The sequence below is a fragment of the Monodon monoceros genome, unplaced genomic scaffold (genome assembly GCF_005190385.1).
Source record: "Monodon monoceros isolate NGI ecotype Baffin Bay Population unplaced genomic scaffold, NGI_Narwhal_1 Super_Scaffold_18, whole genome shotgun sequence".
NCBI lineage: Eukaryota > Metazoa > Chordata > Mammalia > Artiodactyla > Monodontidae > Monodon > Monodon monoceros.
In genome coordinates this window covers 155,061,664-155,130,506 of record NW_021703774.1, presented here as the reverse complement: position 1 = coordinate 155,130,506, position 68,843 = coordinate 155,061,664, and the positions used below count along the sequence as shown (strand labels likewise).

At 47.7% G+C, this 68,843-nt stretch overlaps 2 protein-coding genes across 5 annotated transcripts in view; both read right to left on the bottom strand.

The window, feature by feature from the left end:
- The window catches only part of RNF19B (ring finger protein 19B), a 25,219-nt gene extending 24,927 nt beyond the window's left edge, over positions 1-292 (bottom strand). For both annotated transcript variants that reach the window (XM_029230617.1, XM_029230618.1), the window contains exon 1: positions 21-292. In XM_029230617.1, the coding sequence (XP_029086450.1) occupies positions 21-198 (178 nt within the window). In that variant the 5' untranslated portion in view covers positions 199-292. The remainder of the gene's footprint in view (positions 1-20) is intronic.
- Positions 293-38,363: 38,071 nt separating this feature from the next.
- On the bottom strand, positions 38,364-59,633 carry AK2 (adenylate kinase 2). Of its 3 annotated transcripts, XM_029230132.1 has the most exons (7): positions 59,454-59,616; positions 50,034-50,159; positions 48,139-48,249; positions 47,916-48,010; positions 42,726-42,798; positions 41,345-41,540; positions 38,364-39,259 (listed from the first exon to the last, which is right to left on the bottom strand). In XM_029230132.1, exons 1-7 carry the CDS (start codon positions 59,550-59,552, stop codon positions 39,255-39,257), a joined length of 705 nt encoding a protein of 234 aa, XP_029085965.1. In that variant the 5' UTR covers positions 59,553-59,616; the 3' UTR covers positions 38,364-39,254. The 3 variants fall into 3 exon arrangements, with proteins under 3 accessions (XP_029085965.1, XP_029085964.1, XP_029085967.1); XM_029230131.1 differs by lacking the exon at positions 38,364-39,259 and having other exon boundaries at positions 41,174-41,540; XM_029230134.1 differs by lacking the exons at positions 38,364-39,259; positions 47,916-48,010 and having other exon boundaries at positions 41,174-41,540; positions 59,454-59,633.
- Between the last annotated feature and the right edge of the window lie 9,210 nt (positions 59,634-68,843).

Genomic DNA, 68,843 nt, shown 5'->3' with positions numbered 1-68,843 from the left:
GGCGGGCGGCGGCGGCGCGGCCGGGGGTGGCGGCTCGGCCTGCGGCTTGGCCCGGGCGTGGCGACCGCGGGCCGAGGCGGAGAAGACGCTGTGGAAGGTGAGGCGCCGGCGCCGGCCGCCGCCGCGGCACTTGGGGTCGGGCGCAGCCGCGTGTAGGGATGTAGACCGCGGCGACTCGGAGTCTTTCTCGGAGCCCATGGCCCCCAGAGGCCGAGGAGCGAGGGGCGCCCAGCGCCGCCACAGCTCACGCCTCAGCGCCCCCTCAGCCGGCGTCCCGAACGCCGCCGACTCAGCCGCCCTCCCAGAGATAGAAACCGAACGGCAGCGACTAAGTGGTTATAAAGCCTCCGCCCCGCGCGCCGCTGCCCACTGCGCAGGCGCCTCACGAAGACACCTCACAACCCGCGCCGCCCCGCCCGGGTGGGGGCGCTGGGCGGGGCCGAGCGGGGTGGGGCGTGCTGGGCGTGCTAGAGCGGAGCTCCGCCTCCTCGGGGGTCAGGTGATTCCAGGACCTCCATCTTGAGGAGACGGTAACCCAGCTGCTTTTTAGACCTCCTGCTACAGTACCTTCTCCCCGACCCTCGTCATCCATAAGGTGGAGTTTTCGGTTTGCCTTTCCTCAAGGATGGGCCGATTGCCACTTGCCGCAAATGATACTTCAGTTACTCCATCTGTAAAAAGCAGATAAGGGTAAATCAGATGGTGACTCCAAGCTGGTCCACCTTCCAACACTTCTTTTGTTGTTGTTTATTAAGCTTTAATTAATAAAGAGTATATTCATTGAGCATCTGTTAAGTGGAGGCATTACTAGATAAGACAGACGGGGTCCCCCTATCTGCAAGAGAATTATAGAACAAAGTCCAAATCCCTTAATCTAACATTCAGTGGTCTCTGTGAGCTAATAAACTATTGCTAGGCCCACCTCCCATTCTTACCTCCCGGTAGCTTCGTTACTTACAATTTGTAGAAGGAGGCCCAGCATTTTTTTGCCTGAAAGTGCCTTTCTTTTGCTGGTTCCCCACTGCTCTGACCGGGGGAAGATCTGGATTCAGACTTACAAATGCGAGGCAAGCAAGCCACTTTAACAGCAATGGGAATGTATCAGTTAGGATTATACTCAGTTGCAAAGAACAAAAGAAAAAAAATGACTTACGATAGAAATTTATTTCTCTCTTTGTGAAAACTAAGTCGCAAAGTAGGCAGTTCAAGGCTGCTCTACCATCCTCAGCACTTGGTTTCTAATCGTAAGATCATCTCATTATGGTCCACATTCCAGACAGTGGGGAGGGAAAAGAGAAGAAAGGTACACTATTTTGCTTTTAAGAAGACTACCTGGAAAGTCTGGCACGTTTGTGTTTACATCTCATTAGCCAAAGCATCGTCACATGGCCAAACTGGCACATGTAGTTTTCTAACTGGGCACGATGGGCCCCTAAAAATAGGTGCTCTGTTATTTTTTGTTTTGTTTTTGTTTTTGTTTTTGTTTTGTGGTACGCAGGCCTCTCACTGTTGGGGCCTCTCCCGTTGCGGAGCACAGGCTCACGGATGCACAGGCTCAGCGGCCATGGCTCACGGGCCCAGCCGCTCCACGGCATGTGGGATCTTCGCGGACTGGGGCACGAACCCATGTCCCCTGCATCGGCAGGCAGACTCTCAACCACTGCGCCACCAAGGAAGCCCGGTGCTCTATTGTTAAAAAGAATGGTGGAATGAGTACTGGAAGGTAACCAGCTGTCTTTTTCATGGGTGGTATTTAAAACCATGAGAAAGGTCCCCAGGAACAAACCCTGAGAAAGTTCAGACTCATGAGGTAAAACAGTGGAAGAGGAGCCAGCAAAGGAAACTGAGAAGCAGGGGTTGTGAGATAGGAGAAAACTCAAGCTGGCATGATGTCACAGACACCTAGATAAAATGTTTCCGGGGGGGAGTGGTCAATTGTGACAAATCCCACTGAGAAATGAAGAAAGATAACAGAAATGACCGCTGGATTTGGCAATACCAAAGAGTCCCATAAGGAGGAGAAATGTTTCTCCTCAAGGAGGAAGGAGATTTGATGCTGGATGGCTAAACCACAATTAACTTCTGTATATTGGACAGAGTAGGCTAGGTTTTGCTGTGGTAACAACTCATATCTCAATGCCTTAACACATTGATATATTTTCCCCACTCATACAAAGCCTGCTATGAGGCAAGGCAGTCTCTGGGTCACTCAGAAGTCTGGACTGTACCACCTCAACCCAAGGCTTTCAGGATTGCCTCAATAGGGGAAAGAGAGCTGGAGGGTTGTGCACCATCAATTCAATACTTCAGCCTGGAAATGACACGTGTTACTTCCACTCACAGACTACTAGGCAGAAAATGTCATACAGGCCCAGTTTAATTGCAAAGGAGGCTGGGAAATGTAGAGGGGGGTGAGGCATGGACTATTTAGTAAGTGATGTTATCTCAGCCACAGTTCCCTATAATCACTGTTGACTTTGTTCTCGGTGCCCAATGTCCTGAGCGGTTGCAGAGCCCCCTTCGAGGAGCTGTGTGCCTGTGGTATGGATGAAAGATGGGGGAGAAGTCTGCCTTGTTCCTTGGGTCAGATTGTGCTGAAGGAGATGGGGACCTCTGATTCCAGGCAGACCCAGCTGGCTTTGAGATGCTTCCTCTTGTGCAGCTGACAGAAACAGCTGTCAGAATCCTAGCTTGCTGAAAAGCTCAATGCACCGAATGTTTGCTTTTCTTGGCTCTGGTTCCCAAACAAACTCTGCCTCAGCTCAAAGCTGCCACCATCAGTGCTTTGGCAGAAAACTGACCTCTCATAAATGCCACTGGACTTTGCTATGGCCCCATTTCTCCTGGGTTTTGTCTCCTGAATCCATCACCCGTGAATCAAGGGACTAAAGCAATTCCTCCCACTTTTTCCTCTGTGTCTCCACTTGATACAAGCTGAGCAGTGACTCAGGGAGATGACATGAGAGAGAAGGATTCTCACTTATCTATTCACTCATTCAGTAAACATTCATTATACTTACTTTGTGGAAGGCTCTTTGCCAGGCTCTATGGTCATAGAGATGAAGCACAGTCCAATAGGGGTGGCAGACAAGAAAGCAGGTCATTGGGATACTAAGTGATAAGGTCATGTACAAAAAGCTGTGACAGGCCAGAGGAGGGCATGGTAAGCCTTGCTGAGGGTGGTGAGGGATGGCTGTCCTGAAGAAGAGCCCTTTGGATTGGGTCTCAAAGGATGAGTTAGAGTTGACAAGTTGTAAGAAAGAGAAAGGACATTCCTAACTGAGGGAGCCTGAAAGAAAGGCATAGCGGGACAAAGGCTGGATCAGCCTGAGGAAGTGTGAGCAACAGGGTGTGACAGGAATAGAGAATGTTTGAAAGCCTGTGTGAGAGAAGAGAAAATGGAAAGGTTCTGTATCATGACTCCATTGGATGCAAGGAAAAGAAGCGCAACGTAAACTAGCCTAGGCCAAAAAAGTGATTTGGGGCTCATGTAACCCTTTGAGACAAGTACTACAGCTACTGAGCCCTTGGTCATGGGGGATGGGATGCCATGATTGAAAGTCCCCACCTGGAACGTATGGTTGGACCAGGGGAAAGGGCAATTCTTATGTTTTCACAAGAAGGGAGGGGTCAAACATTAGCAGGTAAAATATGAAATGTTCACCAGAGATAGGCTGGGGCCAGGTCACCAGGAGCCTTGAATGCCAGCCTGAGAACTTCAGCCTTTATTCTGTTAAGCAGTAGGGCACTGTGGAAACATTCTGATCAAGGAGAGCCATATGTACAATGGAGGTGGCCTGGAAAGCCTGCTCTTTCTTTACTTGAGGCTCTACTTTTGGGCTTTCTCTTGCCTTTCCAGGTTGCTTTGAAAGCTAATTTTAATCAGATGTCACCTGAATACTGCTGGGCCCCAGCTCCTTCCTCTGGCCTCAGGAGTGATCTACCTGTTGTTACCCCTAATTATTCCCTCTGGATCAGGAATGGTGAATGCCACTGGCCTAGCCAGTTTGATCTGGGTGGCCTCCTATCTCCTAGGTTTCCTGGCCCTTCCCCCTCCCTACCTGCCTCAGTGAATGGCCTCCCCATCCACCTGGAAGTCCTCCTGCCTCTGACCTGTCCTCCAAGCCCCATATCCAAGTCTTATTTACTCCAAAGTGCTTATGGAACCTCACTCCGGTTCAGGCCTCATCATCTCTCTTGCCTGGACTTTGGCCCCAGCTCCCCTCAATTGGTGTCTTTTGTGAAACCATCTGCTCATGTCAACCCCTCCTCAAAAAACTTTCTACAGTTCCCACTGCCAGCCTCATCTCCTTCCATGCACCTTGCTTCTTTGCAAATGCTAGTCCCTCTGCTTATAATCCCATGCATAATTCCAGGTTCATTTCCATGGTCACCACCTCCCTTTCTACTTTCAGACTCACCTCCCTCCCTCTCTGGTGTCCCCAGGGCATGATGTAGATAACACCAGTGTCACACCTATTACTAGGATGACCACATGATTTACTGTCCAAACCCAGGACACTTTTGAGAATGAAAGAGAATGCTATTATCAATTGCCCTGGTTCAACAGGTGTCGATCAGTCTGTTCCTGGCAAACTAGAAGGTACGGTTATCCACCTACACCCGACATTGTCATAAAACCTCGCACTTGGTGCTTTCATATCTCTCAGCCCAAGAATGTTATCCCCATTTTTAAGATAAGGAGGTGAAGCCTCAGAGAGAGAAGAGACTTGTGGTCACACAGCCAGAAGGCAGCAAAGCTGGCCCTGGAGGTCAATCATCAGATTTCAAATCCTGAACTCTTCTGACTCTAGAGGTTGGTATGGGCCACCACCCCTGACTCCCCAGTACCTCAGAGTCTTACTGTCTAGGTTAGTCATGTGTGGTCCCCCCTCCCCAGATGTAGGGGGAAGGTAGAAATGCAGTCTTACTCATCTTGTGCACTGGTCCCGCCCAGCACCTGGTGTAGAGAAGGTCTCAGGGTGGGTTTGTTGGATAGATGACTTCTTGAGGCTAGAGCTGTGTGTTTCATCTTAAAATCTGAGCCCCTTTTCCACACCTAGTACAGTACTTGCTGTGCATCTCTTCCTTCAGTTAACACTTATTAAGCACCTACTATGTGCCTGGTACGGTGCTGGTGATACAGCAATGAGCAGAATAGATAAGGTCCCTGTTCTCATGGAGCTCACTTACAGTCCAGTGGAAAAAACTGTACAAAAACAATCACAAATAAACATAGTTACAAATCAGGATAAATACTAAGGAAAAATACTGGGTACTGAGTTTGAAGAACTATTTTGGAGTTAAATTTAATAGGTTTTTGTCATAGATTTGATGGAGGACAGTGAGACAGAGATGGCTTTTGGGCTTCTTGCCTGAAACAGAGATGAAGACAAAAAGAAGGCGCAGTTTGGAGAGAGAAAAATGTCGGTTTGGATTTGTGGAGGCTGGAAGTGTCTGTGGGATTTGTTTTAATCTTTGCCGCCTGGTTAATTGATTTACCCCAAATTGCAACATTGCAGCCAGTAACAGAAACCTGCTTCAGCCAGTCTAAACAAAGCTGGCCTCCAGCTAGCGTGGTAGTAAGAGGGGCAGATGTGGGAAGGCGGGAGAGAAGCAGAGAAGGGATGTGCTCATGGAGACAATAATCAGACCTCCCAAGATGCAGTGAGGACCGTGGCGACCAGCCAGGCAGCAGGCTGCGTTACACCCCGCGGAGGGAGCAGCATCCCCACCCTACCCTCCTCCGCAAGAGACCAGCGCACCCCGGAGCCCTCGAACGAGGGGAGGGGCTGCTTCGTGCCTGGAAACCCAAGCAGCCCGGGTGGCTCCGCTGCGGGACCTGCCAATCGGACTGTGCCTAGTGGCGGCACCACGTGACCAGCCTCCCCATCTCCTCCCCTCCTCGCCTTCTGGGGGAGACTGGCATCCCCGCCATCCTGCCACCCCCGCTTTCCCGCCCCCGCCCCTCGCGTACCGCAGCCGCGCGGGAGTGCGCTCCGGCGAGGGGCCGGGATTCCGCCGCAGTCCGCTGCGGCGCGGGGGAGGGGCGGGGAGGCGAGTGAGCTGCAGTCGCAGCGCACGCAGTGTTTTCCGTCAAGGTCAAGCATACCCACTCCAGGGCAAGGCTGCCTCCGGAATCCGTCCCAGCCATTACTACTGCCGCTGCCACGCAGTCAGGCCACAGCATCCCTGGCCCTCCTGGACCACTGCCCCAGCCTGTCGCTGGGCTTCCTGCAGGGACAGCGGCGGACAGGAGGGTTTCAATCTCTCCTGCCCCCACGAGCTTCCCAGCCACTTTTGTCTTACGCACACCTCATGATGTGTCGCCCTGCTTTAAACCCCACACTGGCTCCCAATAGCCCTATAGGAGAGCATTAAGGCCCTTCATAACCAAGCCACAGCTTAACCCTTTCCAGTCCCACTGCTCTCTTGCACCAGAGACCCAGTCCCTCTGGACCTCTTGCCCATCCAGGAACAGCCATCACTTTCATACTCGTGACTATACTTGCTGTACTTTTTGCCTAGAGTGCCCTTTGCGAACCTAGCACATTCATAGACCCAACTTTATTATAATAAAATTCAATGGGGGGTGGGAACTGCTGCTGAAATGCTTTTCAGCAAAGGTCACAAATTTGAAAGATTACAGGGGTCAAACAGGAGAAATAAATAGGGCCAGTGGGCAGGGGCATAAGAAGAACCTGGCTAGAGGGCAGGGACTCTGCTCTTCATTGAGGCCAGCATGCTTCTTGCGGGGACTGTGGGTCCTATGACGCCAGATATTGTGGGTGTACAGGAAAAGCCACAAATCCAGATTTTTATGTGTAATCGCTCACTTTTTAAATATTGATTTGATTTTTTAAACATCCTGTGGACCAGATGCAGCTCATAGACCCTCAGTGTGTGACCTCTTCTCTTTAGGAAAGAGGATGGCTTTCACTGGGAAAATACTTTGAAAAATTGTTTAAGGTGAAGGTGTGGTCTTGAAGCTCCCAGAGGCAGCTGTCGTGGAGGCAAAAAAGAAGAGGAATTGGATTTGTTCTTAAAACGACTCTAGATGTTTTAAGCTACTGAGGACTCAGAGAATCTACCAGAAACTGGAGGCCTGGGTTTGGGAAATGGGTAGGAACCGAGGCAGGGGGAGGGCAGAGGCAGCAGAAAGCCAGCCAGGACACCTACCCACCAGCATCAACTGCTGTGAATGATGGCAAACATTTCCTCATTCATGGGGTCTACATGAAGGCCAGGGAGGGGCCCTGTTGTGCTTGGACTTGCAGGGGGTGAGGGAGAGTGTGAGGGGGTGACTGGAGATGGGAGGGGAAGCCAGCCCCCCAACCCCTAAGGCTTCACACAGTGGGATAATGCCTGGAAGGGAAATTGGAGAGCTCCTTAGGAAGAGAGAGTAGAGACAGTAGCCATATGGCAGATATCCATGGCCAGGAGACAGGAGCTGGCCACAGCTGAGGGGGTGGGAACAGTGTAGAGGGAAGCAGAAGAGCTGCTGACGCTGTCTTGGGAACCAGTGTATTTTTAGTTCACCCTGAGGTCTTTTGTAATTGTGATGTGGTCTCTTCCTCTGTCTCCCATTCCTGGAAATCTTCAAAAAAGTCTTCTATACTCACTGAAGCTAACCCGACTGGGGTGTTTGTGAAAATGGCTGAAGGGGCCAAGCTTTACATCTGTTTTGGCATAGTGCTGATCAAAGACAGTAGAGGCTGAATCAGGAGCTGGACCACGAGATATCAAATCCCCCAAGAATTGGGGCTTCCCTGGTGGCGCAGTGGTTGGGGGTCCGCCTGCCGATGCAGGGCACACGGGTTCGTGCCCCGGTCCGGGAAGATCCCACATGCCGCGGAGCAGTTAGGCCCGTGAGCCATGGCCGCTGAGCCTGCGCGTCCGGAGCCTGTGCTCTGCAACAGGAGAGGCCACAACATTGAGAAGCCAGCGTACCACAAAAAAAAAAAAAAATCTCCCAAGAATTCGCAGTAATTTTGGTGAGCGTTTTGGAATGAGTGTTTGGGCTCATCCCATGATCTCAAGGGGTCAGGAGGCCCCTGGCTGACATCTAGGTTACAGTAATAAAGAACCAGCTATAATTTACTAAGTGCTTACTTGTGCCAGACATTGTGCAAATACATACATTACCCCACAGTGACTGTATGAGAGAGATATTATTATCATAATCCCCATTTTACAGATGAAGAAATTAAAGCCCAGAGAGGTGCAGTAACTTGCCCAAAGCCACAGAGATAGAAAATAGTGGACTGGACTCACTCTCCAGCCGATTGCCCCCAGCAGAAGAAATAATCATCTTCTCTGGAGTTTTCCTGGACAGCACTTACTATGTAGAGTTATAATTACTAACTTGCATGTCTGTCCTTCCCACTCATCTATAAGGGGACAGGAGCCAAGCTGCTAATTTCAAGTGCCTGGCACACAGTGGGTGCTGAGTACATGTTAAATCAATTAGGTTAAGGAAGGCCAAAAGCAGCACCTCAAGTCTCAGGTCTTTGTGCCCTTGGACAAGTCATTCACCCTCTCTAGGCTTCAGTTCTCTTGTCTGTGGAATGGGAATTATAGATCGATCTCACAGGATTATTGTGAGATTTAAATGAGACCAGGTCATGGAATTTCTGTAAATTTCCATTCAACCAGCAGCTGTTGTTGCTGCTATAAAGATGATGATGACGATGACGACAATATGATGATGCCTGAGAAAGGAGCAGGGGAAAGAAACCAGGATCCAGAAATTCCAGAACTGTATCGGTTCAAACAGGGAGGCCCAGCCAGTGTGCAGCGTTTCCAAGACTACTGTGTCTTCGTTCATTCATCATTGCTGGAACACCTACTATGTGCCACCGCTTGATCATTCAAAACTCTGCAGAACAGAAACTCAAATTATCCTCATTTTTCAAGTGAAAACAATGAGGTAAGATATATGACGTGACTTCCTCAAGGGGAACACAGCGACAAAGTGGCAGAGGCAGAATTTGAACCTAGATCTGTGTGGTTCTAAAATCCTTGATCTTTGTGCTTTCGATTCCACAGCTTCTTCAATCTTCACTCAATTCACCGGAACATTTATCAAGCATCAACTAAGTGCTAGGCCTTCTGCAGGGGTAGGGGATACAAGGCCCAGACTGTCTGAAAGCCATTTCTAGGTCAAGCTGGTGAGGCAGACAACTCAGCAGACATTTCCAATTCAGTGTGATAAGCTCTGTGCTGGGTGAAGTGTGGGTGATACAAGAGTGTGCCATTGCCTTAGACTTGCCTTTCTCTTTGGTCTGTGGACCCCAGGTACATCTCAAACTTGCCAAGTGGTTCCCTTCAAGTCCACCTCTCTGGGGTGGAGGGTTTTTTCAGTGGGGACCAAACAATAACCAACAGTCCTCTCCATAAGAAATTCCTCCCAGGGCTTCCCTGATGGTGCATTGGTTAAGAATCCGCCTGCCAATGCAGGGGACACGGGTTCGAGCCCTGGCCCAGGAAGATCCCACATGCCGCGGAGCAGCTAAGCCCATGCACCACAACCACTGAGCCTGTGCTCTAGATCCCTCGAGCCACAACTACTGAGCCCCAGTGCTGCAACTACTGAAGCCCGTGCGCCTAGAGCCCGTACTCTGCAACAAGAGAAGCCAGCGCAGTGAGAAGCCCGTGCACTGCAACGAAGCGTAGCCCTGACTCACCGCAACTAGAGAAAGCCCGCGTGCAGCAACAAAGACCCAACGCAGCTAAAAAAATAAATCAATAAAATAAATAAATTAAAAATTTAAGAAAAAAAAAAAAAAGAAAAGATATCCCTTCCAGCCAGCCTCTTCTCTCTCTTCATCTCTGTCTCTGTTTCTCTCACAGACACACACACACTCCATGATGACCGGAGGTGGGTGATGGGGTAATGCTGGTAGAACTGGTTTCTCCATCCTTTGGCATGCTCTGCCTGGGTGGTCCATGGTTCATGGCATTTGTTATCTGCCAAAACAACAGGGACATCCTGTTACACATTCATTAAAAAGAAATCAGGGAGGAAAGTCACCCAAGCAATAGTGATTATCTCTGGGTGGTGAAGTTATGTGTAATATCTATTTCCTTCTTTTTACTTATTTGCTTAAAATTTTTTTTCTAGCATGGATTTATTACTTTTGTAATCAGTAAAACTATTTTAACAGTTATTTGTGGCCTTATAGATGTGGGAGAAGGTCTATGAGAAGCAGTCTCAGAAGGGGCTTTGTCCTGAGCACAGCAGGGACTGGACAAGGCAGCACACGGGAGAAGTGAGGAAGTGAGAGGTCATCGAGGATTAAAAACAAAAGCCACCATTCCTGAAGGCTTGCTCTGAGCCTAGGTCCTTCCTGGCCTTGATGTGTGTTTCTCAGTTAACCCTCGAAACCAGTTTAGGAGATAAGCTATTATTTCACAGCTGAGGAAACCAAGGGCCCATTTTATAGAAAAAGAAACCAAGACTCAGAGAGGGTCCATTACATGCCTAGGAACGCACAGCTAGAAAGTGATGGAGGCAGGATTTGAATCCAGGTCTGTGTATTTTTAACTTATGGACTTAGTGTCCATTCCAAGGCCTCCAGGTTGCACAGGGCTTACGTATTCCCAGCTCCTCACACATACTCATTGATACTAGTACAATGCAGAGAGGCAGGTGAGATAAAGATCATTGTCCCATTTTCCAAAATGAGAAAATTAAGACCACAGAGGAGATTTGCTCAGCATGGAGCTGAGAAGTGGTAGCACTCCTAGAATCCTCCTTTCTCTCTTCTGCTACCTTCTTCTGCCTACTGCAGGGGCTTCCTTTGTGAAACAAATGACTCAAGGTAAATGGCTGGCTGGACTTCCCCTTTCTCAAAACACAGGAAGTCTGTGTTGTTTGCCTTTGTGAGAGAATAATTTCAGGTCAGTTACAATACAGGCCACATAGAGGATTGGGTCCTGGGGTGGGGGTGGCAGGCAGGGCTCCCTGCGACCTGGGCTGCCTGGAGACACCTGTATTTTTTCCTTCCTGAGGTTCATGTCAGTGTGTCTGCCCAGGCTTGAAGTCACACCCCAGATAGCTGACAGAACCATTATGGAATTTAGAAAAATGAGCCCATGAGGAGAGAAGGGGGGGACCCTTCAATAATAATAATAGTAAGAGCGATGATGATGATGGCAGCCCACATTTATGGTACAATAACCTTTGTACCAGGCACTGTGCTAAGTGGCTTACACATGTGAACTCATTTGAGCCTCGTTAACAGCCCTAGGAAGAAGATTCTATAGCTTTGGAACCAAATAAAATTGAATTCTAATCACAGCCATGCTGCTTCCCAGCTGTGTGACCTCAGGGACATTATGTACATTCATTCAACGAATATTTTTGAGCACCTACTATGTGCCATACTTTGTTCAGTGAACAGAACAAAGATCCGTGCTCTCATGGTGCTTAACGAGGGAAAGTAGACAACTTGTAAACATAATAAGTAAGTTATGTCAGAGGGTGATAAGGGCTAAGCAGGGTGAGGAGGTCAGGGAGTGCTGAAGGTGGAGGAGGAGAAGAAGGATGCAGCGGTTAAGCAGTGGTGTCAGGGAAGCGAGCCTGCAGAGCATCCCTGGTGCATGCTGCCCTATCCGTGCCGTGTACTTGCACTCTGGGGGTGTTGTTTTTCGCTGTATAGCCTCTCAGCCTGATTCTCTGGCCCTTTTCTGCAAGGTGACCTAGAGTGGCCTTGTTTGCAATTGAGAAAGCTAACTGATCCAGTGCTGAGTGCCCACTTCTAGGCCTGGTACTTTACATTCATTTTTTCATTTGCTCCTTATCCAGACCTGAGAGGTAGAAATGATGAATCCCACTTTACAGATGAGGCAACCAACTCAGAGAGGTGGAGTGACCTAAGGTCACATAGCCAATGAGTGGCAGAGCCAGGGTTTGGGCCCAGGTGTGTCTCCAGATTACTCTGTTAAGGTGCCTCTCAGTGGTGATGAAAAGGCCCCGGCAGGCTTTTCTCCTCCAGCACTTGCTGCTGTGTGTGCTGACAGCCCACAGCTCAGCTCTGCCTAGAGAGAAGAAGTCATGTAAATCTGTCCCTAAGCTAGAAAGATAGACAAGTTTGGGCTGCCTGGGAGGACCTCTAGGACCTGGAAGGGAACTGACTGTGCCTCGCCTGGGTCAGTGCTTCAGAAGGAGAAGCCTTCCTCCCTACCGCCCCATAAGCCAGAGACTTTTCTCTCTGAGGTCTGAGCCCAGTTGTCACTGGGTGGCCTGATTCCCATGGAAGTGTGGAGATAGAAAACATCTGGGGCTGCTGCAGTTGCCAGGCAACAACCAACTACTCACTCACTTGACCAAGTCTTGGATCTGAGTCATTTTTTCATTTGCTCCTTATCCAGACCTGAGAGGTAGATATGATGAACCCCACTTTACAGATGAGGGAACCAACTCAGAGAGGTGGAGTGACCTGACTAAGCTCACATAGCCTTAGAGATTCTTGGATGCTGTCAGAGATTCTTGGATCTGAGACCTGGAGACTTCAATTCTGGTTCTGATTTTCTGTGTGATCTTGGGCAAGTCCCTACCCCTTTCTGGGACTCAGTTTCCTATCCCTTGTATCAAGAGCAGTCAGACTGTCTAAGCTGCAATATGAATAGACACCAGGTGGTCAGAATCAAAGTGGGGCAGGGCCAGAGGCTCAGGGGCTGGTCATAGGTGAGGGAAGACTCGGTCCTCCTCCTTTCCATCCTGTCCCAGCCTGTCCTGGCCCTGGTTACCAGCTGAGGGCAAGGGACATTTCCCTTCCCACCCTGAACTATTTCAGGCTACCCAGACTCCATCCCAGGCCTACTCCTGCAGCTCAGTCTGGGAATCATCTTCGTACTCACAAGTTAGTGCAGCCACCGCCCACCGTCATAACTCCCTGTGGGGAGTTTCCTCAGTTCCTGCCAAATGCAGCCACCCAGTTCTGGGTGTTTCCCTGAACACCCATCAGAGGACCTTCTGACGCTGTTTGCTGAGATTGCACTGGTGGTAAACCCTGAGGGTGGTGCCTTCTGCAGAAATCAGCAGTTAACTCGTTCCATTTCACAACCATAACAAGAAATGACCACAGCTGCAACAGCAACAAATGCTTTATGTCCCTGATCTCATTTAATCCTCGTACAATCCACAGGGATGGGAACAAAGGCCTCATCTGTAAAACAGATGAGGAAATGGAGCCTGAGAGAGGTGAAATGACTTGCCCCAGGTCCCAGTAAATGGTGGAGTCAGGACTCCCACTCAGAGCTGGTGCCACAGTCTGCGATTTCTAACCACTGTAGGGCGCTATTTCTTCACAGTCCCAGAGGGACTGTGTCAGGGCTGGAAGGGCTCAACCCACTTTACAGATGGACAGATCAAGGCCCAGAGCGACCTGACTTGTCCAAGATCACACAGCAAGTTGATGTCAGAACAGAGTCTAGGACCACTCCCTGCAAAGCTTCACCACACTGTTCCAGAAAACAAAAAGTGCCCCAGGCATGAACAAGAAATCCCAAATCTTAAGAAATCCCCAGCATTTTCTAGGAAGTAGAACTGTGCCTAGGGTTCACAGACAAGGATCTCTTAAAGGTCTCAGGGTTAGGGCAGAGATCCCAGGGTATCTTTGGGCAGCAAGGGGACTGTGGGTGTCACTCTCTTGGGTCTACAGAGGAGGTCTCAACTCTAGCCACTTACTGAGGTAGTTTGCATGCCTGGAATATTCTCCCGGTCAGTCCTCTTTGCTGGTTAATGTTCACCTGTCCCCCTGTCCTGCAGGTGTCAGTTCAACGTCACTTCCTCTGGGAAGACCTCCATGGGACCCCGTGTTCTTCCAACCATAGTTTCTCATGGGTTCAGCTCTTTTCCATAATAATACTGCCCACAGTTTGCCCTGTGGATTCATATCCGAGGCATATTTAAATAATACGACCTTATCCTCCAACCACTGACCTCCAAAGATGCAGCTCCAGAATTTGTATTATCCTCATAAAAACAAACTAATCTTTTAACATGCACTAAGATGATACATGCGTAATGTAAAAGCAGACTGGAATCACCCTGCAGGTGCCAGGAGCACTCCCAAATTCTCTGCCCAACCTCAATTCATCCCTAGAGATGGGGTCTTTTTCTTAAAGGCAGAGCAGCTTCAATGTACAGATATCTCAAGACAGCCTTTCCTTTAGTTATTCCCTTCAGCTGAGTTCTCAGACCCAAGCATGCAAAAGAATTATTGTGCATTATAGGTAATTTAAGGGCTTTCAAATGTAATTTTGAATGATATATCCTTTCCTCCTGGGTGCTGACTTTAGAACTGAACCCCCTTCTGAGACACCCACACTATAATTATGAATTATGGTCCCACCCCCAGACCAGAAGCCCCATGAAGATCCATTTGGCTTATCTTTCATACCCATATCTGGCACCAAGCTGGGCCCAGAGCAGGTACTCAGTAAATGTTTATTGAGGAAATGAATCACCTTTGCTTACTTGTGGAAGTAAGCCCAGAAGTGGTCTGGGTGGGTCTAGGTGGCTCCAGGTACTCTCACTCTTTGAGGCCGGATGCCACTGAGGCCACCGTATGCACCTGCTCCCCTGCATGCACAAGGCAGAAGCAGGCACAAGGCAGAACGTGGATGTGTGTGTATTTATTGGCTCACACATTTATGGAACAACTAGAGGCAGTTTTCTATTTTTGGCACATATTCATACCAGTTTCCTATAGCCTCTGTAACAAATTACAATAAATTTAGTGGCTTAAAACAAGACAATTTTATTATCTTATAGTTGGAGGTCAGAAGTCCAAAATGGGTCTTGCGGGGCTAAAATGGGTCTTGCAGGGGTTAAAATCAAGGTGTTGGCAGGGCTTGCATTTCTTCTGGAGGCTTTAGGAAAGAATCTGTTTCCTTGCTTTTTCAGCTTCTAAAGCTGCATCCCTTGGCTTGTGGCCCTTCCTCCATCTTCAAAGGTAGCAGCGAAGCATCTTCCAATCTCTCTCTCTTGTGCTTGCCTTCTCTCTTATAAGGACCCTTGTGACTATACTGGGACCACCCTGATAACCCAGGATGATCTCCCCATTTTAAGTTTCTTGATGTAGACACATCTGTGAAATCCCTTTTGCCATATAAGGTAACATTCACAGGTTCTGGGGATTAGGACCTGGTATCATTGGGTGGCCATTATTCAGCCTACCCTGCTCTATCGAACAAGATGCTCAATACGTGTTTGGTCAATTGCATCCTAAGAAAGGGAAGAACGACTGCCCCAGCAGAGAGCCCCCAACACGAGATCCTGAAGCTGTAAGAACTGAGAAATGCTGGGCAAGGTATAATCCAAAGCCCCTCCCACATGGAGGGAAGAACTGAATCATCACTCCCACCTCCCCTGCAAGGCTTTGCTTTTTCTCGTCTCTGGAATACTGGTGACTCCTGCCCAGCCTCTTCCAGGATCAAAATTTTTATTTCTTTAATAACTTGAAGGAAAATTTACAGGTTTGCTACCAAATAAGAAAATCTTTTTTAAAAAATGTTATTGAAGTATAGTTGATTTACAATGTTACGTTAATTTCAAACAATAGAATCTTGATTTCTATTTATTAGTTACCTGAAAAAAAGAACTGATTGTTTTGGTTAAGTCTGAAATTTGGAGTCAAAAAAACCTGGATTCAAGTCTAGGCTCTGCCGCTTACTAGCTGTAAGCAGTAATTTTACCTCCGTGAGGAACATCGGATGTGTCTTGTTTTGTTTGTTTTTTGATCTGTAAAATGGGGCTGATAACAGAACCTCTACTGTAAGGCGGTTGTGACAAATGTATATTGTGGTTCTCAAAGTGTGGTTCCCAGACCAGCTGCGTTTAATCACCTGTGAATTAGCCCCACCCCTGACATACTGAATCAGAAACCCTTGGGGTGGGACCCAGCAATCTGTGTGGCAAGAGGCCTTCCAAAGGATTCTAGTGTAGCTAAAATTTGAAAGTCACTGGTATATATATCACCAGGCTCTTTATGCCTAACTCTCTCTCTCTCTCTCTCTATATATATATATATAGTTATATTATAAACATTATATTTTATATTATATAACATACCATATATAATAATTGACATAATTTATATTATATATTGTATATAATTACATGTATTACAATATATAGTACATATAATGTGCTAGGCATAAAGAGCCTGGCACACAATAGGCACTCAACAAACAATTCTCATTATTGTTATCACTGCTGTTTACTACTGATAGTTCCAGCATATTCCCTCTGAGATGTTGAGTTGGGGATGTATCTCTCTCCCGTCATATCTGACTAACATTGTACATATTAGGGAGGTCTCCTAATGCGATCTATCACCCACACAGCTACCCTTTAATGAGGTGGTCTTGCAGCCTCTCCTTGCTCACTATTTCTCCAGACAAGTTAAGCCCCCTGGTCGCCCTGCTCATACCTGCACGCCAATTGTGTGTGTATTGTGAAGACCTCTCCCCAGGTGCCTCTTCTGCAAGATCCCTCAACTGTACTTAGGTCTCTCCCCAGCTGCAGGGCAGCTCTCCAGCTTGCCTGAGGCTCAGATGAGGTCTGACCAGCCCTGAGGCGGCAGGGGAGGTTTGCTTCTCCAATCTGGGGCCCCCGTTTCTACTTGTCTGCCCACTGTTTGGCAGTTACTTCACTGAGATGACTCACTCTTGTCTGAGGTCAACCAATACCCCCAAGCCTTTTTCTCAGGAACTGCCTGAGCTCTGGTGGTTCAGGTCATTGAGTCCTTGATGAGTGCAATTCATTTCTTAAAAATAGCATTTACTTTCGAATTACAAAGGTAATTCATGCTTGATGCAGTAAGTTAGGAAAACACAGAGGGAAAATAATCACTGAAAACGGTTATTTTTAAAAGGACTGATTTTCAAAAAATGATACTATATTTTTGTAATCAAGGAAGAAAAAAACCCCCACAGCCAAGCAATTTCCATTTCTGGAGGAAGAAAAAGAATAGGAGAAAACAAAACTAATCTGCCATAGGGAAATTTTGAATTCCAACATATACAGACATCTCGTCTCATACATAATTCAAATGCATAACAATGTAAACTCATCTCCCAGAGACTACCTTTGCTAATATTTTGGGTATAGCCTCCAGGCCTTTATAGTTAACATTTGGTATTTTTAAACTTAAATCTAGGTCTAAACTTGGAGATAGACCTGGTTCAGATTCTGGCTTTTTAAAAATTTATTGGTTCTATCACTTTGGACAATTTATGTAAACTCTTGAAGCCTCAGTCTCCTCATGTGTAAAATGAAGGTGATAATATCTACTTCCCAAGACTGCAGTAAAGATGAAAAGTAATGGAAATAAAACCGACAGTAAGAACCTGCAAAGAGCTTATATTTGGGTTGTCACTATTATTAACTTCACCTGGCCATCTGTTGCTCCTTTCCTGATCCAGGTCAGATGCCACTCCCGTTTGTAGCCTTGCCTGGCTGCTCACACTTGAGGCTCCCTCCCCGTCTTGTTGCTGTCCTGCGCCCATCCTTCTGTTATAGCATCAGACACACGCTGCTGTGCCCCTTACACTTTTTTTTTTTTTTAATGAATTAATTTATTTTTGGCTGTCTTGGGTGTTCATGCTGCGCAAGGGCTTTCTCTAGTTGTGGTCAGCGGCGCCTACTCTTCGTTGCGGTGCGCGGACTTCTCATTGCAGCTTCTCGTTGCGGAGCACGGGCTCTAGGCAGGCGGGCCTCAGTAGTTGTGGCGCAGGGGCCCAGTTGCTCTGCGGCATGTGGGGTCTTTCCGTACCAGGGATCGACCCCATGACCCCTGCATTGGCAGGTGGATTCTTAACCACTGCACCATCAGGGAAGTCCCTCCTTACACTCTTAAACTCCTCCAGAGCAGAGACCATGTCCACCTTGTTCATTTCTGTGTCCCCAGAGTCCAGCAAAAGGCGTGACCCAGTGTGGCTGTCCGGAGGAGTCTAGCGAGAGAATTAGAAGGTTCTGGGATAAGAATTTGCTGATGGAGTGCACGAATGAACATCAGGGAGGTTGAATGCATGAATGGATGAGTGTATGAATGAGTCAGTAGCAGCAGGCATTGCCCACCAGCCAGACCCTCCTTCTCCTATGAGGAGCGAACCTTTCACCTCCCAAGGTGGGCCTCCTCAGGTAGAGGGGCGGGGCTCCCGCCTGGCCCCGCTGGGACGAGAGGCTCTGCCCCTTACACCTGGCGCACCGCTGGGGGCGGAGCCTTTCACGTCCTCTGGTGCTTGGGGTACAGGGGGCGGGGCGGGGGCAGGGCTGGAGGGGTCAGGGAAGCTAGAGGTGGCTGAAGGAACTGCCCGCGCCAAAGGGGGCGGGGCGAGAATCTCTGCAGATGAAAAGGTTTCCGCAGGCACAGCTCCCATAGTCTGCGGCGCCACCGGAGGCATGAGCTCTGGAAGGGCTCCCCGCCCAGAGAGCCGAGAAGCTGAGGACTTAAGGGATGGGAGGCGGCAGCCCTGGCGTCAGGGTGCAAGCCTGGCAGGTGCTTCCCGCCGCCAAGTCTGACCCCAGCCAGTTAGTTAGTTCGCTTGCCGTGTGACCTTCCCTAAGTCAGGTCTCCTTTCCCGCTCCAGTTTCCCCAACCCCGGGGGACCCTTCCGCTTTGGCGCATTGCGAAGCTTAACTCTTTCCCAGGCAACCTCCAAAATAACCTCCGAAAGCTAAACAAACTCAGAACGTGATACTCGACACTACTGAGCTGACCCTTAGGAGGAGAAGGTTGCTCAGTCAGAGGGAAAAGTCGTTACTCAGAGCTCTTTCCTGCTTTCAGTTTCCTTACCTGTAAAAGGGCCATTGATAATAACTGTTCCCACCCCCACGGGATGGCTGTGAGGATTAAGTGAGCTGTTGTGTGTGATGTGTGATGGCTTTGCAACAATGGGAGCGTGTTAGTCTGAGGCTAACCCTGCACACACCCTCAGCTGTGGCAGTAGCAGAGGCAAGAGGGCCTCCTGGGACATTCCTGAGCCTGGTGAGGCTATAGCTAGAGAAGCTAGTCTGGGTCCTCCATGTTGACAGCCTGGCTGGCCTCAGAGCCTGTGGCGAAGGGAGTTTTTAGAGAAGGAAATGGTTGTGGTGAGACAGGGTGATGGAGCAACTTCTCTCGGAGATCTGGGTGGAAAGCCCCTCGCTCCTGGTGTGCTTTCATGGTGGGATGTGGGGCAGGCACTGGGGCCCAGCCCATCCTCCATCACCGCCAGAAAGTACCTGGTGTTCGCCAAGTGGTGTGATAGGGTAGCAACATGTCTTAGCTCGTGGAGCCTCAGGCCAGCCCCTTGCCATCTCCGGGCCTCAGAACCTTCCTCTCCACAGAGAGGTTTCCCATGGTCGCCCAGAGGCAGGTTCCACCACCAGTCGAGCCTCTATTCTGCCAGTCCAAGGGACAGCCCAGGGAAATAGTTGGAGTTAGATCCTGATTTTCTGGGTGACATGGGAGGTTGTTCCTCCTCCCTGGATCTCAGTACGGAGGGTAAGATTGCATCTGGCTCTGCAGTGGCATTATCTAGAACCGAAGATATAGTGGCCAAGACAAATATTTTGTAAACTCTGGGCTTGGGGACCGTAGAAGGGCCCAGTTCTGTGGAGAGATGAAAAAATACCTAGGACAGTTGGAGGGCTTGACCACTATTTACTGAACAGCTTGGAGAAGACCCAACCTTCCTGTGTTTCTACTTCTTCATGGGCAAAATGGGGATATTCCCCTCTGGGCCTCTCGTTCTTTCTCTGTAAAGTAAGAGGGGGATGGGCTCCAAGTGATTCTCTTCCCAGCTGTGACCCTGGGCACACACTTCACCTCTCAGCGTCTTAGTTTCTCATCTGCCCAATGTGCATTTACCCCTCCCCACTCTCAGGGTTGCTGAGCTCAAGTGAGGTGAACAGGGAAGAAAGTGGACGCTGATGTGGGTACAGCCTGGCTTCATCTCCCCCTACTCCCTGAGGAATCTGAGGGTGCTATTCCCATGGCGCTTGCTGGAAGTGCCCTTTGGAATCATCTCTCCGAGGATCTGCTTACCGACCTTCAGTGGCCCTCCACTGCCCCGAGGGAATCAAGGACTAACCTCATCCTCCATTCAAAACCCTCTACCACTCATACCTAATTCTTGCCGCTCTCCAAGACACACCAAAAGCCTTCCCTAAACAAGCCTCTTACTTTTCCTTCTCCAGACCTTTACTCATGAGTTCAAGGTCCCAACTGTTCTTGTCATCTTCCCTCTAGATCTGCACTTCTTCCAACTGTCCTTAAAATTAGAGAAGGATACCCCCATGTACCCAGAAGCTGAAGCCTGGAACCTGGGATGTATTATCCTCAACTCCTTGACTCTTACCACCCACATTTATACTAGCCTCATGTAGATTCTGTTCTCTGTGTCTCTCACAGGTACCTCAGGACCTTGTGGAACATGTGGGGACACTACTGAATAGCCCCACACCTTCTCTACGCTAGGCCCTGTACTCACACTGGAGGCCCAGGGGTGGGTCCATTTTTATTCCTTAGAGGCTCCAGGCTGGTGGGGAAAGTGTCACTAAAGCACGCTTCTGGACTTGCCTATCCAATCCCTTTACCATTTAAGCCCTTACACAATAGAAAACAGTGAGACCTATAAACATGGGTTGACAAGAACTGGATTCGCTGAGTGGGAAAGCCCTTCGGACCTCTGTTTTGCCATCTGCATAATGGTGTGGAATTGATTTGAAGAAGGGAAGTTTGGGGGCTTTTCCAGTTCCAGCAATCTTGAAAACAATGGCTCTCCAAGCCAGGGAGTGGGGTGGGGGGTGGGGGGGGCGCCGGGGGTGGGCTGGAGATGGGAGACCGAGGAGGCTTAGCTGCTCAGATGCCTGACTAGGGCGGAGCAGGTTCTGCTCCAGCTGGGCAGTTTCTCTGAAGCCCCAACCCCCTTGTCCTCACCTTGCCTCCCAAGAGGGTGTAAAACCCTTTGTAAAGCCTTGCCTGAAACAGAGAGGCTGTTGTTTAGTCCTTCCTTCCCCAAGTCCTGCTGGGTTATCTGACTGGCCCACGGCCTAACCTGGCTGGTGACTGGCTGCTTCCTTCCAGCTGGCGTGGGGCTGGAGACCAGGCTGGGGAAGGAGAGCCCTGGATCTCTGCCCAGAGGCTGCCGCAGCAACGGGTTCTCGAGTCAGATAGTCCTGGGATGGAACCCCAGCTCTACCACTACTTAGCTGTGAGGCTGTGATAATTTTGTGTGTCAAATTTACTGCTCACAGAGTGTCCAGATAGCTTCAGACTTGGACTGGAACTAAACCATCCACTCTCCTGGGCCTCCATTTTGCAGACTCACCCTGCAGATCCTGGGGCTCGCTGGCTTCCATAATCGCATAAGCCAATTCTTTATAAAAAAATCTTTTATATATATGTGTGTATATATTATGTATGTATATTTATTATACATATATGTATAATAAATCTTTTATAGGTATAATATAAATATATATAAAATATAAGTGCATACATACATATAAGTATGGAGATATACATCGCTCCTATTAGTTCTGTTTTCCTGACGAATACAGGGGCTTTGGGCAATTTGCTTGCTCACGCTGAGCATCTATTTTGAAATTTGTAAAAAAAAACCGAATAACCGTTTCTTGCGTAAGTACCACTTGCCTGCTTTAGAAGTCCCATTATTTACTGAAAAGGACTCCAAATCTTCTTGGTAAGCACTGCAGCGCTCTTCTTTGCCCTACCCTGGCCTGCCTTGCCAAGGCTCCTTTGCCCCATCGCTGACTGCACTCTCCGGCTCTAGCTGGACACCGTCGTTCCCTCTCCAGGCCCCCCTGCCTTTGCACCAGCTGTTCCTGCCTTTGAAATGCATGTCTTCCCCTTTGTCTACTTGGTAAACTCTCACACATCCCTCAGGGCCCATCTCCAAGGTGTCCTCCGCTCAGGGCCTTCCCCTTCTTCCTTAGGAGTTGTCCGTGCCCTCACAGTGCCCGGCACATCCCTTGGCCGGCACACTAGTCATGCCATGTTGAGGTTGTGCGTCTGTGTAGCCAGACCGTGAGCCCCTCAGAGGCACGACTCCAAACCACCCATCTCTGTACGGAGCAGAGTGGTGATTTCCCCTTCTTTGTGTTGGTTCAACATTTTTCAGTTTACGAAGCACTTTCAGATCCATGATTTCACTTAAACTCACCGCAATGCAGGGAAGGAGGCAGAGCCAGGATTAAGGTCTCCGGTTCATCCTACCTCCCCAGGCAAGGCTTTTTCAGAGAGGAGAACTCAGGTGGGGAGTGGGGATTGGTTCTTTGGCTTCTAAGGCCTGCAGCTCAGCAGAGGCTGGAAAGGCAAGGCCAGCTGGGTTGGGGGAGGGTGGGCGGAGGATGGGCAGAGGGTGCAAGGGCAGATGGAGAGGGTCAGGTCCGATTCTCGATGTGTCCCTCTCTGTGGGGATTTGGTCAGCTCTTTTTATTTCTCCATCTTCAATCTCTTTTGCTCCATAAGATGAAGCTCTTAGGGCCAATGTGGAACACATAAGATAATCAACGAGTGAGTGGTCTGGGAATGAAAGGGACTGAAGCAACTCCATAGATACACAGCAAATATATACACACAAATATATTCAAACCCTCAACTGTTCCCATGTTTCTGACAAGTGATCTGTTATTGTTTGAACCCCCTCCCCGGGGTCCACAGTATCCAAAGACCCCTCATTAGAACCCCCAAAAGATATTCTCCGTAATGACCTACAGGTCTTCACACTGGGACCCAGAGTCCCCTGAATGGGAATGAGACCCTCTTGGGGTCCAAAGATAACTATCCCACTTCAGGGCTTGAGGGCCCAGTGCTCAAGGACTTAGAGCTTCCTATAGTTCACAGGTCTTTCTGAGGGTGGTGCCCACATCCCCTAGAGGCCTGTCCAGCCCTTGCTTATGCTCCATTTCATTCAAAAGCAGTCTGTTTGCAACATCAAGGGCAGAAAGAACCATGGTCTGAGTGTTTGCTCTGAGCTCTGGGCTACCAGTAAGGGGTTCCTGGGCACCCTCTTGGGCAGCTCTCATGTCCCTCAAGGAAGTTGTTTCCCAGGGAAGTCCCTTGGGTGTCTGTCATCCCAGGGATGGTCTGGTCCAAGGCAATGCTGGGAAAGACAGCGGTGATTTTCCTCCATGATCTCACCGGGTTATCTCAGAGCCCAGACATGTGGGTTCTTGTCCTAGCTCTGACTCGCTGTGTGGAAGTGGGTGAGTCATTTGGACTTCCTAGGTTTCAGTTTGCCTCTAAATGGGCAGGTGGGCCCTACCTCAGGGAGGATCCAGCAAGATCAAAGATATGGAAATTCTTTGCTGCTGACATTTGAATAATGTGAGAAAAATACTGATGGGAGGGGACTGTGAGACGCTGGGCCTGGAGTCAGATCCCCCTTGTGGCCAGATGACCTGGGACAAGTCATCTGGGACTTGGTAACATTCTTCCCCTGATGCTTCACTGAGTAAACCAGCAACTCTGCATCCTCAGGCTCGGATTGCAGCATCACTTCCTCAGGAATGCCTTCTCTGTCTCCCAGAGAGGTCAGCTCCCTATTATAAAGTTCTCCAGCTACGTATATTTTTCTGAACAACCCAAACAACGGTAAATCATTAATTAGTGGCATGCTCACCTGTTTAGCATTTGTCCTCCCAGCCAGACTGTAGGCTCCTTGCAGGCATCCTGTCTGGCCTGTTCTCCAGAGGTCAACATGGTGACTGACCCACAGGTGCTCAGTAACTGTTTCTGCATCGCCTGGAGGCTGGCTTCTTTGAGCCTCAGCTACCTCACTGGACTACTGGAGAAACTCAGAAGCTAGAGGATGAAGCGCACAAGGATGAGGTGTTTGGGATGAATGGGCAGCTCTGTGAAGGGCTTTATCTCAGACTGGAGGGGATGGAGTGCCCCGAACAGGAAGGCAGGATGGCCTTTGGCCTCAGGAAGGGAGGAGGTGGTATGGGCCACCTGGGACTCCAGAGGCTCCTGGCCCTCCCAGCTGCCCACAGAGCCTGTGTGGGCCCTGCTCTTCCTGGCTGAGGAGACTTCAGCTGTGCCTTGGCAATTTGGTGCTCAGTGCGGCCCCTTGCTGCCTCCCACCTGCCCGTTCAGCCCCATTCCTCGAACACATACACACTGCCCTCTCCACCGCCTGCCACATGGCTCTCACCCTTTCCTCAACAGACCCAGGCTTTTCTGCCTCCAGGTCTTTGCATAGGTTGTTCCCTCAACAGGAACGCACCACCCCCGCTTCTCCACCTGGAAGATGCAAGACACAGTCCAGCTCCGTGGACTTCCTATTTGGAGGCCTTCCAGGTCATTGCAGGCAGAGTCAGTTGCTTCCTCCTTGGAGCCCCACAGACCCCTCCATGGGTACCCTTCTCTCTATGCAGTGCAGTACCTACCACACTGGGCTGTGATTGGTTTTCCCATCTGTGACCCAACCCCACAACTGACTGGGAACTACTTGGAGGCAGGGATCAGCTCAGCCCTTCTCTGTGGCTTAGGTACACAGCACAGGGCCCGGCACCAAGGAGAGATCCTAAATAACGTGGGGCCTGGCTTTCCTGGAAGGAGAGATGACGTTGTGGTACTCCCAGTGCCCTGCCCATCACAGGCCATATAAGGAAGGAAGGTCAAGGACAGGGGCAAGCTTATTCATTCACCCTCCAGGAAACTGAGGCCCATGGAGGGGTAGGGATTTGCCCAAGATCCCATAACACATCAGTGGCCAAGCTGGGCCCAAACCCAGGGGTCCTGATGCCTGGTCCCCATTTATGGGCTGTAGCAGCCTAGCACAGTGTCCTGGCTTTAAGCCAGGGCGCCTGGAGGCCCCTGGGGCCCAGGCCCTGCAGCTGCCCACTCCACACTGGCTCAGCCCTTCTGGCTGGGCTCTCAGCCAACTGCAGCGCGAGGCTCCGGATGCCTCTGCCAAAGGTCGCTGTCAGCAATTTGGGGAGGTGGCCAGGTCCTCTGAGTGGCTAAGTCACAGCAAGGCCTGGACTATGGGCTCTGGGGATGGCCTTCCAGCTGGACAGTGTCCTCCTTGCCAACCTGATTAGAACTTGATTAAACCTGAGGTAAGAGTCTGAAGTGCACAGAGCAGAGCCTGGCACTGAATATGCACTCAACAAACACTCGTTAGCATGGCATTATTATTATTACTATGATGATAGTGAGAACCCATATAGCACAGAAACTAAAAGCACGGGCCCTGAAGTGTGCCAGCCAGGGTGCAAATCCAGGCTTCACCACTTACCAAGTAAAGCAAGGAACTTAACTTCTTTATGCCTCAGTTTTTCGATCTTTAAAATAGGGTCCTTGGAGAATTAAATCAGTTGACTTGTATGAGGTAATTAGAATGGGGCCCATACAGAGTGATCACTGAGTGTTAACCATTGTTATTAAGTGGCCCAAATCCCTGGACTAACAGAGCAGCCTCCTCTCTGGCCTCTCTATCGCTTCTCCCCTCTACATTAAAATTCAAACTGACCACGTCATTCCGTTCCTGTTTGAAAATCTTCAATAACTGGATCTAGGACATGTATGTGTCCAAACTCCCTGGCATGAAGGTAAGGTGTGCTGCTCCTCGGCCCCTGCCTGCTCCCCTTGCCCCATCTCCCAGCCCCCGGCCATTCCTCCCAGGCCCCAGCCATGACGAATACTTGCTGTCCCTGCAGCATGCTGTGCGTTTTCATGCCTCTGTGCCTTGTACAATTTTTTTTCTTCTTTCACCACCCAGCAAATTCCTGCTCCACTTTCAAGGCCCAGGTCCAAGTTGACTCCCACAAACCTTCCCCAGTGCACCCAAAGTTACAGGTATCCCCTGCTTTTCAAAAGTTTGCTTTACACCACTTTGCTTTTTACAAAAGACCTACATTACATTAGTACCTGTTTTTGCTAACCAGGAGAAATCCGTAGGGGATTTTTGCTTTTACAAAACAAGGCAAAAAGCGAAAATAGCATTCAGCGTTTTGTTTTTTTTTTAACATCTTTATTGGAGTATAATTGCTTTACAATGGTGTGTTAGTTTCTGCTTTACAACAAAATGAATCAGTTATATATATACATATGTTCCCATATCTCTTCCCTCTTGTGTCTCCCTCCCCCCCACTCTCCCTATCCCACCCTTCCAGGCGGTCACAAAGCACCGAGCTGATCTCCCTGTGCTATGCGGCTGCTTCCCACTAGCTATCTACCTAATGTTTGGTAGTGTATATATGTCCATGCCTCTCTCTCGCTTTGTCACAGCTTACCCTTCCCCCGCCCCACATCCTCAAGTCCATTCTCTAGTAGGTCTGTGTCTTTATTCCTGTCTTACCCCTAGGTTCTTCATGACATTTTTTCCCTTAAATTCCATATATATGTGTTAGCATACGGTATTTGTCTCTCTCTTTCTGACTTACTTCACTCTGTATGACAGACTCTAGGTCTATCCACCTCATTACAAATAGCTCAATTTCGTTTCTTTTTATGGCTGAGTAATATTCTATTGTATATATGTGCCACATCTTCTTTATCCATTCATCCGATGATGGACACTTAGGTTGTTTCCATCTCCGGGCTATTGTAAATAGGGCTGCAATGAACATTTTGGTGCATGACTCTTTTTGAATTATGGTTTTCTCAGGGTATATGCCCAGTAGTGGTAGGATTGCTGGGTCATATGGTAGTTCTATTTGTAGTTTTTTTAAGGAACCTCCATACTGTTCTCCATAGTGGCTGTATCAATTTACATTCCCACCAACAGTGCAAGAGGGTTCCATTTTCTCCACACCCTCTCCAGCATTTATTGTTTCTAGATTTTTTGATGATGGCCATTCTGACTGGTGTGGGATGATACCTCATTGTAGTTTTGATTTGCATTTCTCTAATGATTAGTGATGTTGGAAAACTGGACAGGTACATGTAAAAGTATGAGGTTAGATCACTCCCTAACACCATACACAAAAATAAACTCAAAATGGATTAAAGACCTAAAGGTAAGGCCAGACACTATCAAACTCTTAGAGGAAATCATAGGCAGAACACTCTATGACATAAATCACAGCAAGATCCTTTCTGACCCACCTCCTAGAGAAATGGAAATAAAAACAAAAATAAACAAATGGGACCTAATGAAACTTCAAAGCTTTTGCACAGCAAAGGAAACCATAAACAAGACCAAAAGACAACCCTCAGAATGGGAGAAAATATTTGCAAATGAAGCAACTGACAAAGGATTAATCTCCAAAATTTATAAGCAGCTCATGCAGCTTAATAACAAAAAAACAAACAACCCAATCCAAAACTGGGCAGAAGACCTAAATAGACATTTCTCCAAAGAAGACATACAGACCGCCAGCGTTTTTTTGCATCCAGCTGTAGAGGCAGCGTGCGTCCTGAGCAGAGCAGTGAAAGTGGCACTGCCAAGCTCCTTCCCTGGGAACTACACTCAGCATGTCAGCATCAAGCCGCCACAGCTTTGAGCTGTGTCTGTGAGCATCTGTGCTTTATGTTGATTTATTCTGTGCATCCTTGTGTCCTAAGGTAATTGCTTCTTTACCTTATGCCGTTTTAGCTTATGAAAGGTTGCAGTGGAATGCTCTGCTTTCGGATAGCTGGGGAAACCTACAGTTGCTCTCATCTGTGTTCCCACCATGTCACCTAACACTGTAATTACCTGTTGACACGTGTTTCTCCCTGGACTGTACCCTATGCTTCTTGTATCCTCTACGCCTTGCTCAGCACCAGCAGGCCAGAGGCAGGAGCCCAGTGTTTGCTGAAAAAGTGGACTTTGAACCATCCATCCAGAAATGCAGCTCTGGATCAATCCCCGTGCTAGGCATTGGGGGCGCAGAGGAGACTGAGACCTACGTTTTGTCCTTGAAGAGGGCCCAGTCATTTGGGGAGGTAGGATGAGTCCATGTACTTATAAATAAAAAGGTGCCTAGGTGGCTTCTGGGCCCAATCACGTTTCCAGGAGATGAACTGGAGGTTGCCAGGTGGGTGTGGAGAGAGAGGAGAAATAGGGTGGTGCTGATTTCAGGGACCTCTAAGTGGTTCTGTTGTGCCAGAGCGTAAAATACAAGGGGAAGATGAAGGTGTACGGGCCTCTGTGTGGCAGGCTGGTGAGTCTAGACTTTGCCCTGCAGGTGATGTGCCTCCCCTGCCCCTTGTGCTAGGAACTCTTGACCTGGAGATGAGTTTCTAGGGCATTTCTTTGTTTCCCCTGTGAGCAAGGTGGGCTGAGGTAGGAGCTAGTAGGGAAAGGCAGCCCAAATAATAAAACACATCTGACACAAAACCTGTCCCCAGTGGCTGCATGGCAAATTTCTACTCACCTTTCAAGGTGTGACTCAGATGTCCCCTCCTCTGAGGGCTTCCCCAATCCACCTGAGCTAAGCTGGTTGCTCCCTGCTGTGTTCTTACTGCTCCCGCCATGTGTCTCTGATTTTACGTTTGTCTCCCCTACTAGACTGTGAGGTCCTTGAAGGCAAGCAGTCTCATTCATCTTTGTTTCTTGGTCCCCAGAGCCCAGTACAGACAAGAGTAAATTTGTCAAATCAATGAATGTGTCTATTTTGCAGATGAGGAAACTGAGGCTCATAAAATGTGAATGATACATAAAGGCTGCCTAGTAAGGGGCAGAACCAGGACCAAGCCCAGGTGTTGGGAGTCCATCCGGTGGGGACGGAAGGCATGACTTCAGACAGCCATGGTCAGAGCTTGGCAAACTTTCAAAGGAACCATGCCTTGGTTCTGATCCCTGCTGCCCTGGCAATGGCACAGCTGAGAGAGGAGAAGAGAAACATATATTGAGCATCCACTGTGTGAAGACCTATCATGGGACGCTCTCACATATGGGATTCTATTTAATTCTGAAGAAGGCATCATTATCCCCATGGTCCAGGGGAGGAAGCGCACAGGAGTGAAATGACTTGTCTACCATCGCCCAGTCAGGGAGAAGCAGAACCTGGGGGGTCAGGGGCTCATATGCGCAGGAGCAGGGGTTGGGTGGGGACTCTCAAAGGGGATTACCTGGTATGTCTTTTGGATGGGAGCGGGGGTGGTCCAGTCCTGGGATTGTGCTCTCTGGCCCTGGGAGCACCTCCACCCCAGAGACAAAGGACCTCGCATTCTGGGTGTCTGCCCAGTGCTGTCATTCCTATTGTCCTGCTGGTCTGGAGCACAGCATGTGAGGGACCACACTGCTGCTGCTGCAGGCTGCGACTCTGGTCCGGCTCCAGCCCAAGCCCGCCCAGCTCTGCAACTTCCCCACACCTGTGCCAGCCTGAGGCCAAGGCAGCGGAGGCTCAGGGCCTGGCTTTGGTGGCCTCAGGCCAGTGGGGCAGCAAGGGGCAGGGGAGGGCTCTGACCTACAAGGGAGTCATAGTAGCCCAAGCCAGCATCCCAAGGTGGGGGACTCTGGCCCACCCCCACCCCAAAGTTACAGCAACTTCCTTTTTGTCTCTCAGCTGCTCTGAAGGGAAGACGCATGGACTAGGATGTGGAAGAGGAAAGAACTCCAAAGGCCCTGCTGGGTGGGGTTGGTGTCACCATGTCTCATAACTCCTATAACAAAAGCCCTCAGTTCCTGCAGAGCCATCAGGTGCTGGAAACTCTATTAGGGCTGTCTAATTTATTTCTCACAACAGCCCTGGGAGGTAGGCTCCATTACAACCCCACTACCCAGCTGAGAGAAATGAAGCTCAGAGAGGTAAAGTGACCTGCCCAGGTCACACAGCCTGGGCACAGAGAAGCTGGGATTTGAGCTCAGTCTGGCTCCAGAGCTAACAATGTTCTTCAAGTCATATCACTTTGGAATCCCAGACTCCTGGGTTCTATACTCAACTGCTTCCTTGGGCAAGTCCCAACCTCTCTGGCCTGTTTCTCTTCCTATAAAGTGAGAGGATTAGATAAGGCAAATCCGAGAGCTCTATCATTCTGTGTCTATCATGTCCCTCCAGCCCTCAGAGGAGGTCACCATGGCAACTGTAAAGGGCAGTTCACTGCGTCAAGCCTCCCAAAAACGAAGATGAAGTGCAGTTTTTGTGAGGAGCTCACAGAAGCCTAGTGGGAAGACAGTCTCATGCAATTCACATGGCTAGGCATTATCATGTATTATGGGGCTCAGGCCTTGAACTGGGCCATGAAGAAGTAGGATTTGAAAAGGTAGGTGGAGAAGGAATTCCAGGTAGAGGAGACAGCATGAACACAGGCTGGGAGATGAGACTCTGGAGCCTAGCTTTACACTCTTCACTACCTCTATGATGACCTTTGAGGTCAGGCCACTCCACTAGTGCACAGGGTTCTCAGGTGACTTGGTCCTTTTCACTCACTTGTATCACGGCTCCAGAGCCAGACAAGCTGGGTCCAAGTCCCAACTTCAACACTTACTGTGTGTCCTCTGGGCTTCAGCTTCTCATCTGTAAAATGGAGATGATGAAGACACTAACCTTGCACGTCGCTGTGGGGATTAATTGAGATAATGCCTACAGAGGGTTTAGCATGAAGTCTGGCACATGGAAATGCTCATCACATCTTCATGCGAGGTCCTTCCCTCCTCTTCACCCACCCCATTACTCCCCATTGCCTAAATCGTTCATCTCAGGGTTTAGTTCCGTCTCTTCTCCTCCTCGGTGAAGGCTCCCTTCTCTGGCTGCTGCAACCCTCACTCATTGCCTTCTCTTAACTTCTGCAGCCCATGTCTATGCCACACAATTCAGCGATTGAGTCAGATTCCTGTTTGTTACCTCTCCAGGATCTAGACTGCTTTCCCTTTCTCCAAAGTCTCAATACCCACTGGGAATACATATGGTTTCAGGGAAGCTGATTCTACTCCCTCCTGACCCCCGTTCTAAGGGTAAGGCACACGATCTAAGCTAAGCCAATAAATAACCCCTGCCCCTAATGGCTGATTCACAAGTGGGCCGATGACCTTATTCAGTCCACAGTGAATCTTGCTGGAAATTCTGGGATACAGATGCTCTCTCTGGCTCCAGATGGTATAGAGCATAGATGTGAGGTCTGGAACTGCTGCAGCCATTTTGCTGTCATGAGAGAAGCCAGCCTGAGGATGATACTGAGAGTACAGAGCTAGGGGACTAGCAGAGAAATAGAGTCCTGATCAAATCATGCCCGTCATGCTCCACTAGACTTTTCAGTTGCACGAAACAAATTTCCTTTTTAAAGCCCGTTTTCTGTTATTTGCAACTACAATCATCCTGATTCAAACACCATCTAGTTGAACAATTTTGCTTACCGAGAGATGTATTTATTCACTTACATATTGATTAGGTCCCTGCTACATACCAAGTTCTATGCTAGCTGTTAGGGATTTAGCAATGAACAGTACTGATGTGGACCTACCCTCCTCAAGTTTATAGTCTGGTGGAAGGAATCAGGGATTTGAATGACTGCTTTGGGAGCTGACTCTGATGTTGTATTTAACCTGCTTAGCATCCATCCCCACTCCTTTGGATCGTAGAACTCTGACTTTTCTTTGGACACCATCTAAAGGGCTGATCAACTGACCTAGGCCTGGCTGATTGGCATATTCCATGCCCCTGGCCACAGCGATTCATTCAGTAATGGGCACGAGAGTCAACTCTGGGACTGCAAACTTTAAAAAAAGGTCCAGTAGTTCTGCCAGGGGTCACTTAACTGGAGAAACATAAGCCTGGGATTTCCTTGAGTTGAGTGCTAAGACTAGTTGTGAGAGTTGGTAGCAATAAACTTCTCTGACTTTACTCATTCATTCAACCAGAATTCAGTAATTCAGTGCCTCCACCCGTGCTTCAAGATGGGGAAAGGGGGATGAAGCAGACACGACCCCTCCTTCTGAGGTCAGTTTGAAGAGAAGGACGAATGAACAAATAATCACAACACAGCATAGCCATACTAGGAGTAATCGGAGAGGGCACCAGCTCAGCCTGAAGGCATTTTTTGTTTTTGTTAAGTATGCGATACATTAAACACAGAAAAATGAGATGACCCAAGAAAAAATTTAGAAAAACTCCTTAGTTCCAACACTCAGCTATGATCACAGTTAAAATACTTTCATCTATAACCTTCCAGATACTTTTTCTATGTGTATAAACTTAAAATCAAAAAACACCTAAATGCAATGTGGTATATTGGGTTGGATCCTGAAACAGAAAAAAAGAACACTAGCGAAAGAACTGGTGAAAACCAAATAAAGTCAGAGTCTAATAATGTACCAATGATAATCTCTTAGCTTTGACAAATGTACCATAGTTATGTAAGATGTTAACATTTAAAAAAAAAAAGATGTTAACATTACGGAAAGCTAGGTGAAGTGTATGCACAAACGTTCTGTACTATCTTTGGAACCTTTCTGTAAACTTAAAATTATTCCTAAATAAAATGTTTACTTAAAAAAAATGGGCCCATTCTCTATTGTTTAATAACCTTTGTTTATTCACTCAATAGTTTATCATGAAATTTTTCTGTCTTGGAATGATTTCACGATCGCATACTATTTCATCCCATGAATGAATCATAGCCTATCCCCCCTGTTGCTGGAAATTTAGGTTGTTTCCAATTCTTACCCTGTCATACAAATGCTGCTCATATTTAGTCATTTCCTTAGGATGTTTAACAAAGTGGAACTGCTGAGCCAGAGCCAGCTAGGGAACAGATACTAAGCACACAGGCCATCAGTGTTCTAAAGCCCCTGATATACATGAACCTGTTTAATCGTGCCAACCACGATGCTGAGGTACTGCTCTCATTCCTTTAGGGCAATTTTCAGCCCAGTCCGGCACCTCCCTGGTGCCCCTGCCTTGGAAGCACACAGATCTCTCCCATCATGCTCTTTTGCACTCCCTCTCATTTTGACTTCAAGGGCAGTTCCTGCAGGCAGCCATCGAGTGGTCTGTAGAATAAGAACAGGTATGGCCGGCCCAAGAGGTGGTTTCAGCAAACACTGCAGTGAAAAGCAGCCTGTCCTGGTTTGGTGCAGTAGCCAAGGGGGATGGAGGCGGCACTGGGGAATAGGAATGAGTGAAGTAGACATTCTGAAAGACCTGGTAGCTACGGTAAGGTCCTTTTATCCTCAGCAAGCGGCCATGAGAAAGGAGGAAAGAAAGGGTCATTTATTGGGCAGCTGCTATTTTTCAATTCACATTGACTCTGCCCACCCACAGATGGATGCTATGATCCTCATTTTACAGATGAGTTCGTTGAGGCTTCGCAAGTGAGCTACAGTCAGTGCCAAGATCTAACTACAGGTCATCTTTGTCATCCCCAAACCCATGTCCACACCACTAGGCACATGACTGAACACTGAGCTGACAGTAAAACTAAGGGACTTCCTCCACTTCAGTCCCACAGCAAAGGATCACCCAATTCATGGTCAAAGCACCAATGTGGAGAGTTTGGGAGAAGAGGGAAGAAGGATGGCATGTGGGCTAAGCTTACGGTGGGCTCTCAACCCTATGTGTACATGTCCTTGTTTCCTGCTCTTCTGTGTTCTCGACATTCTTCTTCTTCTTCTTCTTAATATTTATTTATTTGGCTGTGCTGGGTCTTAGTTGCGGCATGCGGGATCTTCATTGCCGCGTGCAGGATCTTTAGTTGTGGCATGCCAACTCTTAGTCGCGGCATGTGGGATCTAGTTCCCTGACCAGAGATCGAACCCAGGCCCCCTGCATTGGGAGCATGGAGTCTTAGCCACTGGACCACCAGGGAAGTCCCTCGACACTACTCTTGGGCTGAAAAACTTCCCTTCTGTGGTCCCTATGCTTGGTTTGAAAAACACTATTTCCAACCAGTTGTAGATTTCCCAAGAATTCTAGGGACTCACTAGGTAAAAGCTGCCAGTGAGCACCAGTGGTCTCTGTACCTTCCCTCGGGCCGTGCCCTCTGCCTGGAACGCCCATCCTCCCTCCACCAAGCCACCCTGATCCACCTCCTCCACGAAGCTACCTTCTCTGCAGTCTGACCTCCTACGCCACATAATTAGCCCTTTCTCCACTCCCCACTTCTTTTCCAAAATAGACTCAAGGCAGTTTACAACACACATCCGAGCACAAAAACACTAAAATTACAACAGTGGAGTTCGGATGAGGTGGAGTAAGAATTTTATTAAGAAACCATGGCAGAGGAAAGCATAGCAAGTGAACATAAGGCGAGCTTCCTCACAGCCAGGGCAGAAAGGAAACAGTAGAAAATGAAGCATTTCTTACCTAGTAGAAGAATGCAGACCTGCTAAATAGGAAGCAAATGTATCTCCTAGCTCTAAACTCAAGAGCGACTTGTCTTAAAAGTCTTTAAGGGACACCGTACAATGTAATAATTTGCTCTACAGAGATTTTACCCCCAAAGTGCAGATCTATTCAGCCTGAGTTACCGGCACAGTATCGGAGCTTAACTCTTGTCTTGCCCTTGCCCTCTGACACCTTGTCTTTCTCCTCCCTTCTGCTCTCTGCTGGGGGCAGCTCATCCAGACTGGGCACCTGAAAGAGGCCATTCTGTGAGAGCAGCTCACCATCACATTGCCCTGGATGACTCTAAACACAGAGCTGCCACATTCCCAAGATGTCAGGAGCACAGCACTCCCTCTGGGGTTATGAATAACGCAATGCCATTAGACGTATGAAGCTGCAGCCTGAGAGGGACGACCGTGAGGCAGAGCCTCCTGTTGCCACCCTTTCCAGAACCGGGGGGGAACTGACTCCTCTCTCCCACAGCAACTCAGCCTTCTGGACCAGGGGTGGTTCTACGAGCTTTGCAAATCCAGTCCATTGGTGCTTTCACGCCCATAGCAAGGAAGCAAGAAAGAAAAACGACACAGAAAACGGCCTTACCCTGAGGCAGCACTCCTGACCCAGGCCCTTCACTGTGACAGAGCAAACCTACTCGAATTCTGCTCTGTTCATTCAGGCTGCTCCACATCGCACGAGTGCCTTGAGAATCTTTCCCTTCTCCCAGCAAAGTGTCAAAACAATTGGTACGGTGGCAAGAGGCTGAGGTGTGGAGCCACGGACCAGGCTCAGCCATTCACAGGTGTATGAGCCTCAAAATGCATAGACATAAGATGGAGATAATAATAGTACTTACTTCCACATGGTTACTGAGAAGAATAAATAAGATAATGTATGCGGAACCTCATTATGAAAATACAAAAACAAGAATTCTGCATACAATTTCAGAGGTCCACAGACTTCTAGGAGATCTTCAGGTTAAGAATCCTTACAGGGCTTCCCTGGTGGCGCAGTGGTTGAGAGTCTGCCTGCCGATGCAGGGGACACGGGTTCGTGCCCCGGTCTGGGAAGATCCCACATGCCGAGGAGCGGCTAGGCCCGTGAGCCATTTGCCGCTGAGCCTGTGTGTCCGGAGCCTGTGCTCCGCAACGGGAGAGGCCACAACAGTGAGAGGCCCACGTACCGCAAAAAAAAAAAAAAAAAAGAATCCTTACAACCTAAATGTCAAACGACAGACGAATGGATAAAGAAGATGTGGTATACATATGTACAATGGAATACTACTCAGCCATGAAAAAAGAACGAAATAATGCCATTTGCAGCAACATGGATGCAACCAGAGATTATCATACTAAGTGAAGTAAGTCAGAAAGAGAAAAACAAATACCATATCATATCACTTATACATGGAACCTAAAATATGGCACAGGGGACTTCCCTGGTGGTGCAGTGGTTAAGAATCTGCCTGCCAATGCAGGGGACACGGGTTCCAGCCCTGGTCTGGGAAGATCCCACATGCCGCGGAGCAACTAAGCCCATGGGCCACAACTACTGAGCGTGTGCTCTAGAGCCTGTGAGCCACAACTACTGACCCCACATGCCGCAACTACTGAAGCCCGGGCGCCTAGAGCCCGAGCCCTGCAACAAGAGAAGCCACCGCAATGAGAAGCCTGCGCACCGCAAGGAAGAGTAGCCCCCGCTTGCTGCAACTAAAGAAAGCCTGCGTGCGGCAACAAAGTCCCAACACAGCCAAAAATAAATAAGTAAATAAATTAATTTAAAAAAATAAATAGGGCTTCCCTGGTGGTGCAGTGGTTGGGAGTCCGCCTGCCGATGCAGGGGACACAGGGTCGTGCCCCGGCCCGGGAAGATCCCACATGCCGTAGCGTGGCTGGGCCCGTGAGCCATGGCCGCTGAGCCTGCGTGTCCGGAGCCTGTGCTCGCAATGGGAGACGCCACAACAGTGAGAGGCCCGTGTACTGCAAAAATAAAAAATAAAAATAAAATAAAATACGGCACAAATAAACCTATCTACAAAACAGAAACAGACTCGCAGACATAGAGAACAGACTTGTGGTTGCCAAGGGGGGGGGGGGGGAGAGGGTTGGACTGGAAGTTTGGGGTTGGTAGATGCAACCTATTACATTTAGAATGGATAAACAACAAGGTCCTACTGTAGAGCACAGGAAACTACATCCAGTCTCCTGGGATAAACCATAACGGAAAAGGATATAAAACAAGAATGTCTCTATGTGTATAACTGAGTCACTTTGCTGTATAGCAGAGACCGGCACAACATGTAAATCAAGTATACCTAAATTAAAAAAAAAAAAAAAAAGAATCCTTAACCTAGCCTGGTTCCTGAGTCAGGAAGACAACAGCTCTTGCCAACACACACATTTTCTCTCTGAACCCCATCAGCATACACTGAGCACCTGCTGTGTGCCGGGCATCCTGGCCCGCGTGAATGTCTTGGTCACCAGTGTTGTCAGCACATCTGAGGGGTGGGGATCATTCCCATTCAACTGATGAGGTGCCGTAACTTGCCAGAGGGCTGGTGGTGGAGGAGTTGCTGCTGAAATCTGTCTTCTGACTCATTCAGCTGTCTTTCTGAGAAAAGGCTGGCGAGGCTTCCTGAGGACCAAGGCTGCTCTTCACCCTGCTCTGTCCTGTCTGCGACATTTCATGTACACGAAATCCTAAGCACACACCTTGGGTCCTCAGATTGGCAATGATTTCCCCCAAATCAGCTCTGGGGGTGTGGGCGTCCGCAAAAAAGAACCCATCCGGAGGAGCCCTTTCCGCTGCAGCAGTGCCAAGTCACTCAATCACTTCAGCAACAAGGTCAAGGGGAGACTCCGGTGTCAGAGACTGAGTTCCAACTCTGCTTCTTATGCTGCCCTCAGGAATGTGACCACCACTCCGAGGCTAGGCTTCCTCGAGTGTGATAGGAGAAGACACCTCCAACTGCCTAGGGTGCTTTGTGGGGTTGTAGGTGTGAGGCCACTGCGCAGTAGCTGGCGTTGTCAGCCCTCCCTGCACGGTGGCGACTCTTACCTCAGCCAATCTCGGTTTCCGGATGAGGAGACCAAGCCCAAAGAAGTGAGTGAATAACAGCTCACCCGGTCTTCTTTCAGTTTATCCTTTCCAACCATACTATGCGTGCTCCCAGGCTGCTCTGACAAAGATTTCCCCCAGTTTGTTGCACGATGATCACGGAAGGGAAGAAAATTTTCATGGAGCATTTAAATACCTCAGGGGATGAAAAGGTCAGGACAAATAAGTCATGCTGACACCTGAAAATGACTCTGTAGAGGTGGGGGAAGTGGTGGAACAGAAGAGGGAGGAGTTGGAAGAGGGGGCAGGATTTCATATGCCAGGGACAGCCCTGCCTCTCTCCAGGGCAAGAGCACCTGCCTGGAGAAGGACAGCGCTTCCAGCCCAGCTTCCTCTGTTTTCAGGACAGCTGTCATTTTTCAGAAACCTCACTAGCAAAGGCAGCCCTTCCAAACAGCATGAGAGCTTCAGTTTGGACAAATGATTTAAGCTCATTTTTGCAGGGGAAGAAATGGATTTACAAAGCAACCAAGAATATTAAAGAGGCAGCTGAAAAGGCAGCCAAGAATCTGGCTTAGGGATTAGAAGCTCCGGCTTTCTAGGCTGCGGACAACTGTCTGCTCAATAATCATCCAGCCTGGCAAGAAGCAGATATTTTTTCTGTGTATCCTCGGTTCCAACTAGCATTTATCCAGTGTCTGTTGTGTGTCAGGCACCAAGCAAAAAGCTTCTTCTTGTAAATTTCATTTATTGCCAATGAGTCCGAGAAGGTGGCATCACCCGTCTCTTTTTCACATGGGAAACAGGAGCAGAGTAAATGATTGGCTGGGATTTGTCGTACATCCCCTGAACTCCAAGCACAGTGCTGGTCTCCACTAGACCAAGCTGCCTTGTCCTTGGGCTCAAGAAAATCCTGCAAATCAGCTGAAGGTCAAGAGGGTGCAGGCTCTTCTGATGAACATATGCTTGGACCTTCCTGCCTTCTCACGACTTCCAGTGACCACAAGATCCAGAATTCAATGTCAGATCCAGAATTCAGTCATTTTACTGGCCCACATCCCCTTAAAAAATTGCCACAACAGGGGATACAAACATTTAACACACTTTATTGATTTAGGGGCCAAACAAGGCAGCATTTGGACAGTTAAGAAAGGCACCTCATTGAAAATAATACATCACAGTGTTGTTGAGTGATCCCAGTCACAGGATTTGAGGATGGAAAGGACAATCTTTGGATAAGGTCGCTTAGGACACTTGCTCATTTATTAAAAAGGGTCCTTTCACACGACATGGATGGAGGAAGGCAAGAGTGTAGGGCTGTGGCATATGCTGGGTGGCTGTCGAGAGCTTACCCACGAGAGCCGGCGGGCTGGTACATCAGTGGTAAGTTGGGAGGGGAGTGAGACCAGCCTGCTCCACCTGCCCCAGGACTCCAGTAAACCTGATTTGCTGAGCCACTACCCCCATGAACATACTCTATATCTCTTTCGAATGGGGAGATGACTTTTTGATCTCATGGTATGGGGAACCAGGGTTAGTAGTCAACTCCTGCCCTGTTCCAAACTACAGGACAGACAGGACAACGGTGTGATTTCCGGCATTCCTGGGCTGGCATGAGGTTCTGATAAAAGCTGAGGTCTTAGGGCACTGGCTTTAAAAAATATCGTCACCAGTCTGGAGTAAATGACAACGTGATTCCTTAGAAATAATACTGCATCTCCCTATTTCTATTTATACCCTCCAATCAGTGTTCTAAAAAATCAATTTTTCCCTTTGCTTGTACTTTTTAAGGCTCCTACTCCATGGAACAGAAGTTGCTTCACTACAGCACTGCTGCTCTTCCCATTCTCCTCTTGAGCCCTCACCACTCCGCCCTCTCCATCCTTACCCTGACCACCCCTCCCCTCTGCCCAGCACCTAAGAGCAGGGATCACGCCGCAGGGTGATGAGCAGTGGTGCAGTCTCGCCTGGCCTTCTGTTACTAGGCTGAAATAGAGAGGAAACAAGAGAGAACAAAATGGGTTTTTAAAAACCAAGTAAATATCAGAGAAGCTTGGCATGCACGCCCCGGCAACCAAATGCATTAAACACTGGACATTTCTCTGCCAGGTGAAAGCTCTCACGCCTGCTGAGGTTAAGGTTCTGGAATTAAATGAAGCAAAAATTGAATCGTACCTACCCCCAAAAGGGCATATGCAACCCCGACGATCTTCCAGTTTTCACTGATAGCCCAAAAGTCACACGCACGTGTGTGCACACGTGAATGCATATAGATAGATGACAAATATCTGAGTAAGGATCATGCACACTCTATCAGCAAACATTCAAGGACCTCACCTTTGAGGCCAAATGCCTGCAACTGTCCCTACTTGAAGAGGAGTCGACTCCAAGATTCACGAGGCCACCCTCACCCACAGAAGGAGCCCAGATCCCCACAGACAGAGCTGACAGTTTTGGTTTCACTGCCCTTCCTTGTCCATTCCCAGAAGTCATGTGCTTCCCAAGAAACACCCCGTGCCAGATTGGGTTTCCGCTGAGAATGGATGGAGTTAGTTTACAGCCAGGGAAACAAGGCAGAGCAGAGTCAGCAGACACTCACTTGAAGCAGACAAAGAGGGACACGAGATGGCCACTCTGTCCACCTGCAAGCTGTACCCATAGCCAGCTTCCAGGGGGACAGAGGACAGAACCTCTGGCGGGCCCACAGACAGCAGGAGAACTCACGTCAGATGGGGACTGGGCACTTTATAGTCCACTAAACTGAGTCAGCAGATTACAATGGGCAGGTGGCATTATTTATTGGACCTGCCACTGATTTTTTTCATGGTTTTTTTCCAGAGGCTGCTGTTTTTGTGGTCCCTCACAGCAGTCTATTAATTCATCTGTTTGCCCCAAATCAAACCAGAGACCAAAAGGCACAGCACGGACCTCAGGAAATGTTTAGTAGTTGGGAGCTGAGGTTAGGAATAAAAACTGGTTACTGCCATAGGTGATCTTATTTTTGGGGTGATCCTTTCTTGGGGAGACTGGCCACCACCATCATGACGTAAGGGGTGAAGGATTGGATCTGGAAGGGAGATGGTTTGAGTTTAAAAGGGATACATCTGATTTGGGTTTCACATCCTGCAGAGAGATTGGGTTTGAATAAATTCTAATCAAAATGATCCCAAAATGATCCTCAAATCACTGTTTTGTTCATACTTGGAAACAGAGGCGAACATTAAAAATAAAAACAAACCTACCCTGGTCTCTCTTTGGGGAAGTGGACTGGCTGCCCTTAGATGCCCAGCCTGGATGTTCAGAAGACTGTCTAAATTCAAAAGGACCTTTCACCTGGTTTAATTCTTTGGCAGCAATTCAGTATTCAACACAGGTCCCAGATGATTCCTACTTTACAGAACCATGGTGCAGTTCACAGAAATATTCCAACTTGGCCTGGCTCTTTCTATGCTGATACCCTCTCCCAGTTAATTTCTGGAATCTATAATGTAAGCGCCTTTTCCTTCCTGTTTAGGGGGAAAAAATTAATGATCCCTTTGCACACACTGACTCATTTGGCTTTTCATTACGGGTGAGAAAACAAATGGAATTTCTGGCCAACAGTCTGCCACTAGGAACTGTGGCCCTGCCTGACTTCATGTGACCCAGGACTTCTAATTAGCTGTTGGAGATGGAAAAAATACTAGGGAACTGGAATGCCTGGTAGATACCTGAGTTAGTTTATTTTGGTCAAAAAATAAAATCTAGAGTATGGCTAAAGAAATAAACAGCTAGTAAAGCAATCTTGCCTACAACTTAGAAAGTAGGAGAGTGTACACATACTTATACCAACACACTCATTTGCACACGCACACACGCCCACACACACAGATGAGATGAGAGTTGCACACACGCCAAAGATACATGAAGCAAGTGCTTTTTTAATCAGTACATCAAATGATACTCTTGCTGGCCTGAAGAAGCTTCCCTCTGCCTGCTCTGCCATTCCCACCCACTCCTTCAACAGGGATAGGAAGAAGAAAGAAGTTCCTTTTTGGACCCAACATTACATAAACATAACCAAGTCTTTACATGTGGCTTTGGAGAAGGCTGCTAGGATGCTTGCAAACACAACATCAGGGGTCTGGGATGCATCGATGGCAGAGTGGATCCCCCGTTTACTGTAGTACTCCACCAGCGGGGCAGTCTGAGTGTGATAGGCCTCCAGGCGGATTTTCAAGGCCTTCTCATTATCATCTGATCGGCGGACCAAGGGTTCCCCGGTGATCTGAGAACAGGAAGAGGGGGATGAAAGGCCAGGACTCAGCAAGTTCTCCTAATCCAACGCTGGATGCAGATCTGAGATGCTGTCTGATCCCAAAGTCCATCAGAGGGAAAGACAAGACCTTCTAGACCCCCTCCAATAAAGAACTATAAAGAACTTCACTATTCCCAGCAAGTTGGTCCCAGGAGCAGACCACTTGGTCCAGAGAAATCAGGGAGTCTGAAACAGCAACAGTGAGGAAAGGGCTGAGACAGGGGGACAGACAAGGTCTTTCTCTCATGGCTTGTGCTCAGGCTGTTCAGCTTCCAAGACAAACACTTCTAGGGTGAGAAACAAGAAAGACAGAGGCCCCTGAGACCAGGAGAATACATCAAAATCACAGATGCAGTAGCAGTTAGGATCTTAGCTGCATAAGTATTCAGTGTTTTCACTGGGGTGCCGGTCATTAACATTCTGAAAGTGGCAAGTGACAGGGAACACTGAGTGACAGAACTGCCAACTCTGTGAAACGTGACGAAGTTGCCAGATAGCTTTGGAACCTGTACGACCTGATGAACTTGTCTCGCATGACAAAGGTAAATCCAGGAAATTCTTACTGTTGCCTGCGTGTTCTAAAACAGACAAGGTGAACTATTTATGGCAAATATTACAGTGTGAGACCCCCCTTTTACATCTGCAAACAATTAAAGACTGCCATAGGAACTTGGCAGTGTTAACCTGGCCAAGCTCTTCCGAATCTGTAGGGTACAGTACAGTCACTAGAGAGAGAAGACATTCTTCTGAAGCAGGACTGGTCAACAAACATCTCTTCACTACTGTCCTTCCAACCGTGGCTCTAATCCGGGGCTTCCAAGCAGCCTTCTCCTGATTAGTTCACCATTTAGGTTGCCATGATGCCAGGAAGGGGCTGCTCTGGACAAAAGACAGGTACAAACTGGGCACTGGGAAGTGGCTGGCACTGGTGGCTACCTCAAGGTCAAGCAATAAACCCCTTGGAGGGACACACTAAAGATGAGCCACAGCCCATGTGATTTACATGATAGCAATATTTCTCACGGTTAAGTTCGTAATATTGGTAGGAATAAAGGGAAAACGGGAAGAACAAAGGGAAGAAAGAAAAAAGAAAAAAAAGCGAAGTAAGAGAGAGGAAGGAAAGAAAAGGAAACTTCCCGTCCTGAATTTACATACATCATCTTTCATGGGCTCCTTTGGGGGGTTGAACTCCTCGTGGTAGGAACGGCCACTCTCGGGGTGAATCAGTCTGTAAGATAGCAAATGAACAGGAATCAGGCTGCCGGAACCCCAGGGGTCTCCAAGATGACAAGCACAGACAAAGAAGCTGGATGCAAGGACTTTAATCCAGCAGAGAACCTCGTTATAGGAATCTCTTGCTTAGGAAAATAACTGGGCATATGCCAGAGGGAGTATGTTTTCTCTTTTTTTTTTTTTGTGGTACGCGGGCCTCTCACTGTTGTGGCCTCTCCCATTGCGGAGCACAGGCTCCGGACGCGCAGGCTCAGCGGCCATGGCTCACGGGCCCAGCCGCTCCGCGGCATGTGGGATCTTCCCGGACCGGGGCACGAACCCGTGTCCCCTGCATCGGCAGGCGGACTCTCAACCACTGCGCCACCAGGGAAGCCCTGTTTTCTCTTTTGACCCAACATTAAAATACGTGTCTGGCTGAAGAGGCTGGTATAATGACAGCCTAATTCGGCTGTGTGAGACCATTCCAATTCAGGCCTTAAGCTGAATTCAGGGGCTACAGAGCAACGAGTCACAATCCCTGCTCACAAACAGTGATTAATTTAGAGGGGGAGACAAATGTGGAAATACATAACTACAATAAATTTGGTAATCCTTTAACAGAGATTTGGACAAAGTGCCACGGGGGACAGAGAAACTAACCTTATTTTCTAAACTAGTTTGGTTATAAAACCAGAAAGGTGCTATAGGAAAAACATGGGCTATGGATGCAGACATCAGCAGACAATGCTGAACACCTCTGCGACCACACAGACACAGAAGGCCCAGCCATCAGAGGGAAATAGTCAAGGCATCAGGGAAAACAACATATTAAGTCATAGAATAAAGAGCTCAAGGAGAAGCATTTACTTGGCACAGAATATGTAGCTGGCAGCTGCATCTCTGCTGTGTCCCCTTAAGCAACAAGCCCACGCTCCTGACTGGGAGTGGTCACACCACAGGAGCCCTGAAACCTAAGAAGGAAAGGAGGCAGGCCAAACACTGCTCGGCAGCTGGTGCCCGCAACTTCACGTGGCTTCCCAATTCTATGCCAACCAAGGTCTGCTTATTTAACTGATGGCTACTCTCCTCATGACGGTCTGTTAGGCCAGAGCTTCCCAACATTTTTCACCTCTTGGCATACACAGAAAGTACTCAGCGTGCTTGCTCTGGTGGCTGAGGGGGTCAATATCTCAGCACATCAGTTGGGAAAGTCTGGGTTAGACTATCGAAGCCACACGTTTGTAAAATGTGATACTGTGTTTTAATGACAGCATATTTTGGGGGGCCAAGTGGTCCATTTATAGAATAAGGTGGTCCATTTACAGCATGGGGGACAAATTGATAGCAGAGTAAGTTACACTGAGTGGGCCTGTGACTGCAATCATGTAACACGAGGTTGGGCCCTCCTTTATTTCAGTTGCTGGAGGGGTTCCTCTGGTGCATCCACTGGGAAATGACACCCACTAGGAGACCCAAGGAGAGGACGAGCAGAAGCTGCGGGGCTCAGCTACAGCCTTCCTTTGGGAAGGGCTGGGGGCATGAAGTGTGGACCACGTTTCTTTTTTTTGGCCATGCTGTGCAGCATGCAGGATCTTAGCTCCCCAACCAGCATCGAACCCATGCCCCCTGCGGTGGAAGTGTGCAGTCTTAACCACTGGATCGCCAGGGAAGTCCCTGGACCTTGTTTCTTCACCTTCTAGAAAGCACAGGGCACATAGCAGCCAGGCTGCAACAAACACAATTCTCTCCTCTCCATGTCTCTACATCAGCTCTTGCGCATTCCCAGATTCCCTCAGCCCTCCGGTTACATATAACACTGCTCCTTCCCCACTTCCAAGTATCATTTTAAGAAGAAGGCAAGACTCATTCCCTAGAAGGGAAAAGAAACCAATCTCCAAGTTCTTAAAATGGGACTGGTCTTAAGTACCAACCAAAACAGCTCTACAAGCCACTGAGCCTGGCCTGGATGTGGAGGTGAAGATGTGGAGGGATCAGGCTGGGATGCTACAGCCACTGCTACCTTGGGTGTGATACTTCAGACACCTGTTTTCTCATCCACAAAATGGGGATGGTACAAGACATTAGGCTAATGATACCAGAGAGCCAACACTGAATAGGTTAAAATCAAAATCCACCAGCCATACTTATGGCAAGAAATAAAATAATAACCCATAGAAATGAGGTCAGAGCCAATTCTGAAGACATTTACAGTGGGGTCCTTATCATGTCAGATTTAAATAAGATCCATATTAAACTGGCTAGTTCCTGACTCTTTTTCTTGCAATAATCAGCATAGTGGACGAGGAGGCAGAAAGCAGGTTTTTGGTGCTAGTTCTGCCACTGATATGCAAGTGGGCTTGGAAAAACACCTTTACACAGTCTGACCTGTTCTGTTTCCTCCTCTGTAAGGGAGAGGGCCACACTACACCACTCACTTCCAAACCGAGAGACCGAGTCTTGCCTCTTTCGCCCTCTACAATTCTGGAGTTTGTTCTTCAGAATCTCTCAGTGCCCCACCAGCCAACCCCAGTCTGTATCACTTCACTGGTGGATCACATCAGGCTCCTCCAAATAGGGTCCTTGTCTGTTTCTTATTTCCCTCAATTTAGCCTGTATACCAGGACCAAGCTAATGTTCTCAAAATGCTGTATCTGCCACAACGCCTAGTGGCTTAAGAACATCCCATGATTCCTGACTCAGTCATGTCTACCGTCTCTTCCTTGGCAGACTTTCCCCAGCCAGGCTCCCATTCCACCTTCCCAACCGCACTCATTCTACCACCCAGCCTCCCAGGCCATTTCTCCAGCTCTGGACAGACATTTTGCCAGAAGCCTTAGCTAGAGCCTCTCCCTCAATGCATACTCATTCTTGCCTCTACTCCCTTATGGGAAAGCCTCAGCAAAATCCTCTCTATCCAGGAAGGTCAAGTCAGACTTTACACCTGTCCTAGCCAGACTTCCCTCCCTGCCCCCAGGCTGTCTTCCTGGACCCCTACTGCACTAAACAGCCCAGGTTTCACGTAGGGATTGTAGATGCTCTGAGGTCAGACATGGGCACCAGCATATTGTTCTATATTCTATACTGGTCCCCTGCTCCCAGAGCTGTGCCTGCACAAAGCAGGCACTTAGGAAGCTGAGCCGATCAGATCAAAGGCCCCTCGTGTCACCTAGTACTATTAACATCTGCTTTGCAATGTCCGGGACCCCAGCCCTGGTCATGTCCCTTCTTGTCAACCCTACTGCTTCTTGGACTACATCAACTTTGCTTGCCTACTCTGTGCCAGAGCAAAGAAACAAAATTCCTGCACTGAAGGAGCCTATGCACTAGCTGGAAACATGAAACCTGGACATTTGAAAAGAAAATTAATATAAGGTGGATCTCACTGTATCTAACACAGCCTTCCAGGAGAACACCTCTAACACTTACTCTGCTGCCTCTCTCCTTAAAGATATGGACTGCAGACACATGGAGAAAAAGGTTCAACCTCATTAGGAAATCAAAGTAATAACATTTATAATCAGAAAACACTGCCCCCTTAATTTAAAAACTTACATGTACTATGACGGCCAAAGCATGAATTTAACAATGGAAAACTGGAAGAACACAAATGTACAACAATCGGGGAACAATTAAGTAAATGATGGTTCATGTACTGTGAAATATCATGCAGCAATTAAAAATAATGGTCATGGAAGTCTGGTTCAAGATGGTAGGCTGACCACCTTCCTGAGGCTCCATTAAAGTGACTAAGGGGGCTTCCCTGGTGGTGCAGTGGTTAAGAATCCGCCTGCCCATGCAGGGGACACGGGTTCGAGCCCTGGCCTGGGAAGATCCCACATGCTGCGGAGCAACTAAGCCCGCGGGCCACAACTACTGAGCCTGCGCTCTAGAGCCCACGAGCCACAACTACTGAGCCCCAGTGCTACAACTACTGAAGCCCGCGTGCCTAGAGCCCGTGCTCTGCAACAAGAGAAGCCACCGCAATGAGAAGCCCGCGCACCGCAACGAAGAGTAGCACCCACTCACCACAACTAGAGGGAGCCCACGCACAGCAACGAAGACCCAACACAGCCAAAAATAAAAACAAATAAATAAATAAATTTTAAAAAAGTGACTGAGGGATTAAAAAAAAGCTATATAGCCCATAATAAGGACAAGAATGGGAGGGTCTCTTAGTGGTTGAGAGCTTCCCACATATTTTTGGAAGGCATAAAGCAGATGGTAGCGTGGTAGTGAAAGAGGGCTGAGGAAACTGTAGCCTAAAGCAGTGGCACTTTTTAGGAGCAAACTCATCAGAGGCAGAAGCATTTCTGTGTTCAACGTTAACTACTATAGAGAAATAAGCAGTTTAAAACAAAACATGCAAAAAAATTATAGTGTTATTCGCTAAGCTGGCTGTACCATGAGCAAGTTTTTCCTCAATCTTCTAAACTGTGCAGATGGTCCTATTATTTTTATAATAAAAAGCCTACAGCAAGGTATGGCAACTTCAACTGAAATCGGACTTAAAAAGCACTAAAATGGAGATACAGATGTAAGGAATTTAGTATTTCTTTTTCTTTTTTTTTTTTTTTTGCAGTACGCGGGCCTCTCACTGCTGTGGCCTCTCCCACTGCGGAGCACAGGCTCCAGACGTGCAGGCTCAGCGGCCATGACTCATGGGCTCAGCCACTCCGCGGCATGTGGGATCTTCCCAGACCGGGGCACGAACCCGTGTCCCCTGCACTGGCAGGAGGACTCTCAACCACTGCGCCACCAGGGAAGCCCAGGAATTTAGTACTTCTTAAGGACCCAGGTAAGCAAGGCTCTGAAATATGCACAACAGGCTATCTACCATGCACAATGGGTCCTCGAAGCAGGTACTATTACTTCCTCTCTACATATGAGGAAACAGCCTTAGAGAGGTTAAGAAACTTGCCTAGGGTCAGAGTTAAAAGGTGACAGGACTGAGTTGCTGCTGGACTTCAGATCCCTTGCTCTTCCTTCCACATCCCCATCCCATGTCACCACATAAGGTCAATCCATGTGGAAATGGCACTAAGCTTCATGGCTGGGATTAGGCCGGAGCAGTTCCTGTCGTCTGACAAAGCTCTGAGGAAGCATGAAAAGAAGGGACCTTCAGGGGACAAATACCTTCCTGTGATTCTCCGGATCAGCAGAGAGTCTGGGATGCTGAATTCAATCACAGAATCAAGCTTCTCTTTCCTCTTCTCCATGAGGTCATCAAGCTGTAAAAAAGCGTGTGGCCCACCTAAGCTACCAGAGCTTGATAAGACCCATTTCCCTCAAAGGAATAAAGAGATAGAGGGCCAGGATTTGCTTTCATGCAATGGTCATACAAAACCAAGCCACTCACCATTTCTGCCTGCCTCACAGTCCGAGGGAAGCCATCTAAAAGAAAACCATTTTTGCATGGAGGCGTCTCCAAATTCTTCTCAATGAGCTCCACGACCATTTCATCACTCACCTGGAAGTCAAGAACAGAACAATCTTGGGGTTAAATCCATTAACTAGGTGGCATTAGCCCAACTCCAGGGTCATAAGTTTATGTCTGTATAACCTGATTACTAAACAGGTTCTTGACCTAAAGAAGCAAAAATCAGAGCAAATATGGAGTGGCTCCATTTGGAAGATTCAGTTTCATGATTATTTCTGTGGTTGCCATATACACATTCTCTTCCCTTGAGATTCTCCTGTGTCCCAGTAATCTGGGTGAGGGAACAGGAGTGCCTATCACCCCACCAGAAGACCCCCATTTCTTAGGTCCTGAAGGCCTCTCTGGCCATTAGTCAGAGTCCTAGCAATCAGATAACAGCTCCTCAGCAATCAGCTGTCTTCAAGACATAAGTGAGGACATATGGCTGAGAGACCACCTGAGGAGGGCTCTAGGAGAGAATGGGGGTTGACCAGAATTGTAGAAAGGCACACCAACTTTACCTGTTTCATAATTTTGATTAGGCTAACAGTAAAGCAACCCAGGCGGTCTCGGACAGGAAGCAACAGAGAAGTTCACTGACCTTGGCAAGACTGGTTCAGAACCAAGGAACCAAGAAGCCAGCCCAACACTCCTCTGAGCCCCTCTAAAAACCCCAACAAGGATCCTTCCTAGCTTCCAAAAACCAGTTTTCCTCCTGGGCTTCCACTGCAAGAAAAGTTCCCTGCCAGTATTAGAGTGAAGGCTGCACATTTTGGTAGCTAATGCTCTTATCTCCTGGGACCAGCTGTGAACTTGGGGACAAAGTATAAGCTCTGCGACTAAGTGAAGGCTGGAGATAAGTAATCTCATTGCCACAACCCAATTTTTTCTCAGTACGGGATCTTCCACCAAGACCCAAAGTCCAAAATATCTAGCTTTATGGCTTGACTTACAGCCTCATTAACATGAAGGGAAAGCTAGAAGTAAAGGGGCAGCTGGGCGCACAGGCAGGGCTACCCCAGGTCCAGAATCTCAAAGCCTGACGGGAGGCCCAGCACCCGCCCCAACCAACATTCTAAGATACGTAAAGACCAGACAGCCAAGCACAAAATGACTTCTTCCCAAGGCCAAGTCCCAGAATAACTCAGTTACAATTAAGCTCTGGCACTAATCAAAAAACATTTAGTAGGTAATAAATTGTACTTCTCCAATCAGATCAACTGGACTAAAAACAAGAGGAAATGCTATTATATTCACCAAATAGGAAGGATTACTTTTGTCAACTGCCAAGCAACCTCTCTGTTAAAGACACAGAACAGAATCACAAAAGTAGATTAAAAACACTTCTGAGACTTCCTGAGTCCTCTCTTGAATCACCCTTGAGTTCTGGCCTAGGGATGGCAGTTTCATTCTTGGTCTTAAAACTGGATATTTAAAAAAAAAAAAAGTAAAAAACAAACAAAAAAACCTGGGTATATTACAAAATGTGCCGGCACAAAGGAACTTCAAGAGTACCGTGAATAAAATAAGTGTCATAAATTCAGAATGAACCAAGTAACTTGCTACTGTAAAAGTTCATATAATGTGCCAGTTTGTTAAAACACCCCGCAGCACAGGGCTGTCCCACAGAACTTTCTACAATGATTAAAATGTTCTATATCTGTGCGGGCTAGCAAAAACTTGAAATGTGGCAAGTGAAACTGAGGAAGTTAATTTTAAATTAAATTAAATTAAAATTAATTTCAGTAGTTACATGTAGCTGGTGCTCACCCTATTAAGCAGGGCAGATCTAGACTCTGAGGAATATCAACATTCACTGGTACCACCAAACCTACCAGTTTCCCGGCATCCATAGTTGCCTTCAGCTTTTTTCCCAGCTCTGAGCCAGAAGCCACCATGGCTCTCAGCATGTCCCCAGTAGCCAAATGGCAGACACAGAAGTTTTCAGCCAACTTGGGTGCCTATGAAGGGGAAGACAAAAAACAAGATATGGTTAACAGTGCAGGCCTTGGAGTTAGACTGCCTGGGTGTGAACCTGGCCCTGCCACTTACTGGCTATGTGAACTCTGACAAATGCCTATTTCCTTACCTGTAACTGGGATAAAAGTACCTTACATTATATTCTAACATATGACTATAGGGTTGTAGTTAAGAATTACATGAGATAATACATAGGCACTTAAAACAGTGCACCTGGCACAGGAGGCCATCATAAATATCAGCTATTATCACTACTTCCACTAGACACACTAGTGACACATAAGCCTCAGTTTCCCCATTATAAATGGGAAAAACGGGAACAGCAGTACCAACACTTCACACGGTTGCTCAGAGGTTTAAGAGTTCACGTATATAAAGCACCTGGCACAATGCCTGGCATGTAACGTGCTGAATGCATATTTGCCAAAGGGATGGACGTGTGGCCGTCAAGTACTGTGGTCACCAGTGTGGGAGGCAGCTGGAGCCAGGCGCTGAAGTCTCCCTCAGGCAGACTCGGTTCTTCCCCTCCCTGTCACTAGGGTATCTGCATTATCTGGGCCAAATCACTTAACCTCTCAAGAGTCTCAGTTTTCTCATTTGTCTAAAATGAAGGCAAAAAGTCTCTGTCTCAGAAGGTAGCTGTGAGGATCAGATGAGATATATATATGAAGAGCACCTGGCAAACATTAAGTGCTTAGTAGCTTTAGGGAGCAGTATAGCCTTTTGGCTAAGAGCATGGGCTTGAGAGTCAAACGCCTGGGTTTCAGACACCAGGTTCACCAATGGCTGGTTATGTGACTTGAGAAGAATTATATCACTTTTCTAAATTTTAAATTTCCTCTAGGTATAATGGAGATGGTAATAGTACCTATATCACTGGGTTGATGAGATTATACAGAATTCCACATACGCAGGGCCAGGCACTTTGTAAGTGCTCAGTGAACATCAGCTGTTACTGTAATCCCTGTCTTAATTCCATATTCATTCATACAGAAAGAAAATACTAATACTTCGAAGATGCCTCTTCTAAGAACCTTGCTGGGTACCAGGGAAACAGATGAATAGGCGACACAGACTCTGTCCTCTATGAGTTCATAGTTTGGTGACTATACCACAGAACGAAGACTAGAAGAGAAGAGACCCTTGAGAGTCCGACATTGGTTTTGTAGTGGCAAAAAAGAATGCAGAATTCATGAGGAATAGAATCAGTTCAAGGAGCTTAACACTTTGCTTTCTGGTTCAATTGTTTTGGAAAAGAAGTAGGGTGGGAACCTTGCTCAAACCAGTTCATTGGGAGCTTTCTTAGGTGCACATGGTAAAGGCTAAACAGATAGGGCTCAGGGCAACAGTGCTGGTTTGTGACTCACGGACTGATTCAGCTCAGAGAACTGACTTCATAGCAAAATGGAACCCAGATGAGGTATTTAAAACCACACTTGGGAAACCAGTGAAGGTCAGGACGCTCTGGTGATGGAAAACCTTCTGGTCCTTCGGGCTGGCACAGTGGCCACAAACCCAGAGAGCTGTGCTTTTCTGCTGATCTTTCTCCTTGGTTGCTGAAATTAACTTGGGTGAAAAATTGGGAGGTCAGGCTTGTTCCAGGGGAAAGAGTAACCAAAACACCAGAGAAGAGGTGTTAGCACCTAACCTTCCAATTTTTACCACTCTAAACCATAGGACTCTTCTGTGCTATTTCAGGTGACTAGATTCTACGGCTGTGTGGAAGCACACTCCCAGAGGGAAGACGCGGCACGGCGGAAGACTAACTCCTTCATTTCTTGCTGGCTGCACAGAAGTCAATGGGGTGGGCTGCAAAGAGCATGAAATTTGGAGTCAGACAGATTTGCACATGAGCCCTGGCTGCCCTCAATAGCTTTATGACCTTTGGCTAGTTACTTAATTTCTCAGAATCTCAGTTCCCTTACCAGTCAAATAGGGATAATGTCTACTCCATAGGGCTGTTGTGAGGATAAAATGAAATAAATATCAGACACACCGTGGGCATTCAGTAAATAAAAGACCTCCTTTCAAGGTCTTTCTTTTTTGCATTACTCTTTACTTGCAAACTACAGAAGAAGCCTGATGAAATAGCTGTATTTCATTCCCCTTACACTTCACGCTTATACTTTTTATAGAGGAATGCTTCCCCTACTCCAAACCACCTGAGGGTACTGCTAAAATGCAGATTCTGATTCTACAGGGTGGGCCCTGAGCATCTGCATTTTAAACCAGCTTCCAGGCCTGGCTGTGCTGCTGACCCCTGGACCACACTCAGCTGCTGCTGAGGCCCCGAGACACATGGGTCTCACTAGCCATGGGCTACTGTTGAGCCCAAGAAATAGGCCCCCCATCTGTAGGAGAAACCTGTGGTTTGGGAAGGGGGTGTGGTTCAGAATGGCTAAAACCACTAGGGAGGCAGCATGGTGAGGTTAGTGTTCTCAAACATCAGTGTATTATCACAATCATCCGGGGCACTTGCTAAAAATATAAAGCCAGGACCGCCCTTGAAATGTATGATTGAGTGGTTTTCGGGTAGCATGGTGGGATTCTGATGCACACAGATTGTGAAGCCCTGGGGCAGGGGTGTAAGACTGGGTTTTATAGTGGTTCAGATCCGGGATTTACAGTTTACTCACTGTGTCACCTTGAACAAGATATATAGCCTTAAGGCCTTGGTTTCTTCATCTCTAGAGTACAGTAAGTCCCTGCATATGAACCTTCAAGCTGCAAACTTTCAAAGATGCAAACGTGCGTTCACATGTCCAATCATGTAAGTTCACGTGTCTGGCATACATTGTCACGTGCGTGCATCCTCTACAAGTGGCTGCGCTTTTGTGTACTTTACCGTACAGTACTGTATAAGAGTACAGAAGTATAGTATCTTTATTTCTAGCCCAGGATGTCCTGAAACAAGTGTAAAAGCAGCGGTGATGTAGCTGGTACTGCTAAGAAGTGCCAGGAATTGGAGGCCCAGAGAAAGGACGAAGACAGAAAAGAGGAAGAAGTAACTGAAGAACCGAAGAGATTCACGACACAGGAAATGGCAATGGGATTTTCTTTATTTGAGGAGGCACTGTTAGTTTTTGAGGCACAGCACCTGAGAGTAGAATGGTACACGAAGGTTGCAGCAGCCATTCAGAATGCAATCCAGCGGTACTGTACCATCTATGACGAGAAAAAAAGAGGTACTACCCAGACATCACTGGATCATTTTTTCAAGAGGGTAGATAGAGTTGAATCCAGCAAGGAACCAGAACCTGTGCCATCAACGTCAGGCGTGAGTGAAACTGCAGCTTGCCCTCCATCTCCTATAGCTGACGATCCTTCAGCTCTACCATCTCCCATCTCCTCTCCCTCCTCCAGCCAGTAACTCTTCTTGCCTGTTCACCCGATGCCCCTGTATGCCAGCTGTTGGACTGTACCACTGTACTTGTCAAGGTACTGTACTGGAAGATTAAAAATGTCTTCTTTATTTTATTTTTATGTATTACTGGTGTGAAAAGTATTATAAACCTATTACAGCACAGTACTATACAGCTGATTGTGTTAGTTGGGTACCTAGGCTAACTTTGTTGGACTTACGAACAAATTTGACTTACCAACGCGCTCTCGGAATGGAACTCATTCGTATGTAGGGGACTTACTGTACAGACAACAATGTCTACTTTCAGAGCTGTTATGGGGATTTGGCAAAATCATATACGCAAAAGAATCCAGCATAGTGCCTGGCATTTAGGGAAATAAAGGGAAAATGTCAGTCTTTAAGATTTGATTTAATCAAGCTCACTTGTTTTCTTACCTTGAAATCATCTTTCTACTGCTGTCTTTCCCACTTCCACCTCCAATGCTTCTGTACATGCAGCTGCAAACATCTCCTAAAATACTGCTGGACATACTACCCACCCCCCAACAAACATACATTCAGAAGCCTCAACGTTCCCCCAGGGCAACAGGGGAGAAGTCCCAATACCTTAGTCCAGCACTCAGTATCGTCCACAACCAACTTCCTATACCTCCCAAGCTACTCAAATTTGCCTCCACAAGTCCCCTACCAGGATGCCCTGCACAATGGCAAACAGCTGCTCTATATATGCTTTCCAATTACATAACATAAGCCTCTCCATGGTCCTCGGCTCAAGATCCTCTCTATGCAAGAATGCCCTCTCCCTTCCTCCTACTGGTCCAAGCTCTACCCTCCTCTGTAGTCAAATTCTGAGCATATCTCTCCCACCTAAAACCCTCCCCAAGTACCCTTTCTTCCTCCAAGAAGGAATCATATAAACATCAGTTAACTGGGTGTTTGCAAGATGCCAAGCAATTTTTCCATGCATTGTTTTACAGTATTTAGTATGTATAATACATAACAAATATGTTAGGTAGTAACTATTTTTATGTGCATTTTACAAATGAAATTCAGAGGCTAAGTTGCCCAAGATCACAAAGCTAGTAACAGCAGATCTGGCAACTGGCCTCAAGACTGTCGAGCCCTAGCTCTTATCCATGACACCACATGGCTTTACTAACACCTCCCCCCCACCCCCAGAGCCTTAGTGGCTGTCCTTGGGGAAGTGTGTGTATATGTGTGGAAGGGAGCACAAGGAGGCCTTCACAGTGCTGGCAATGTTCTGTTTCTTCATATGGGTATAAGCTACACAAGTGTGTTCACATGTGAAAATTCATCAAGCTGCCCACCTAGGATATCTGTACCTTTCTCTATATTATGCTTCAATTAAAAAGTTTAAAAAAAAAAAAAGTTTTTTAGGGCTTCCCTGGTGGTGCAGTGGTTGAGAGTCCGCCTGCTGAGGCAGGGGACACGGGTTCGTGCCCCGGTCTGGGAAGATCCCACATGGCGCGGAGCGGCTGGGCCCGTGAGCCATAGGCTTGCACGTCCAGAGCCTGTGCCCCGCAACGGGAAAGGCCGCAGCAGTGAGAGGCCCACGTACCACAAAAAAAAAAAAAAAAAAAAAAAGTTTTTTAAAAGCACAGAAACCTGTGTTTGAGTTTCAGCTCTGCCTGTTAACTGACCATGTAACCTCAGGCCAGAGATCCTTTAATCACTATAAATTGGATATATTAGTACCAACATCACTGGGTGTGTAGGAGGAAGAATGGAAGATTCTCAACAAATTATAGTTCTTTTCTAACCCTGAACTGTCCTAGCATTTGTCAGTCACTCATCTCACACTTCCCATATGGTACTCTGCACTAGTAAGTACTGCTTGCATGCACGTTCATTTCTGCCCCTACACCTAGATTGGTAGCAAAGATAAGATGGTAATGCTGTTCAAGAAACAGTCACGAATTCAAATCCTATCTTTGCTACTTTATGTATGTCCTGGGGCAAGATACACACTGGGCCTCAGTTTACCAGGCAAAGGCAAAGATAACAACAGGACCTTCCTCCTAGGGCTGCAGGATTAAATCAGATGACACCTGTAACATCTTTGGCTGTGGGGGGTAGGGTCTGTCACGTAACCCAGCAAAGGGTGACTATTTTGCAATATTAAACCCTCCTGAGGGCAAGGGCTGCCCTGCATCTCTAGCATGGAACTTATCCAACAAAACATGCATAGGGCAGGAGACAAATCTAACCCAGGGCAGCAGATAGCAGCAGAAAGAGCAGGAGCTCTGAAGTCATTCAGATGCAAGATCAGCCAATTACTTGCCCTGTAACCTAGAGCACAAGCTCTTTGAGCTTTAGTTTCTCTACTGTAAAAGGGGGAGTAAGAGCATGGGTCTCACAGAGTTGTTTTTGCACTGTGAGCGTCAATGCACTGACATAACTGACAGAGTCTGACCTGCAAGACGGCAGCTGACGGCCTAAGTGTGCTGGCCTTGAAGAACTGGTGTCAGCTGGACACATGGAAGAAACTATGAAAGGGGCTGGCAGAGGAAACAGAAAACATACCCGTTTTGGCCACACCATAGGAACATCTAACCCTAAAAGGGAGACAGGGAAGTAACGTTATTTAAACAAAACAACAAATCCAAGTGTTCCAGATGTTTTAGACATTATTATGTTGATGCAAAAGCAGGTAGTTTAAAAATGTTTAACTATTTTAGTTAAAAATAAAAAGTTGTAAAAGGAAACAGATTGTTTCAGTCATGCCAACATTAAATACCTAAAATACTGAGTTATGCAGGTATAAAAGGAAGCACTAGTGGGAAGAAAACAAACATTACTGAGCAGGCACTAGGCACTAACCCAGGTTAGGATTTTACATCAAAGATCACAAGCATTTACCAGGCAGGCAACACAAATAAAGTGGGTCAAATAAAGCAACAGGCAGCGAAGAGGGCTATGCAGGGGACAGGAGAGCACATGGACCACCCAAAGCGGCATCCCCACGCAACGGCATGCCCCGCTGGAACGGAGGCCCAGAACCACCAGATCTGACTTCTCAAGAGAAACGAGAGCTCTGGATTTTTAAGTGAAATTTCACAACTGAAAACACTGTGTGGTCAACCTATTATTTTGAAAGCTGACAAATTATAGGAATAAATCGAGCATTTAACCTACCCTTACTGTACAAACCATACCAAATAGTAGGTGAGAAGTTTCTCTTTATAGAAATATTTCAGCTAATAAATGAAAAGGGAATGATATAAGTAGAACATCACCATTTTGCCACCCACAGTGAATCCCTGGACTCAGGCACTGAACAGCAGAGATAAGCAGGCACAGTATGCCTCCTAATGGACAGCACACCACCACCTGTGATGTAGTTGGGTCAAAAATTGAACCCAGATCTGGTTAATTGTTTTTTTACAGGAAAGAAAGAAGAAGATGTTAAGTATGGCATGGGGATACAATAAAAAAATTCTCAGAAAGAGGGATACTCCCAGAATAAACAACTTCCACAAAAAAGCTGCAAGGAAAAAAAAAGGGGGGAACCTGTAAATTAAAAGGGACTTGAAATGATCATATTTGTGAGACAAATGAATGGAAATGTAAACATTTACTGTTATTATTGTTTTTAGGGGATAGTGTGCTTGTTTACAAAAAAGAATTCGTCTTTTAGAAATACACATTGAAATATTTACAAATGAAGTGTTATAATGTCTGGGAGCTGCTCTAAAATAATCTGTGAAGGGAGAGTGGATGGGGAAGGAATGGCCACCAGCTGATGGTAGCTGGGGCTGGATAATGGGTACATGGGGGCTCATTACACAATCCTGTCTTCTTTTGTGTATTCAAACTCTTCATAATAAAAAGCTGGGGTGTGTCTGCAGGCTAAATTCTGCTGCAGGCTGCCACTTTGCAACCTCTGATTTAGGAACACCGTTCTTTAAAACTCCATTAAAACTACAACCGCCAGTATTCCTATTGTTCCAGTTATGGAGAGAAAGGTGTACAGAGGTTAAGTGACTTGTGTAAATCTTACCCTTAAGTCCCAGCTCTAATCACATCTCCTCGACTTCTACAAGGCCTTCTCTGACCAACTCCCATCATACATACACCCTTATAAATCAGCTCATAATATAATTTTCTTCAAAACTTCCTGAAAACATTACCCTTTACACCGAGATACAGCTGAGTTGGGGGGTGGGGGGATGTGTTACTAAGATAGGGAGTCAATAATTAGTGAACACCTACTATGTGCCAGGTTGTCATCTAGGTGTGCTTTACACACATATATAACATAATTTTCCAGTATCCTTGTTAACTTTTGGTCTAGGGGGGCAAGGACCTTATCAGTCTTCTTTACTGCTCTGTCTCCAATGTTCGGTGCTCATGACATGTTGAATGAGTAAGGTTAAGTATTAGCCCCATTTTTCAGGTGAGAGCAGTGAGGCTTAGAAGTTACAAAGCTTGCTAAACTATAAAGCCCTTGTCTCAGCACAGGGATGGGTTGTCCATTTCACAACTACTGAAATTATTAACTTCAATATGAACTAAGAAAAAACAACTGATGCATTTGAGCTACCTCGTTTATCTCGGTCACTCAGCAAAAGTCCGTAGAGTTTGGGATTAAACATTCCTAAACGCAGGTTACCTAATAACTGAGGGTGGTAGCAACAGGAAAGAGGAGCATTCAATGTTACTGAGGACAAGGGGGTTAGGTAACAATGACCCTCAAGGGCAAATCGGCTCTGGCTATAGAAAGAAAAGGGGAAGTGGTCTTTCTTCACCTAGTAGACACAGCCAAAAAGCAAAGTCACAGGAATGAACTGAATCTCTAAGACTCCCCTTCTCCTCATCACCCACATGAATCTGTGTTCATCCATTTCCAGTAACCTCATGAAATAATGTGCTGGGTGTCACAGGAGCCCCAAGAATGAGTAAGACAAATGATCTGTCTGCCAGGACTTCGCAATCTTTGCAAGGGCTCAGAAGAGAAGAGGGGGCATAGAGCAGCACCCAGAACCCCATTCCCTTAGCAGATCACACTTTCAGGAATTCCCTCCTTAGACCCTAACAGCAAGCAAAAACTTGACGGCGGTCGGGGGGGGGGGCAATGCCAGACCCCAGGCAGGAGGAGGATATTGATAATCCAACCTATGGGCTTCAAAATCCTAAGTGAGGTCATAAATCCCAACCTTTATCTATGGGCCCATTATGTCCCAGGTGCCAAGTGAGGCCCCACGGTCAGCAGAAGGTAACTTCAGACCCCAATCACTCAGAGCCCTGAGGTTCCAGGCTCCATGAAGTCAATTTTGCTAACCTGAGAAAGCCGCCTGACCTCCCTGAGCCTGTTTTCTCACCTGTATATTGAGGTACTCTCTCCCATCCCCCCAACTTAACTGTCTCAGGCAGGTCATACCTCATTTCTCTTAGCAGTACTCCTAACCAGCACAGGCCAGCTCCCGCTTTCCTCCATGAGTGGGAGACGCTACTCCACCTTCAGGCATTAGTCATTACCAGAAACGTCCCCCTACCCCGAGTGCCTGGAACGTAACCCTCGGCAACCCACTACCAAATCGCAGGCAATCTGGGGTCCCTGCGTCCACTCGGGTTGTAATCTACATGCCTCAGCCCAGGGCGCACCTTACCCTTCAAATCTTCCCAGCTTCTAAACCCTTAAGGGATCTAATCAGTCCTTAGGATCACCTAACACGGCACCTCAAGCCTGGGTCCCTCAAGAACTCTAACTCAGACCCCCTCGACCTCCAATGTGGACCCTCCCCCAAACACCTGCTAGAACCCCAGACTCCAGCCAGGGTACCCCTCCAGGCTTCAGCCAGCGGCCCGGCTCAGGGGCGACCCAGACCTCTGGCAGCCCTGACCTTGGAGTCCCACGGGCTCTGCCGACAAGCCCGGCTCAGCAACTCACCTGGGTACCCTTGCCGGCTCCGGGCGGCCCCAGAAGCACGGCCCGGATGCCTTCAGGACACTCTCTAGCCGGTTCTGCCATGGGAACGTTGGGAGCCATGGCGGCCGAAGCCTCTCGCTGCCCAACCAGCCTGCAGTCCTCCCAAGTCCACCGCTTCCAGGCCAGCGCGCCACGCACGCCACGCACGCCCCACTCACCGTTCACACTGGCCCGTCGACACGTCCGTCAGCCCACTCCGCCCACCCCTGAGAGCGACGGAAACTTCATCTTACCAACCACTCAGCGATACTGGGGAAGGCTGCTTTTGATTGGACAGGATCGGTAAGGGAGTAAGGAACGGGAGGGCCATCACGGACGCGGGTGTGGGGCGCGCGGCGGGTATGCGGAGTGGGCGGGAAAACATGAAGCAAGCCTAGAGGCCCGGCTGAGAGTTCTGGGTTGGCTTTTGACAGTTAGTGACACCGGCAACCCCAGTGAAGTCCTATAAAATTGCCCGTGAGAGTACAAATGGGTGAAATCAGTCTTAGAAGACAAATTGGCAAATATGTATCAAATATCCTTTGGTCCAGCAATTCCACTTCCAGGAATTCAAAGGACATAATCTACGATATACGTAAAGATCTGTCTCACAAAGATACTAATTGAAGCACTTATAACAGCCCCAAAGTCCAAAACAAGTAAATAAAAAAACAAAGGCAATATGCTAAATGTTCAACAATAAGAGCTTAGTTAAATAAATTGCAACAAATTTGTATACTGGAATCCCCCCCCATGCATAAAATATTTAATTGCATGGGAAAATGTTCACCAAACGGGATACAAAACTACAGTTGCAACAAAATCCCAATTTGTTTGATAGTTACAAGTGATGATCTATGTATAGTGTGATTACAGGAGCTTCTCCCCTTCTTTGTGCATATTTATATTTTCAAAAAATTCTATAATGAATTCTGTAATAAACAGGAGAAGGTAGTTTTTCTCAAAAGAGATGACCTTCTCTTGGACAGATTTTTGGTGTGTGAAAGTTTCATCCACACCCCCCATGAAGCAACTCCTGAGGTCCTGGCAAGACCTTTAGTCCAGAGAGTGATTATAAAACAATTATGTTTCCCCACAGGCTTATTGCAACTCATTTCCTTTTTTTTTTTTTTCCTGCCGTGCCACGTGGCATGCAGGATCTTAATTCCCCGACCAGGGATCAAAACCCATGACCCCTGCAGTGGAAGTGTGGAGTCTTAACTACTGGACTGCCAGGGAAGTCCCGAAATTCATTTTCTGTATCCTGGAAATAAATTTTCTATCTTTTCAGCTTGGTCTCTTCTATTTTACCTCACAAAAGAAGTTAACATTCATTCCTCATGCCCGCACTGGACTTCCACAAGGTTCCTGACCTTAAAGGATGCAGGGATTTTTATGCCCATTTTTCAGGAAGCTATGCAGTGACCAGCCCAAAGTCACACAGTTAGCAGAGTCACAATTAACACTGAGAATGGCAAGCTGGTGCCCTAGAGAGCACAAGATTCATGGGCGTGAGGGTGGGGAGCAAGCATATTTTCTCTGGTGGAAGCCTCTATGCGCCCCAAATTCACCTCAGTCCAAGAAGACCAGAGTTTATCAAGGTTTCATGTGCCCGAGGCACCAGACAAGAGGGAATAAGAACAGCCTTTCCCTTCTACTATCACTCCCGGCAGTGATCCTGACCAGCCATGGAGCCCCCGGGAGACAAAGCAGCTAAGATTACACAGAAATACAAAAAACGTCAGGTTTATTCATTCAAGTTTTTTTTTTTTTTTTTTTTTTTTTGGGTTCGCGGGCCTCTCACTGTTGTGGCCTCTCCCGTTGCGGAGCACAGGCTCCGGACGCTCAGGCTCAGCGGCCATGGCTCACAGGCCCAGCCGCTATGCGGCATGTGGGATCTTCCCAGACCGGGGCATGAACCCGTGTCCCCTGCATCGGCAGGCAGACTCTCAACCACTGCACCACCAGGGAAGCCCTTCATTCAAGTTTTTTAAATGTCCTAGTTTGGGGGCATACTAAGGATCATAAAGGGAATATTGATAGCCCAGGGAAAGGAGAGAGTACTCCATTCATTTATTCACTCAACTATTAAATTTAAAGTATACATATTTTATTTACTTATTTATGTATTTACTTGGCTGCACCAGGTCTTAGTTGCAGCACGCAGGATCTTCGTTGTGGTGTGCGAGATCTTTAGTTGCGGCATGCATGTGGGATCTAGTTCCCTGACCAGGGATCGAACCTGGGCCCCCTGCATTGGGAGCACAGAGTCTTATCCACTGGGCCAGCAGGGAAGTCCCCCAACTATTAAGTTTTAATAATAGCTGCTATCATCTACCTGTTATTGGGTACTGTGTGCCAGAACTGTGCTCAGCACTTTATATGCATTGTCTCATTTAATTCTCACAACAAAATATAAATGAGGTAACTACTTTATTATCTGCATTTTTTAATTAAAAAAATTTTTAAAGAGTTCTTTATTATTATTTATTTATTTTACTTATTTTTGGCTGTGTTGGGTCTTAGCTGTGGCATGCATGACATTTTCGTTGCGGCGTGCGGGCTTGTCTCTAGTTGTGGCGTGTGGGTTTTCTCTTCTCTAGTTGAGATGCGTGAGCTCAGTAGTTGTGGCAAGCAGCCTTAGTTGCCCCGCAGCATGTGAGATCTTAGTACCCTGACCAGGGATCAAACCTGCGTTCCCTGCATTGTAAGGCGGATTCTTTACCACTGGACCATGTGGTAAGTCCCTACATTTTTTAAATAGAGGAAACAAAGGCACAGAAAGTTAGGTCTGTCTGACTGGCTGGTACCCAGTACTACCAGGTGACAAGACAGTTTCTGCAGATGTGGGACTCATGGTGCAGTTGCTTTCCAGCCAGAGGGATCATGGAGGTTTCTGTGAGAGGGACCTTGAAGGTTACAGAGGATTTGGCTTTGGGGTGGGGGAGCATTTCAGGCTGAGAGGACGTTTGGAGCAAGAGTCGGGTGTGTTATGGGGTTTATTCAATGGGCTTTGGGGAATCAGGAAGTTTCTTAGGTAGGATCGTCATGACTAGATTCACATTTTATAAAGATCACTTGCAGGACAGACTGCAGAGGAAAGAAATGAACGCAAGACAAGCTAAGAAATCTTTCTGTTAGTGTTTTGTGGTAGACAAAATAATGCCCCCCAGGGCTTCCCTGGTGGTGCAGTGGTTGAGAGTCCTGCCGATGCAGGGGACACGGGTTCGTGCCCCAGTCCGGGAAGATCCCACATGCCGCGGAGCGGCTGGGCCCGTGAGCCATGTCCGCTGAGTCTGGGCGTCCGCAGCCTATGCTCCGCAACGGGAGAGGCCGCGGCAGTGAGAGGCCCGCGAACCACAAAAAAAAAAAATAATAATAATAATAATGCCCCCCGAAGATGTTCACATCCTAATCCTGGAATTTATGATCGTTTTACCATACTCAGCAAAACGGACTTTGCAGATGTGATTAAGTTAAGGATTTTGAGATGGAAAGATTATCCTGGATTATCTGGATGGGCCCAATATAATCACAAAGGTCCTCATAAGGATAAAAGGGAGGCAAGAGAGCCAGAGAAGATGTGATGACACAAGCAGAGGTCAGAGTGGTGTGATTGCTGGCTGGGGACCACAAGTCAAGGAATGATGGCAGCCTCTGAAGCTGGAAAGGCAGGAAACAGTCTCCCCTAGAGCCTCCAGAAGGAGCACAGTTTCTGCCGACACCTTGATTTTAGCCCCATAAGACCCATTTTGGACTTCTGACCTCCATAATTGGAAGATAATACATTCGTGTTGTTCTAAGGCACCAAATTTGTTAACAGCAGCAATAGGAATGAATGCATGTTCTTGGGGTGCAAGCAACAGAAACAGACTCTGGCTACATTAAGCAAGAAAGAAGTTAATTGGGAGGATACAGCTGTACAACTCCCAGCCCCAGGAATGAGAGGAGCCAGAGCTGCTTTGGGTAATCTACAATAGATTTCAGGAACAAGGGCACAATACTGAGGGGAATGTTTATTTCCTCCTCCAGCTTTTTTCCATGTGGAGGGACCCCTTTTAGAGTAATACTCTTGCTTCCTGCTGCACCCCCTCATCCATCTATCCACCCCAGAGGAGGAGGAGGAAGAGTGACTTACCTGATTGGTAAGTTTAGGGAGAAGGAATGGAGCTCAACTCAGCTCTTCCTCCTTCTTTCTCTTTCAGATCCACCTCCCACAAGAACCATGTTTTTTGCTCTCTTCCTCAATGTTCTAAACTTCCCAGGGTCTGGCCTTCACAGGAAAGACTACAATTTTCCAGCACTGCCTAAGACTGGGTGGAGAAGATTAATTTGGGGGTTCAGTATTAGTAAACCCGCTTGTCAATCGGACTGAAAGGGACATCCCCAACAACTTTGTCAGTAATAAAGCTGATATTCTGATCTCCCTCTGCCCTACTTCTGTAGCTATCTCTCTTTTGGTTCTAAACTTGGGTGAGGCTACCCCCAAACAAACAATTTCTCATGGATGCTATGATTGGAATGACTCAGCTCAACTGTTTTCTGTATCTGTGCCATTCCATTCAATAGTGAAAGTCCTGGCTTGGCTTGGATCTCATGTTCGCCCCTTGGCAAAGGTGGAGAGTACCTTGACTGACAGTCCCCTCAAGACTTCAAGAAGGGAGAAGTAATTCCCCCAAAGCAAATGATGACAGTTTCCGAAATAAAGAAGGAAGAACTGTTGGACATGACAGCTGTCAAGTCACAGGTAGCTATTGCAAAGGTCCAGGAGAGAGGTAATGAGGAACTGGACTATTCTATGGGGGTAGAATTAATGCGACTCGACACCAGACCAGATGGGGATGAGAATGTCCCAGTCTTGGGCCAGCTGAATAGGGGGATGCTGGTGCCATTAATATTCATCTCATTCATTCTTCAGTTGGTTGATTCAATATACACTTAGTGAGCATATATTATGTGCCCAGTATTGTGCTTCGTGCTAGGGATCCAGTGGTGGACGAGAAGGGTAGGGTATCTACCCTCATAGAACTTGCAGTCAAGTGGGGAAAAAAGACAAGATGGTGAATTTCAGTACAGTGACGGAGGCTATGCTGGGGAAAGAACAGGCTGCAGCAGGAGCACAATGGAGTGGCACCTAGCCCGGATTTGAGGGGACGTGACATCTAAGAGAGATGAAATCTCAAGAATGAGGAGGATCTGCCTAGAGAGGAGGGAGGAGACAAAGGGAACAGTGTGTGCAAAAGTCTGGAGGCAAGAGAGACTATGGCAATTTGAGGGAACCGTGGTACTCAGCAGAAGAACGCCTCTCTTACGCCATGGAAATTCTATGCCGCAAAGGGCTTGGGGAGAAAAGAGCCACGGCTCACCTACAGAAACTGAAAGCGTGGAACCTTGCTTGCCTCCCTGGCAACTGGGGAATGAGCACATGAACAGGCCTGAGCAGTGGGATGTTCCTGCCCAGGACTTTGGCCTTTGAGGGAGAGAGGTGAAGTGGCGGAGCCTGTTCTTGGTGGGAGGGGAGAGTCCCACAGCAGCTGGTGGTCAATGGCCAGTAGTGGCCGTCCAACCAGGCTTTTCCTGTGCCATGTCTTTGCCTGTGTTCTTAGCCTAACTGCTTTTGGTTCCTATCCATGTTTAGAATTCATAAACACCCCATGTTATTCAATCAATTCCTTCACTGTTTAGGTTAGGCACCAAAACCCTGATTGGTACAGAGCTGAGAGAGGGTCAGCCTGACTGAAGCTACAACTTGAGAGGGTAAGAGAAGAAAGAAGAGGATGGGGAGGAAGGGACTCACAGGAATTTTCCTAGGGGCTTCTATGGAAGGCTTTCTTCTCCAGTAAAAAGAGAGATGCCCAGGAGGAACATATCCCTTCCTGCTTGCTTTTGGGTGTGGAGGGAGGATGCAATGCTTAGTTTAACAGCCATCCTGGGACCATGAGGGAGGAACCAAGAGATTCAGAGAAGCTGACCCAGAGTCTGACATTACTAGCTGCTCAATTAAACAATCTAGTAGCACCACCTTCCTCTAAGTTTCTTGTGATGGGAGATAAATCCCTCATGTTCAAACCACATTCATTTGGGTACTCTGGTACCTGCTGCTGAAGGCATCATATGGGACTTGGGCAACTTACCTAACCTCTCTGGGCCTCAGTTTCTCTTTGCAGAGTGAGGATGATCATACCTGCCACATAGGATCGTGGTGAGTATTGAATTAGCTGATGGATATGAAGTATTTAGCGCAGTGCCTTAACTATTACTACCTGCATCAAAACCATGGAGCAGATGCATTTGTCTCGGGAGAGGGTAGAGAGAGAACGGGAATGAAGACTAAATCAGGGGACCCAGAACTTAAGGGGAAAGAGGTAGCCAGCAAAAGAATTGGGGAATGATTAGAGAGTTAAGAGGAAAACTTGAAATTTCATTCTACCCACCATAAGTTTTTTCATCTGGAAAACTCCTACTTTTCCTTTAAAGCCCAGTTTACTTATCCCCTTCTCTGTGAAGTCTTCCTGGGCACCTGACCCACAGCCTCACACTCTGAGTTAGTTGTCCTGATGCTCTGGCTCCCAGAGCACACCCTCCTTTTCTTGCACTTGTCATGATTTATTGTAATTTTCTGCTTATATTGTGATTCCTGCCTCAGACTGCAAATAAACTCCCTGAGAGCAGGGGTGCCCTGACTGGAAATTTTGCTCCTAGGGTGGGGCCTCGTGGCCAGGGGTAATAATACAAGCTAACATTTAGTGATTGATTACCCTGTGCCCTGCACTGTGCTAAGTGATTTGCACATATTTAATAATTTAATCCTCATGACAACTTTACAAGGTAGGTGCTAATATTAGTCCCATTCTTCAGATGAAGAAATGGAAGGACTAAGAGGTTAAGTAATTTACCCAAGGTCATGGCTAGTCTATGGCAGAGCTGAGCTGGACGACAAACTCAGGTGGCCTGGCTCCCTAGCCTGTACCGTTAACCGTATGCCGCATTGTCTCTCATATGCCATGGGCACTGATAAATGTTTGTTGATTGAAATGATAAGAAGGAGTGTTACCAAAGCCAAAGAAAGAGTTTCAGGGAGTGCATTAGTCAGCTTCAGCTCAGTCATGCTGCAGTGACAAGTAACCCCAAAATATTAACTTACAGAAAAGGGTACATGTCAGCTGCAGGTCAGCTGTGGTTTTGTTATACATCGGGGGTGGTGGCTGAGCAGTCCCTATCGAGAACAATGCTGTTCTCAGGGGAGGGACAAAAGGTACACAGCTGTGTTAGAGATGGCTTGTACTAGTGACAGCTGGTAGTGTGAATATCTTCCCAAGTCCGTGCTCAGTGATGTCACATCGGTAGCTTGAAATCAGTCATAGTGGGAGCATTTATACTATAGAAATTGGCAAATATTTTTTCCCCTTAGAGAGCCTGTTGTTAAACATTTACCAGCCCAGCACTAAAAAAGGACAATGATGTTGGGTCTTAAAGCTTCTGCCCAGAAATGGCACAGGTCACATGCACTCACATTCTACTTGCCAAAGCAAGTCTCATGGCCATACTGCAGGCAATGAGGACAGGAATATACTTCTCCCACTGGGAGGACCCCAGTAGAAGGAGCAGTGACGATTCATGAACAATAATATAATCTGCCTTCGTGAAGGAGTCAAAATGAGGACTGAGAAACGCTCCATGGAACTGGCCTCCGAGAGTTTGTCCATGGCCTTTAACAAGGGAGCAGTTTCAGTTAGAGTTTGGGGTGGAGGGTAGATTGAGGTGGGGGAGGTGTGAGTCGAGATTCCGCATCCCTGAGGCTGGGCAGGGAAAGGACAGAGGCAGTGGGGAGCTGATAACCTGAGGAGTAGCCAAGTGGAAGGCAAGGTGTCTTCTAGAAAGGGGCAGGCTCTTTATCAGCCTGTCATTTTTAGTATCAACCAATCTCTTTCTGCAACTATGGTTTTTCTACCTTTATGCTTCATGCCGGGGATGACACTAGGTAAGGCAAAGAATGAAAGAAAGAGTCTCATTTGAGGATGCTAAAAGTTGAGGTCCTGGCCTAAGGAAAAAGAAAAACAGAAGAAACAGAATCCGTTCCCCACTGCCAGAACCAAGCATTTTCATAAATATGGGGGACCCTGGGGGTAGGTGGTGTGGGAGTGGCAATGATAGGATTCCCAGACAGGTATGGGAAATCCTAGAGCAGATGAGGATCTATCACTTTTCTGGGGGCAGGATTGTGGGGTGAGAGGGGGGCAAAGAAAGCATAGGATCTCAGAGTCCCACCCCCGCCCCCAATTCAGGGCAAGACCAGGGACCTGAGATACCCTCATGGGCCCCCTCCTGACCCAGTGTGCTGCAGGGCATCAGAATGTGTAGTTGCCCATTGTGGGTTGGGGAGCGGTGGGCATGGGTGACCAGTGGACTAGAAGAGGCCTTGAGGGGGTTACAAGGAGCTCGCAGTAGGGACCTCTGTGGACTGATGACTGGAAAGCAAATGGGGACAAGGACAGCCCTGCATGCCCTCTTAGGAGGAGCCTAGTGTGGTGGTGAGCTGCCGCCACTGCTATTTTAACAGGCTCACAGTCCCTTATCTAAAACCAGATGTGATTCAGAACTTGGAGTTCTTTGGGACTTTAGACAAAGGTGACACGGGGCACAGCAGTGTGTGATGTAACACTGTTAGTGTGGTCCGGGGCAGCCCCATGTAATGAAATACATTAATATTTCTTCAGTAAAATGTATGGGATGCCTAAAGATTACAGAGTCTCATATCCTTCAAACCAGACTGTCTTTCAGGTCAGATTTTGCTGTCAAGTTACTTTTGGTGCCAAATTTTCAAAGTCTTTCCTAGAGCAGTCCTGGAAGTCAGCCTGACTCCTTCCTTTCCCTCCTCCCCCTCCCCCAGATCCAAGTGGTCGGCAAGTTGCATCTGTCCTATCTCCTTAACACCTCTCGTGCCTGTCTCCTTCCTTTCATCTCTCCTTCTACCTCCTGGCTCAGGCCACCTTCCCCTCTCAGCAGGATTATTGCAGCTACCCCCCTGGCTGACCTCCTACAACCTCCAGTTTCTCTCCCATATTGCCCTCAGAGGAGCTGCTCTAGAATGCAAACTTTTGGCCTGGCTGGGGTGTTCCATCAGGAGAGTGAAATGATTAATGAAAAATACCAGCAGAACTAAAGAATGTCAACTTTTCTTTGATGGCCCTGGGTATGGAAACATCTGTTTTTTGTTTTAAGTCTTTACTGAATTTGTTACAATATTGCCTCTGTTTTTTGTTTTTGGTTTTTTTGGCGGAGAGGCATGTGGGATTCCAGCTCCCCGACCAGGGATTGAACCCGAACCCCCTGCATTGGAAGGTGAAGTCTTAACCACTGGACTGCCAGGGA

Bases quoted from the DNA above. Each gene is read 5' to 3' on its own strand.
- AK2 (XM_029230131.1), bottom strand. From the start codon at position 59,552: ATGGCTCCCAACGTTCCCATGGCAGAACCGGCTAGAGAGTGTCCTGAA. The intron at 50,160-59,453 runs GTGAGTTGCTGA...TCCCCTTCATAG, and splicing joins GAGCCGGCAAGGGTACCCAG to GCACCCAAGTTGGCTGAAAA. The intron at 41,541-42,725 runs GTATGTAAATTC...TCCTGTTCTCAG, and splicing joins AGGAGCCCATGAAAGATGAT to ATCACCGGGGAACCCTTGGT.